This window comes from Mercenaria mercenaria, chromosome 7 (genome assembly GCF_021730395.1).
Source record: "Mercenaria mercenaria strain notata chromosome 7, MADL_Memer_1, whole genome shotgun sequence".
NCBI classification, from domain to species: domain Eukaryota; kingdom Metazoa; phylum Mollusca; class Bivalvia; order Venerida; family Veneridae; genus Mercenaria; species Mercenaria mercenaria.
This window is the reverse complement of record NC_069367.1, coordinates 43,636,988-43,704,882: the sequence shown is the minus strand read 5'-3', so window position 1 is coordinate 43,704,882 and position 67,895 is coordinate 43,636,988. Positions and strand designations below refer to the sequence as shown.

At 34.1% G+C, this 67,895-nt stretch overlaps 1 protein-coding gene and 1 non-coding gene across 4 annotated transcripts; both read left to right on the top strand.

The window, feature by feature from the left end:
• The first annotated feature begins 17,193 nt into the window (after positions 1-17,193).
• Trnaa-ugc (transfer RNA alanine (anticodon UGC)) lies at positions 17,194-17,266 on the top strand. Its single transcript has one exon. It is a non-coding gene; the product is annotated as a tRNA-Ala (tRNA).
• Positions 17,267-17,673: 407 nt separating this feature from the next.
• LOC123554303 (uncharacterized) lies at positions 17,674-45,745 on the top strand. 3 transcript variants are annotated; one of them, XR_008371728.1, is made up of 9 exons: positions 17,676-17,936; positions 24,476-25,131; positions 29,832-30,014; positions 33,023-33,110; positions 33,716-34,733; positions 38,026-38,140; positions 40,755-40,822; positions 42,904-42,981; positions 43,385-43,427. XR_008371728.1 is itself a non-coding variant. In XM_045344363.2 (8 exons), exons 2-8 carry the CDS (start codon positions 24,711-24,713, stop codon positions 43,627-43,629), a joined length of 2,136 nt encoding a protein of 711 aa, XP_045200298.2. In that variant the 5' UTR covers positions 17,674-17,936; positions 24,476-24,710; the 3' UTR covers positions 43,630-45,745. The 3 variants fall into 3 exon arrangements, 2 of the variants coding, with proteins under 2 accessions (XP_045200298.2, XP_045200297.2); XM_045344363.2 differs by lacking the exon at positions 40,755-40,822 and having other exon boundaries at positions 17,674-17,936; positions 29,832-30,002; positions 43,385-45,745; XM_045344362.2 differs by lacking the exon at positions 40,755-40,822 and having other exon boundaries at positions 17,675-17,936; positions 43,385-45,745.
• Positions 45,746-67,895: the final 22,150 nt, after the last annotated feature.

Genomic DNA, 67,895 nt, shown 5'->3' with positions numbered 1-67,895 from the left:
AATTATACATATATTGCAAGAGGGTTGGGGGTAGTTTGAATACCTTATTTATTCTCGAGATAATCACAAAAGTTAGAAGAAATACTGTGATTTTAAAGCACAAATTACTGAAATGGGTATTTTCCATTCTTTATAATTAGACAAAATTTAATAAGACTTTTTTTTCTAGAGATGTTGTTAACTAGATACAATACTGATTGGGGTGCGAATGGTGGATCTTCATCTACCATTACATGCTGGGAAAGTAGCCATTTAACTTGAAGTTAGTGTGAATTAACGATAGAATGAGTTGATATCAAAGCATGTATCTTAATATAACAAATCTCTTTGTTTCTTTAAAGAGTTTAAAGATGATATTTGAGGCATCTAAATGTCCAAATAAAATGTCGTAGGAAAATATTTCGCCGAAATGGTATTGGTTAGTTACAATAGTACTTTTGTCATTTAAATATTGACATTGTAAACAAAGAAAAACACCGCTGTCTGACAGAAAATGCATTTTATGTGAATATCGCATTCACTTAATATGACCTGTTACATATTCTGATAATGAATTCATTGTTGCTTAAGATGTTCTATCTACATTAAATATCTTGAAGACAAGACATATGTAACAAATCTCTTTGTTTCTTTAAAGAGTTTAAAGATGATATTTGAGGCATCTAAATGTCCAAATAAAATGTCGTAGGAAAATATTTCGCCGAAATGGTATTGGTTAGTTACAATAGTACTTTTGTCATTTAAATATTGACATTGTAAACAAAGAAAAACACCGCTGTCTGACAGAAAATGCATTTTATGTGAATATCGCATTCACTTAATATGACCTGTTACATATTCTGATAATGAATTCATTGTTGCTTAAGATGTTCTATCTACATTAAGTATCTTGTTATGAATGCAGACAATAGATTGTTCAGTACCCATGTTTGTTTAAATACTTTTCATCATGTGACTAAAAAGTATCATATTGTTGATCACTGAACATACTAGTTCCTTCTGGCTGTATGTAATAATAATGCATTACTATACATGTCTGGTAATGGTGGAGAGGAACTTAATTAAGTAATAGAAAGAGCATTGAAACTCTCGGGTAAACGATTTGTACGAGGGGGCGTAAATCGTTTACCCGAGAGTTTTAATGTTCTTTCTGTTTTGTATCATAGCCATCCATATATGGTAGTTGTAGGCGTTCCACATTGCCATATACAGCAGTTCAATGGGTACTTAAAATCCTTGCTTTACAAATGTGTAAAGCCCAGGTAAAATAAACCAATGCTAGAGCAGAAAATCAATAAAATACACTTCACTGTCTACTGTTCCAGACACGCTGGCATACTGTCCTATCCAACAGTGCGGTAACTAGCGTGCGGGTATTAAATACCTGCACACTTTTAGTTACCGCACCCTGTACTCAGAGTATACGATTTACCTGCACCAAATTTGTTAAGAAAAAACACCGACCTATGATACAATACCCGCACGCTAGTTACCGCACTGTTGGATAGGAAAGTATGCCAACGTGTATGGGCGTGTCTCTAACAGCTGACAGCGACGTGCAGTTTATTGATTTTCTGCGCTCGCATTGGTTCATTTTACCTGAGCTTTACACATTTGTAAAGCAAGGATTTGAAGTACTCACTAAGCTGCTGTATATGGCAATGTGGAACGCCTACTGAACTACCATATATGGATGGCTATGATACAAAACAGAAAGAACATTAAAACTCTCGGGTATACTCGGGAGCTACGCCCCCCGAGTACAAATCGTTTACCCTCGAGTTTCATTGCTCTTTCTATTACATAAAGTTCTGTTATGTCATTATTTCTTACAAGTCGTGTCGTTAAGGTTCATTCTATCGGAAAAATAGTGGGTCTAAATAATTTAGATTGGCGGGTTAGTTACTGAATAAAAGTTATAAAAAGTATACACGTATACACCAATAGATTCGTCTTGGAACGAAGTATTCGACCAGATAATCAAACGACGACTACGACTCTTTCATAAGTCGTACGATGACGAATTTGATAAGAATTGGTCATGTTTTTTTTTTCAAAATCAAGGGCCGCTTCAAAATACAAGCGGAGTCCATTTAAAATGTATTAAAAGACAGATAAGACATATAATTTTTATCTAGTTCCTGCCACGCTTTAAATTACCCAAACTTTTTTTTAAAGGCTGACGATTTACGATTGAAAATATACTTTAGAATGCTTTAAACGATTGTTTTCATTGTCCTTTGTTGACATGACGGACCACTTTTTAGTTACTATAAATATTAATATTGCACGGGGAAGTCGTGTCCGATTCCCGCCAAATATAATAAAGGATAGTTCTTCACGCCGTTTACCTGAAGGGAGAGTTCTTTATCCCGATTATCATTCTCGGCAGATTTTATAGATCCAATAACACAATTTTAATAGTACAGTCAATAGTTATTTTAAGAGTAATCAAGTTTTTTATTTCAAAATATTCTACAACCTGAAATGAAATCTAAATTATCTGCTTCGTTGAACTATCTTACTTTTTTCAATATGATAAAAGCGTTATCGTTCCAAACTTTGTAAAAAAAAATCTTACTTCCATTACGTCTTTTGAATATTGTAATCTGGAGCGGATACAGGATTTGGTGTAAGAGGGGGTGTAAAATATTTGAAGTGTACAGCAAATAGGGGGGCAGGGGGCATGATCCCCCGGAAAACTATTAGAACAATGGATCCATCTGGTGCATTCCGGGCGTTCCGGGGTACTTTATTTGTTATTGACAAAGGACAGGTTTTGTGACAAAATCAACACAAATAACATGCAAATTATGCTCACGTCATATGAATTGTCAGACTTATTCTTGCGCGAGTATCTCGGAATTTCTGAGCCCGTTTCCTGGGGATTTTATGGGGAGAGTTTACCTAGGACTAACATAAAAATTTTAAAGAGCTTTATAGGAGCTCATGCAAACTTTGTCAGATTTTAAATGTGCGAGCATAGCGAGCGAGAAAAAATGCATACTTTTTCATAAAAAAGAAACAACAAAAAACAAAAAACGAAACAAAAGAAAAACAAAAACAAAAAACAAGTTACCTGTGTGATAGAGATAAAACGTTTTACGTTTTCGAGCGTTGTGAGCGAGAAAAAAAACAAACATATTATTGAGCCAGAACAAAAACAGAACCCCCGCTATGAAACCGCTAGTGGTAATCCTTCAGTCTGTACGCAGAAATGATTACCGTACAAAATTCATATCGCGGCCATTTGAACTATTCGAACCTGATGGAGCTCTATTGTATGAAATAAATGTTTATATGCCAAAAATGACCGTCGTTTTGGAGTTTAAGTATGCCTGCATCTTAAGCCTGACAACAGAACAACTTCATTATCTCTGCATGACCTCAGCCGACGTCGTTGATAAGCTTAAATGTTGTAAAACTTTGCTAGATCCCTCGTCCAACATCGACCTTAAGGGCAGGTTCGGATCTAGCCTGGGAATCCAGTCTGACAATTTCTTACCTTTTTTTTCTATCTGCAAATTGACAATATCAGAAACTCGATGAATGCCAGTTATCACTAATTAGCGCAAATTAAGTGGGATCTTTAATGTAAGCAGGATTTCTTCTGACAAAGCACACTAATTATGAACGGCTTCCCAGGCTAGTCCGGATCCAGAAATACCTTTATTTGATGGAGCGAAGCAATAGTTTAGGAAGAAGGTGTCACCAGAGAGACGCAAAGCTCCCAGCGTGAGTAGGAGTAAGGGTGTTTTCCCCCTGTTAAAGTTTGAAATGTCGATATGTAATGCTGGCATCTGTGAATTTTTTTGGTCTGAATTTTGAGAAAATATTGCCAGATTAGTTGGGTGCAATATTGATGAGTATAGGACAATCGACGGCTAAAACATATGCATTACGTTGGACGCCTTCGGGTTTATCTCAGAATGTTTTGAAAAACATATCAGGACACGTCTGTGGAACCAATATCATTTATTGTTTAGTTCTTCAACTACATATTATACATATTCATCGAGTGCTTTAATAAACAAGTACTGTCAAGAATTCATGAAGGATTTCTGTTTACACAAATTCCAAGAATAACTTTTTATATTAAACAAAGTAGAACATATTCACAACAAAATGTGTTAATATACAGCATCTTCTGTGAATGACTTTGCTATTAACGATAAAAAGGATGAAAGGGACAACAAGTAAAGTATTTAATAATAACTGTTTTATTTTGCAGTATAACTAATTCATGCATGTTCACACAAATAAAAGTATTATATATATGATTAATACACAATTATGTATAGAAAGTTGTGCTACAAAAGTAAGCAAACTCTTCCCCTTATCGGTATAGTTTGACTACATTCCTTCACGGAGGTTGCAAACCGAACTAGAATGGTGTCGAAAAAAGAAGTTTCATTCAATAATTTAGTATAACGACGGCGCAATAATGTTATTAAGAAAAAAATGTATAACTTAAACAACTGAACACAAAAAAATGCGCATGTCTACATAATGTTTATGATGCTTAACAAGTTCTATTTGAAATGAAGAACAAGAGCTGTCCGTAAGACAGCCAAGCTCGACTATTCGAAATATTGTCCCAGAAGCAGGAAAATAATACCCAAAATGGTTAAATATCAAAAGAGTTTTAAGTTCAAAAGGGGACATAATTTGACCAAAATGTATATCAGAGTTATGGGACTTGCTGCTATCAACTAGTTTTATATCCCTGAAGGCATATGTGAAGTTTCAATTCAATATCTGCATTAATTTTGGAGATAGTAACTTGCATGTAAAACTTTAACCAGAATTTTCTAAGTCCAAAAGGGGGCATAAATTACCTAAAATACATGTCAGAGTTATGGGACTTGACCCAGTGAGGTTAGTAATTGATCTAGAAAAAGAAAAAAATAAGTTTCAAATCTATATGCCTTTTAGTATTAGCTGTATGTACTTGCACGCAAAACTTTAACCAGAATTTTCTAAGTCCAAAAGGGGGTATAATTTGGCCAAACTGAAGGTCAGAGTTATGGGACTTGGTGCTATCAACTAGTTTTATAACCCCGAAGACACATGTGAAGTTTCAATCAATATCTGCACTAGTTTTGGAGATAGTAACTTGCATGTAAAACTTTAACCAGAATTTTCTAAGTCCAAAAGGGGGCATAATTTGCTCAAAATACATGTCAGAGTTATGGGACTTGACCTAGTGAGGTTGGTAATTGACCTAGAAGAAGAAAAAAATAAGTTTCAAAGCTATACGCCTTTAAATGATAGCTGTATGTACTTGCATGCAAAAACTTAACCAAGGTGTGACGCCGACGCCAGGGTGTGTAGAATAGCTAGACTATTCTTCGAATAGTCGAGCTAAAAATGTAGGAAACTACAATGTAGTTGTCATTCGTCGTTAAAGAAGGGCCATGACTCCAGACAAAATAATCGATCATAAACGTCAGGGCAAAGTGTACATATTCACTTCATGCTGTTGATGACACCAAGTTTCAATTCAGTTTGATGGATTTGTAGGACATAAGTTCATATTTTTATTATATATACTGTATGCCAATACAGCATCTTGGCACGAACAAAATATAAGAAGAGAACAAAATATAACAAGAGTGCCAGGATGTTGGATATATGCCCGTCATGTAGATGTTACAATAAAACATTTTCTGTACAAAACTATAAGTTTGGTAGATAGACAGTAAGCCAAAACAATGACATATCCAATTCTAATAACCAGGATAAAAAGTTTCAAGAATAATCGTTTTATTGTAGCAACAACTTTAGGGAAGTAAGTTTTGCTTTTTTAAGTCCACAAAAAACTCCTTACCAGGAACAGGTACCTTAATATACATCTAACATTTGAGAGTAGCACAGAAAAATGATCTTGATTTTTTTTTTTACGATAAATTATAAAAAGTTACCTTATATATATTATTTGTAGTGACAGCAAAGAGAAGTAATCTAAAAAAATCTAAGTCCACACAAAACTCCTTATCAGGTAGCCATGCTTGTTGTACTACAGAAAAGTGGTCTCAATTTTCCGCTATGGTTAATAATAAAGTAGTTACAATAATAGCTATTTATAGTAACAGCGAAGGAAGGTAATTCTAAATTAGGGGCCTGGTTCTTGCGCATGACACTCCATCTCATGATGATGAACATTTTTGCTATTTAACATCAAAATCCCTCCATGCATGAAGAAGAAATGCTCCGGACAAAGACATTTTTGTATCTGACTTTTGGCCTCTAAGTGTGACCTTGACCTTAGAGCTAGGGGTCTTGGTCTTGCGCATGACACGTCGATTCAATACGGTGAACATTTATGCCAAGTTATCTAAAAATCCCTTCGTGGATCGGAAAGTTATTGACTAGAAACAAAAAAGACTGGACATTGACCTTAAAGCAAGTGGTCTGGGTCTTGCGCATGACACGTTGTCTCTTTATGGTGAACATTCATGCCAACTTATTTCAAAATCCCCCTATGGATGGCAGAGTTATGGACCAGACACGAAACAGAACCTTTTAACCTTTGACATCCAAGTGTAACCTTGACTTTGGAGCTAGGGGTCTGGGTCTAGCAAATTTACATTGAAACATCATGAAACGGTTTCTATAAAACAAGTATGAAAGACTTACACTTTTTCTACAAGACTATACTATAAAGTTACAATTTTTATGTAGAACTATGCTCAGACAATTGGAAAAAAAATATTGTGCCAGTAGATGGTTAAACAAAATGCAGCTTCTAAACATTCATATTCATAATGGCATTAACAGTTTTGAGACTTCAGAGTATTTTGTAAATTAATAAAAAGCAAGTTCTTCATGCATGACAAATATTTCTTTTTCCCTAATTTTTGATATTTCTTCTCTGATTCCCCTAACTTGTGTCTGGAAATAAGATTACACATTTTATATTGTGTAGCCATGTTACAATTTTATGTAGAATTATGCTCACAAAATTGAAAAAAAATTGTTGCACTGGACACATATTTTCCAAGAGAGTACACCTTTCTTAACTTCCATATGCATTATGCAATTAGCAATTGTGAGATTTCAATGTATTTTGCAAATTAATCTAAGGCAGTTCTTCATACATGATTCATACTTTTCTTTCTCCCTAATACTTGATATTTCTATTTCTCTGATTCTGGAAATATGATAGTACATTCTGTACATGTATGATCCATCAAATAGTTCAGGTTTTGTTGACCAATGCTTCAAACACTTGTGGCCCTTACGATGATCATCTGAAAGGAGAAAATTATGTCATTTTTACACCAGTTTAAATCTTACATGTTTTATATGTTCATATGATAAAAACACAAAATTTTAGAATGTAAAATCTTACAATTATAACATTATCAGTCTGACAGACATTATCAAGAAAATGTCATTAAGAAGTGGAAAAACAGTACCCTACACAAGTAATAAAGACTAAGGCCTAGCTATGAATTCTAACAGATGATATATATTTGTCTATATGTCTTTATGCATCTTCATTTTCAACTAACACTATGCACATGATCACTTTATGTCCAATAGGTATACTAAATTTCTTTTGAATTCTTTGAAACTGTGAGTAGGACTACACAATGTACAAGACTTAGTGTAATTGTGATATTTTAAAGTAAAGGACATAACTCAAGAAAAAGTAACAGGAAATGGAAGTCTTGCAATATGTGCACGCCTACTTCATGTTTATGATTTCATATCAATTTACTCTTCCATTGTGACACAGTATGAAAACTGTAGGAGGAAAAGAAATATAATTCTTATAGAAAAAGGGACATAACATAATTTAGATTTTAGGCTAAAACAGATAAAGGCTTTTACATTTAAGGTAAAAGTGTATTACAAGTTTCAAGGGTATTGGATAGAAAGTGGGGGAGGAGCTTAGTATATGAAGGACAAAAGAAACTGTAATATTTAATTCAAAATTCTAAAAGGGCCATAACTTAAGAAAAAAGGTCATCAGATGTAAAATTCACTATAATATGTGTATTTCTGCTGCTTGGCTATGAAATATACCATGATCCATTTGAATATGATGGAATCTGCAGAAAGAGGTTTAATGCACAAGGTATGAAGGAAGCTATGATATGATAATTTGAAGTATAACATAATAACTGAAGAAACAAATATTCAAATTTGATAGTCCTGACAATATGTGCATGTCCATTTCATGCTGATTTTGTGTACCAAGTTTCATTTGAACTGATAATTAGTAATTACATGAAAGAATTAAATAAATACAGCTCTAAACTATCCTGTACCTTTTTGATGTCTACTGTTCATGGTCTAGCCAAAGCTCCATAAGGCTGCATTGAGGGCTTTTTGTTCACCATATCATACTGTAACTGAAATAAAAGACCAACATACACATTTATATATACATAAATTTTTCTTTCACAATAAACTGTGATTTCTCTATAAATTTCAATTGCTGACACTTCATATTAAAAACAATTTAGAAGTACCTAATTTTAAAATCAATTATTATAGTTTGTAAAATAAGTGCTGAATGCATATATTTTCCAAACAATTTTTAAACACCTACCTGTATAAAATGGTGTGTAAATATGGCAGTCTTCTTCTTGGCATTTATTCATTGTCCCATTCTGTCTTTGAATCAATTTATATATTCATCTGAAATAAGTATAGTATAAAAAACTATGAGGAAACATATTGGTGGTTTTCAAAATAATGAAGCAAACGTGTGGCATAGGGGTTGAAAATTCAAACCTATTTCTTTTAGTGGTCACTTATTTTTTATGATAGCAAATAATTCAAATTTCAAGGAAATAACTTTGGGAAAGTGTTGAGAGATACCAATCAGATAATAGTTCAGCCTTTATTTCAAAAGTTCAGAGAATTTCCAGTAAGATGGGTGATAAGTGTTGCAGTGTTTTATGACAAGGAAATATGTATTACAGTATTTTTTCATCATATATGAATAGGTGTTTGTGTTTAACTTATTTAATAAATGTTTGTGTACATTGGTTTTTAAAATCACCCTTTCTGCACAAATCTGACATGAAAATAAAATTTTACCTAGAAAGTTTTTGCTGAATGAAAAATAATAACATATGATTATACATTGGTTTTTAAAATCACCCTTTCTGCACAAATCTGACATGAAAATAACATTTTACCTAGAGAAGTTGTTGCTGAATGAAAAATAATAACATATTATTAGAAAACTTATTTTTTCTCACATTTAGCAGGTTTATAAACCACATGCCAAATTTCAAGAATGTCCAGTGATTTTAATTTCTAAAATTGTCAACTCAAAATTGAGACGCACCAGGGGACACATACTGAAAATCAGTGTAATATTTATAAATTATTAGTTTTCTGTTCATAAAAAGACTAATTGTGATCATCTTAAGACGAGGTCTATCAAACAACTAGTTTATTATACAAAATAACTACAAAACTGAAAATTTTCACAACAAAAAACATGAAAATTCAAAAGCATGTAATTGCTTTAAATAAAAAATAAGTGACTTTAAACATAACTAACACATTGAAATCATTTAGTTTACACACACTGCTTATTCAGAGTAGAAAAATGACAAAATGCCATGTATGGTAAAATGGAATAGTAACATTCATACATACTTTATAATGCTACTAAGAAGATGCACAGGGGACAAATTGCAGCAAAATAATTATATTCATAGAATATGTTCAAACAGTAAGTTAAGTTCTTTCAGCTACACAATATTCACTAGTGAACATTTACATATGTAGGTAAACTTAAGAGCTTAAAAAGCAATAGAATTGATGTTTCCACTTTTAAACCTGAAAACTGGCAACTTGGGAAAGAATGCAAAAAATGAAATTTAAATTGTCCTGGGTTTCTTATATAATGCTTAATTATCAAGTAATGCCTGCATTTAGCTTACACACTGCTAAAAATATAGAACTGCCACAACATATTACAGTAATGCTATGATAATTGATGAATCTCAAAAGAAGGTGCACAGGGGACATCACTTTTGGCTTAAAGTTTGTGGATGTTTAGCAGTCCTTAATATGTGAAGTTGAAAGCTGCTGTTGTATCCATTGTAACTCCCTTTCGAGGGAAATAAAGTAAAAATGCATTTTATTTAAAGAATAAAAGAAAGCTGACACTTATTAACTGAAAAGGTGCACAGGGGACATTTTAGGGTGTATAGACATAATCAAGTTTCTGAGAAAGTTGAATTATAAATCAAAAAGTCATAAGGTGTCTTCACAGCTGAAAGGATAAAGATCTTAGAAAACCACTAGGACTTAAGAAAAGTAATGGAGTTATGAAATTGTAGTGTTCAACATTTAAATTTAGTATTTTTTTCACTATTTTTTTTTTTGTGGAGGGAGTTCCATCACAAGATATGAACTATTGGTAAGAATAAGATATAGTTTATGAAAAAAAGTATTTTGCTTTAAATGTGCAGGGTTTATGTTACATAAAAAAGCCAAAACTGTGACAATAAAGCTTGGTTTGAAAAAGTAAAACACAGCTGAAAACTATCCTTCATGCAAAATGTCACACTTTTTTGGGTGCACAGGGGACAAAATTAGCTATATAATCTAATATAACTTTAAAAATGTGTGGGCCATTCAGCTGAAATTGCACACATTTATTGACTACATAATGATTTGGATATGATTTACCCAAAAACACATTCTAAAACTTAACTGAATTAAAGTAAGGTGAAAAAGAAGAAAAAGCTTCATTATTTTGAAAACCACCCATGTAAGGAAATTAGCATTATATAGAATCTTGACAAGTGTGGATTTATGTATTTTAAAACTGCTCATGTAGCTTCACTACTTTAAGCTTATTCTGTAGGTCTACAGCTCAGTTGATGTACAAATGTAGTTGAACAATTCATGCATGCCATGAAAAAAATTATTACTGTATACTATTTATTTAATAAATCTTGGTGTAATATAGGCCTACTGTATGTTATTTTATTCAACTTTTATAAATTTGTTGATATTTTAGTACATGATCATGCTTCATTCGGAACATTGACCTTGTAAGCTATGCAGAGGTGTCCTTTCTTTGGCTTACTTACAGACATTGTTCTTTTTTTTTACAAAATTATTGTAGATTATAGATTCTATATAGAATATTGACATTAACCTGTCTGTACTGTTGGTCGCCATCATGTAAATATTCCTGATGAATAAGAAATGTCAATGTGCACGTCCAGCACAGGTTTAAACAGTTTATAAATGACATTATTTCCATTGTGCAAACCTGTATTCATTCATCTGAAACAAACAAAAGACGAATACACACAGTAGGCCTAATTAATGTTAGGTTACTTTAGAAATCTTGATGGTTTTTGCCGGATAAGTCAGCACGCCGAATCAAACATGTTATATGGCATAATGCAGAGGATTTCTGGCCGTCTATGTTCAAATTATGTCAAATTGTTTTTTTTGTTGTTTTTTTTTGCTATGACAACAGAGGTCATGTTTTTTTCAAAATCGACAGCCGCTACACACAAGCATTATTCTGCCTAAAATTGTGACCAAAACGTAGCTAGATAATATATCTACTTCCTGCGAGCAATCGATTTTTAAATAAATTTGATGAAAGTGCCTGTTAGGGTCGATAATTGCAGATAATTTTTATTTTCTCTTTTTTTCATGCAGACATCATCATTTCACTACTAATTTGAGATAAACCTGTGTATTTATGACAAAAATTCCATATCATTACAAGGACAATACACACAAAAGTCACAAAGTAATTGACAGAATAAAATTTGTCATTATTTTACTGGTAGATGCAGAATTAACACATTAAAGTTTCATAGATAGTGAATCGATCAGAATAGATCATTGTCATAGCGTAGAGTCAGTAATGGATAATATTTTGACGACGTAATGGAGTAAATTTCCACTGCAGTAAATCGGCAAATCGGCAAACACTTGAAGAAATGGCGGAAAATATATTTAGCAATGTTTTATAAAGAAATTGTTGATTAACCATGTTATAAAATGGAATTGTACACAATTATTTGGTATCAGTGATAAAAACAGCGGCAAAAAGAACGACTTGAAAGTATTTTTTAACTACATTAAACTGACTTTCATTGATAAATTGATTGATCTGACAGTAGTGACAGCTCTTGATTTGATTCTTTTTTGTAGATCTATTTAAAATAGTATTTTATTTTTAGTTTACCCAGTTTACTGTCAGTTTTAGAAGTGGGAACTCAATGTTTTTATACCTCTTGCTGCTATTTTAGCGTCACATCTGGTCTCCTGTTATTTGATTTTTGTGACACCAGTGCTCTCTACAGTTGTATATAAGTTCTTATAGTATCAATTTATATCAAGTATGGGTTTCTTTTGGAACGGTCGGGACGAAGAGGCAGCTTCAAGGAACAATATAATAGCTCCATTCCTGAAATGTATTCTTCGATATGCTTTTTTATTTTCTTTTGTGTTATTGTATTTTTTTTTGTTTGTTTTTGTTCTTTTTATTTCTCAAGTAACTTGCTCACATTAAATCTGTTTAGTAGAATATAACATTCTTTCTATGGGAAGGACTGTATCCTGATGTTGAAATAACTCGTTGCCCGACCCTTTTGTTTTTTGTTATGTGTTAAAAATGTATGTACTATTGTGTGTATCTTTGAAACAGTAAGCAATAAAATATCATTAAACTAAAGATCTCATAACAATGCTGTGGGCATCCGCTACAGGAAGGCGACAAAGCGAAAAGGCGAGATTTTTCCTTTGGCGCGTTGTCGCCTTTTTTGCTTTGTCCCGGGCGAATAGGCGACAAAGCGAAATAGCGATATTTTTTACGCGCCGTTTGCGGCGCGTTAGAAAATCTCGGTATTTCGTTTCTATGCTATTCTCGCTATTTCGCCTTGTCGCGTTGTGGTTTTTCCGTTTGTCGAATTCTAAATCTCGCCTTTTCGCTCTGGCGCCCGCGACAAAGCGAAAAGACGACAACGTGCCTAAACCAGAAATCTCGCCTTTTCGCTTTGTCGCCTGCGAAGTTAGCAGAAATCAGCCACCATATTTTGTTCTAAAAAATGCACTGCGTTATAAATAATCTAGTTTTTTATCTTTAGTACATTATTATTACACACAATGCTACATTTCACACGTGATTGGTTAACCGTTTGAGACAATGAAACTAAGTACATTAACGTAGTTACTATTACATATTCACCAAATTGCCTTCATTTTATACTTGATAACAGCGGACAATATTATTGAATAAGCTAGGGATAAGTGCGAGATGAACTAATATATATGTACGTGTCAAAAATAGAATTGATATGTTATACAGTAGTTTACATGGGCGTAGGAGCAATTTGAGAAATAGTACCCCAACTTTTGACTGAAAAACTATTTTTTCTTACAAAAAAAAAACCACCAGTAGATAATGGAGAAAAATCCAACCTGAGAGACCATTTAGATTTACTGATATTGATTTATGATATATATTGATTGCTTCCTCCCCTCCCCCACCCTCCTATAGGTCCGCTGCCACGCCACTAGTTTAAAATGTATAACGAAGCAAATTTGGAAACCCAAAAAAGAAATGTATTTATAGTAGATGACAAATCAAATCTATGCACTAGTTAACGTTTAGCTAATTAGATAATGGGTAAATATCAATAATACCAACTAGTATTTATAGAGATATGTACCACGTTCCTTTTAATTGTTTACTGACTACTCCTTGTAGTTCAGTTTTGAGGTCAGCGATGTTTTTATACTTTTGATAATGGAACGGCTCTTTATTTTGACAGTTTATACAAATCAGCATGATTCGATACGATATATATATTTAATTTTAGCACCAGAAAAAATATACCGCGTTAATAGCCATGATAGTACAGGTAAGTATAGATATTACAGGTTGTTTGGGCTCGATATCCGTCAGAGTTCCAAATTTAGTATTCCATTCTATATGTTTTCATTATGTAAACCCAATGAATGTACAGTTATACGGAAATCTGTTGCGTTTTGTATTATCGTTCTCCAAATAAGTACAGAGTGAACAGTACAATTATTTCTAGCCAAGTATTTAATACAGTTATAACTTATTTTAATTGCAAATATATTCAATACATCGTTTGTGTATTCTGTAAAACAATTTGTAATTTTTTTGTAGAAAGATTTTAAAAACGTAACAGATTTCCGTATACATATGTATTTTTATTTTATGTATATCTAATTATCTTCTTCTCATGAACCGCTTGATGGAATATTCATCAAATTTGGTCTGAAGTTGATCATTTTAAGGTCCATCCTCAAATTTGTTATGAACGTCTGGATGGATCTTTGTTGAACTTGGTCTGTAACATCATTAACAATGATCCAAACAACTCATAAAACTTGGGTAAAGCCATACTGCTTAGTCAAAAAAAAAAAAAAAAAAAAAAAAAAAGATTGTTGCCAGACGGATGGTCTAGTTTTACTTATTTGACTACACGAAATATGACGGACATGTTTGACCTTTAAGCTAAATTTGTGATGTTGACTTTTGACCTACAGAGCTGGTTCTAGCGCTCTCCGCATCGTCACATCGCCATGTACCTTTGATGGTTATAAAGTTATTTATTGTGTACCTGTATTTCCATGTACATGTATGTGTACCCAGGCACAAAATAACTTCTAATACTGGAATCCATGCTTTCTTCCACTGTTTGCTTTTGTTTCCGCATGTAATACAGGAATGCGATACACAGCCTGTAAACACTGGATCCATCTCATAATGGATGCGAGTTGAAATAAGAGCCAGTGATACTTTTGAGGCGGCGTTAATGACCGTAACTATATACGAAAAATGTAAACAAAAACAGAGGTTGAGTTTTTTTTTGTTTTTTTCACTTTCTGAAGCAAATTTTAGTCCTGAGTTCAAAAACGGGGCAATGTTATTCCACTAAGAATTGGTTAAACTTATTATGTATGCAGGTCGATCTGCAAAGCGAAGGCATTTTGAAAGTTGTGAAATAGGACCGATTTAAACCGAAAGTGGACATATGTCTATATATTTTGCCCTAATTTACACAACTAAGAGATTACAAAGTCATCGAACGGATGTTGTTAAGAACTAATGTCTTATTACTGTATAATCTACGTGATTTGTTGGCGGGTTACATTTGTATATATGTATTTTTGACCAAGAGGAGGAGTCAGTGACACAGAGGAGGCGCTTAGAACCAGAGTGGGAGCCGCAAATGCACATTTAATTTCAGGGCGTACAGAGATATGTGCTCCTCTTGTCTCTATTGTAACATATGTAATGGCGCTCAAACTTAGCGTCATTAGTTGTACATATTTGGTATCTAAAAGTTTAACCGAAAGTGTTACCGATGGACTTGTTAAAAGCTTTGATTTAATAAGGAAATTTGAAATAACATTCCTGAATTTTACGGCTAAAAGTTATTATCCAACATATTCGAAAAGTAACAAACAAATTGAAAACGGCATGATATGGAGATATTTATTCCCCGATATAAACCGAAATGATACTGTTTCGTCATTGTCCGTGCCCGTTCGTCCGACATTCTGAAGCCATATCTGTGTATCCTGAAGTCATATTGAGTTGAACATTTTGTTATCGTTTGTATAATTTATACCGCTGCAGAATAACACATAAATGGACATGGACACTGTCGAAACTATATCCCTCAAATTGTAACGGGGAATAAATATCTCAAAACATGATAGTTATCTTTTAGAACATGTGTGATACTAATTTTAGCTGTAACTTTTAGTAACTTATTTTCATCTTTCTTTATTCAGACTGTACTAAACTATTATTATTATTATTATTATTATACCAGATTTATATATCGCCCTTTTCATGATAAAGACGTTCAAAGGCGCTTTACATATAGCAAACGCAGCCACACAGGGCGCGGAATTCATCATCTACTAGCACAGACACAGAGCGATCTGACTAGAGGGACAGAGTGAGATAAAGCCCCAAGAACAGATAGAGAGAAATCCTTTTTAGATACAGACTTGTCCGGCTAATTAAGCCAAGCTCTTTGTGAATAGACAGTCTGGTTCTTTAACGCGCCCGGTGTATAGCACCGATACACCGTCTTTCCTGGGAAGAACCAGTACAGGTCTCTAAGTAAAGTGGGAGACATTGAAGAAAATCTCAGAAATTTCTAGTGCCTGGACTGGGGTTCGAACCCCGGACCTCTGGATTGACAGTCAAGCGTGTTACCACTAGACCACCGAACCACTCCATTAGCTCCCACTCTGGTTCTTGGCGACCCCTCTGCAGTGCTGGCAGGACCTCTTGGTCATAAATATACACTGTGAAACCCGTCAAAAATCACGTAGATTATACAGTAATAAGACATTCTTTTCAACAAGATCCATACGATGTCTTTGAAATATCTGACTAGTGTAAATTAGGGCGAAATGTACAGACATATGTCCATTTTCCGTTTTGAACCGATCTTATTTCACAACTTTCAAAAGTTCTCACGTCAAGAAATGCCTTCACTCTACAGATCAACCTGCATACATATACACTATAATCATTTCTGAGTGGAATAAGATTGTCCCTTTTTGAATAAGATCTTAAATTTGTTACAGAAAGTAAAAAATAAACTACACTCTTTCTTTATATTTCTCGTATAGTTCCGGACATTAGCGCCGCCTCGGAAGTATCACTGGCTCTTTTTTCAACTCGTCTCCATAAAGAGAGGGGGCCAGTGTTTACAGGCCGCGCGATAACACGACAGCGATAACACGATGGTGATTACACGACAGTTCAATAGTACGGTGATAAGAAAGGGAACGCACGATGACGAAAACGCAAAGTGATATCGCGTCTTCGTCATCGTGTTGTCGTAGCATCAATCCATAACCATCGTATTGTGTTATCGTTGTGAAGCAGTGTATATATAATGTATATAATTAGTTTATGATATCGATTGTCCGATTAGCTCAGTTGGTAGAGCATCTGACTTGCAAGCAGAAGGTCGCAGGTTCTAGTCCTGTATCGGGCTGCACATTTTTCCGCTCCTATTACATTGGTGCCGTGAGTGTGGGGAGTAGCTTTAGAATCCTAGAGCTAAGGTGAAGTAATGGTCTTGAAGTCAAGAGAATCTGAGTTTGTCTTCGAGAAAAAAGGAGAGAGGAATGTAGCAGTGTATATATAACGTATATAATTAGTCTATGATATCGATTGTCCGATTAGCTCAGTTGGTAGAGCATCTGACTTGCAAGCAGAAGGTCGCAGGTTCGAATCCTGTATCGGGCTGTATATTTTTCCGGTCCTATTACAGTAGTATCGCGTCTTCGCCACGAAGGCGATAACAAGACAGCGATGACAGGATGGGAATGACACGACAGTACGATATCGATGGAGCAAAGGCACAACGACGAAGACTCGAAGCATCGCTCCATCACCATCGTATTGTGTCATCGTAGTATTGCGTCTTTGTCCTTTGTCATCGTACCTTTGTGTCTTCGTCATCGTGCCTCCGCTCCATCACCGTCATGTCATCGTATTGCTGTGACATCGTTCGTGTATGACAGCGAATAGCAAGATGGCCCGAATATATATATATATTCTGGTTGCATTACTCTATTTTGCAATGGATTTTTGAAATTAATGGTTTATAAATCATATTACGTAGCATACCTGATTTAAATGGGGACACAATATATAACGCAATTCAACGCTATATATACTCGTATTTATCTTAAGTGAACGTTTTAAATACCACACCTACATTTGATAACAAGTATTTAATATGATAGGTATTATTCTTCGTCAGTAGTTTCAAATTTAGTGTTTGAAAGCTTGGAGTTTTATGTGTATACCTTACAACTAAACATTTATTAACGCTGCTTAGAACAGATGATTTTTGACGATATGTGAGTCAACATACACCATTTCAGGACGAATTCTGTGTTACTTGCCGTCGGTAAGTAATGTCTGCTTAATATTTAACTCATTTTTGATGTATAATGTTTTTCTGCCACAAATAAGTGACAATCAGTTATCAGATTAGGTAAATAGCACAATAACCCTGTTCGGTTTTTTAGGCTGGCGATATTCGCCAGACTATTATAACCATATATCGAGTTTCCATAAAGTTCAACAGGTGCTGAGACTGACAACACAGAATATAATTCCATGCGCAATTCAAATAGTCCGCCACGTTTATCAGTTTTGCTATAGAGTTGTATAAAGATTGTTAAACTTACCTGTTTCAATAGATCTATTTGCACAACCATGTTATAATAATGTTTTATTTTTCTAACGGTAAATACTTGAAAGATAACATTAGAAAATATTACATAATGATGGTAAATTAATTCGCCTCCATGAATGAAATGTCCGTATGAATGGAACTTTTCGTAACTCAACGTTGACCGCTTCGTTATAGATTATGACCTCGGTCTATAAGTAGCTAAGTAAACAAACGCTGGTTCCGAGAAACATTCGTCGATATGAATTATACTGCGCATTATTCGACGACCTGACATAACGTGGAAAATAAGAAATATGAAATATCAATTAAAATGAACTTATAGTGATATGAGTTATGTCAGGTCTTATATTTAGGGCTTAAGTTTTAAGAATCTATTCTTTCAGATCATTTGCTATAGGTACTAAGGGACGTAATCGCTGCGTGATTGCCACAGTAACGTGAGAAGAAACAAATGACCACATTATACCTGGTTTTTTTAGGCTATTTTTATACTTAATTCGTTTTAAACATTCTGACGAATACTGAACGATATAATGTTAAAAGCGCTTTGTCACCAATTTGCTTTAAGGATGGGGATGTAGATGTAAGCGAGTTTTGTTTAAGCATATGTTTTCAACTTTTTTCAGGTTATATTAAGATAGTGGACCCGTATTGGTAATGTTTAACAATTGCACTAACTTGATACAGTCCTGAAGTTAACATATTTTTGCACTGTGATTCATCTTTATACTACTTTTACCGTGTCGCTGTTGTTTGTTTTGCCATTGCGCAAAACGATCACAGAGAATTCATTTTACCAAATATTTTTCTAAATGAAACCTCAAAATATTGCGTAACAATTATAAAACACAAAATAAAATTGTCGATAACAATTTTTCTGGGGAGCCTCGAGTAAAAGGATTTAATCGGAAAGAAATTAAGCTCCAACTCTTAAAAATTATGGCCTTGCTCTATGCATTCATAACGAACCATAGGGCAGAAGTAAAACCTACCTACCTACATTTATTCCAAACTTTGTAAACTAAAGAATAAATGCAAAATCAAGAACTTTTACAAATGTAACTAAGTATTTTCAAAGATGTCTAAACATTCACCCTTCAGGCCAAATTCATTTGAAACAGCAAGAAATGGCTAATCAACTAAAACATTTCCGCTTTGTACGACACATCAATGATAATAAGTCTTAAAAAACCCAGTTTATCTTACTCGAAAAAAGAAAAATAATGAACAAAGTTTGGTCCTAGTGGGGCTTAAACCTACGCCCTCCTGAAAAATTAGTTAAAGTAATCTCATGGTAGGAATTGAATACTCTTCAAAAAAGTACATTGTTACGGGTACGTCATTTTTCCTAACCATCGTATTAAGGAAGGAACATGACTAGACAATAATCATTAACAGTCCGGTTTATAGCGGGGTTCGAGCCCAAAATTTCCCTCATACCGACAAGAAAATTGCCCCATCTGACATAATGTGTGTGTTGGGTGGGGAGATTGCATATCGAAATATAGATGTTGTGCTTGTTATCTTTATATTTTATCTGATATTATGTCCCTCGATGTTTATTATCGCTTCTTAAGAAACATATATAAACGGTCATGGCACGCCAATTGTCCAATAATAACGTGAACCCAGGTTTAAGGTCAAAAAACTAGAATTAACAATTACAGATTAACAAGGGTTTTCGAACGTAAAGCCAGGTTTTTCTAATACTTACCCATATTTTGGAGCGAAAACACGCCCGTGAACCCAGGTTCATTTTTTCAATTGAACTTTGAATTTCGGCCGCTATTCTAAGTTCACGAGCGTGAACCTATGTTTACGGGAGTAAACCAGGGTTCACGAGTGTAAACCACAGCTTACGAACGTGAACATATGTTAACGATCGAGAACTTAGGTTTACGACCGTGAACATTGGTTTACGACCGTAAACATAGGTTAACGCTGGTGGACATAGGATAATGACCAAAAATCATAGTTTTGTTTGAGAAACCAAGTTCATGATCTTAAACATAGGTTCACGTCCGTAAACAATGGTTCTCGGCAATCAAATTGTCCAATAATTACATTCTTTGTCGAAAAACTAGGATTATCGAATACTAACATAAATTTTCGAGCAAACACACAGTATAACGGGCTTAAACTATACTTTACTCTCTTGGACCCATGTTTACGTCCGATAAACTAGGTTTCTCGATTGAACTTTAACTTGGATGCACAAGTTTATCAAGATGGTTCATCACAACAATACTCTATGCTCGCCTTAGTTTAATATGGAAAACCCATAATATCTAAGATTTTGCAAACATCTTTCCCGCACAGTTTTCATTCAGTGTTTTGTGGTAGCCAGCCTTTCTGTACTTTCAGTACTTTGATTTCTCATGGTTCATTGTTGGCATTTCTGTATTCAGTGTGACAGTGCGCCATTTCATCACGATAATGCTATTAATGGAAATCGTATTACGAAGCATACATGCTAATTTTACATTAATTGGAAAACCAAATTTTAAAAATAACTAATCCGGTATATTTTTGGAAGCATACGGTGGAGAAAACTACTGTGACTTTAACCACAGGAGTCTGAAATTCTATCAATAAGACCATAGAAGTCTATCTTTACAAAAAATACCCCCTATATATATAAAATAATAATATAGAGGGTATTTTTTTGTAAAGATAGACTTCTATGGTCTTACTGATAGAATTTCAGACTCCTGTGCTTTAACTTTTTTTAAAAACAAAAGCTTTGGTTTTAAAAAACTATACTGAACAGCAAAAGAAACTATCCAGATGTATAACTGGTATATTTTGAAATAAAAAATTAATTTTTCAAATTTGAATTGTTTCTTCTTACCAAAATTACACTTAAAGATCTTCACGTGATAATTTTTTAAAAATCAATCAACCATGAAGTCTGTTGTCCCACAATAGACGTTTGAAAGACTATATCTTCTGTGCGTCAGATGCATTGTAACATCCCAATTGCGGGCTCGCGCTAAATTTGATTCAGCCGTGCGGCAACCAACAATATTATTTAAACTTTATGCTGTTTTTCGAGTTAGCCAATTATCAATATTTCCAATGACAATAAAATTTCACAAAGAAAATTGTTAATTACAGGCGCACGTAAATTTCGTGCAAAACGGCTATTGTGGGACTACTGACTTCACGGTTGATTGATTATTTTAAAAATTTACACGTGAAGTTCTTCAAGTGTAATGTAATATGAAAAACACAAGTGATTTATAAATTAAAGTTTTTAAATAAAAAATATCCCAGTTATTAAACTGGGTAGTTTCTTTTGCTGTTCAGTATATTTTGATATTGGTAAAGTATTCCTTTAATCACTGGCAGATAATATATAATTTTACTTATGGACATGGACCAACTTCGTTGTGTACAAGGAAATCAGCAAATTTTGGATCACCTTTAACCATTCCCTAAACCTTGGGAACATCTCAAAACATAAAATCTATTTGGTTTAGTGATCACATTCATAGAATCTATCCAAAAAAAAGTGCAAATCAAATAGTTTATAATTTAAAGTTATTTTGATATACTAAATGAATATAGATGATTATGTCACAATACAGTATGTTCCTGTTACAAACAAATAAATGACTGTTAAAGGTGGTCAATCACATTTAAACATCATTTTATGACATTTTTCCGTTTTCGTGTATTCGGTTAGAGCTTTATTTAAGGAACAAAAAGACCCATTACATAGAGTTACATCCCTTCTGGAAATAGTATATTTCGTACTTTTCAAAAAAGTTTGTAATGACCTCCCTTTAATATAAAAGAATGTAAAAAGTAGACTGTTTCTTTAGATTTCGATATAATTTCTAGTTTTACATCTGCATTGCAATATTCCAACAACCTGAAACAAAAGCCATGTTTTAAAACAGCGTATAGCTTCGGAATTCATCTACTTTCAACCTGTCGTGGTTGCGCAACCGAGATAGACAAAGGGAGGTAATAATAATTGTATAAACTTACATTTCTAATTAATTTTGGCAAAATATGTACTTGTCAATGCAAATCATATTCATATCTTCCATAAGGCAAAATATGTTTATTTAAGGACGTATGCTAGAATTTCCCCCAAAAATGACGTTTTCAAGGGCAGATAACTCTTTTTCGAATCCGGTGACCTATGATTTTTATTGCATTTTTTTGTTTCTTAGGTGATTGCCCTTCAATATCCAAAGTTTAAAGAAATTCTGTTATTGAGAAAATTTTCGCCCATCTCATATACAGGGAATTCTAGCGTACGCCTTTAATTAATACATATAATAGCCGCCGGTTTCTTTTTGCCACGCCGGTATTTGGCAAATTCAGCCTATATTTATACGCGCTTTATAAAAATAAAAAATGTTTTAAATTGTTACATTAATTTACCTATTTTAAAGTTAGTTATTTTGGTTAAATGTCATTAATAGCTTTTTTGTAGATAAGTACGAGAAAATTGCATTTGTCATGGCAAAATCATTGCCATGCCAAGAAAATTGATCAATTTGCCATGACATTTTTTTTTTCATTTTTCTTAAAAACTGATTTTAACTATTTCCAAACGAGTATATAGGTAGAAATATGATGTTTCATATCAGTAACTCAGTTGTTTTTTTTCTATTTTGCCGTGGCAAGGTACTGCTATGGCAAATCCATGACAAAATAATTCCATGGCAAGTCCATGGCAAAATAATGCCGTGGCATTTTTTTTTCTAAATATTTTAAAAGAAGGTTATAAATTTTATTATGCTAAAATAACGCTAAATCAGGATAGGAAAACCAAATTTTATGAATACTTCTAGCGAAAATCTAACATTTATTATGAACTCAATTAACACAAAAATAGTTTAAATGATATTAGAATTCAAATATATGTTTCTGTTAAAAGACGCTTATGTTAAAATGACGTCACGTTAACGGGCTATTACGTCAATATTTTTGTTGCGACCAAGAATATATTTTATAAACTGTTTTATGATGAGAGCATATTAGAAAACAAAATCGTGTTTTTCTTAAATTAATACATCCAAATCGGTTATACGTCCCCAGCATAATTCACTCGGGCTATGTGCCAAATGGTAAGTCGTCACGCTCCTTTCTTTATACACGCCAGGACCAGAAATGGTAAAACGTCTTGCGGAAGAGTTCAATTTGGACGAAAATGATGACGAAGTATTCCGCAAAGCGAATCACAAGCTTAGCATGTGTGTAAATTAATCAAGACAGGTGTGCAATGTGTCATTTCTTTTAAAATAAAACTATTAACTAAAAAATCGGATCAAAATTGAAAGCGCTTTTTTCTAGATGCATATATGGCGCTAAACATCACGTCGACGTGACGTCAGCAAAATAACGTTGTGGCGATTTATGCAGTCTTGCATAAAACTGCTGTTATTGCCGCTATTCAGGTGTGTTTTAACTAGAGAGAAAACGTGCGTTAACAGAGAGATTCTCGTGCTCGCGTGCTGTTATAACACCTTTTATATATGCGCGTTCCGTGGCAAAGCGTAAACGTATTACGGCCCAAAAACGGATAATTCGAAAGGAAATGACGTCAATGTGTAAAATCAACGTAAACTTTACCGCGAATTTCATGGAAATTTAATGACGTTGAGGGACAATATATTCATTTACTTGGTTTCTTCGCGTTTTATGCTAGAATAGCGTTAGCGCGTGTTCTTTTCGTGTAAAACCATCTTCAGATTCCCTCCGGTATCATTGATACCCTCGTCCTACCGGGCTCGGGTACTAACCAATCCCTCCAGCTTACACCCCGATTCTCATGATTTAATGACGTATAACCAACTAGCCATTAAATCACTAGAATCGGGGTGAAAGATGGGAGTTATACAGCACAGGCGAAATCAACAGAAATCCCAGTCTGGCACGCAAGAATTCTGTTCGTGGTAACAAGTAAATCTGTATCTAGACTCATCAGTGCGAGTGGAACGAGAAGATTTTTTTACATGTTTTTCGGTGACTGAAATAAATCAAGGACCAATGAAACGCTATTCTCATATAAAATTATTCACTTACCTGTTAACCTCCTCCTTGTTAAACTTCTTTAGCTCTTTTGAGTTTTTAGGCTTAGATAGACGAGTGACTGCGTATCATAAACTTGATTTTCAAAGAGTGAAGGTTTTCTGCCGGTCATAGAACGTACATTGAACTTATAAACTGCTTTCGAAATAAAACTATTAACACTTTATTCTCATATAATCTCTTTTTTTAAATTTCAGAATAGTTCCGTAAAAACACAACGACATAAAATAGACGAGCTGTAATAACTGAAAATAACATTTTCTGATATATTATATATAGGTAAACAAACAACGGAATTATTTCAGTTTGGGCATAGTGAGACATAGTCAACCGTTCAATCTAGCTGAAATTTCATTTTTAAAAAAAGGCCGACCCTGTGCTGAGAGGCCAAACAGGCCTTTTCACACAAAATACTGAATCTGCCTCTTTGAAATGTTGACAAAATGGGCTTTACTTTTTTTGACATACAAAATATGCGTTGACTATTTACAAGGAATAACAATTCCTTGTGATCAAAAATATCAAGCGGAAAATGGCAATTTATGTTATCCCTGTGGCGAGGGGTATTACAGGGTATCAGACTGTGTCGTAAATGGGGAACAAGCTAGATGCAGGCCATGTAGAAATGGAGAATATCAGCCGTTTTGCGACAATTCCACAAAGTGTGATCATTGCAAACTCTTTTGCAAAGATCATACTAGACAAGTCAAAGTAAAAAACTGTACTGTCACTAGTGATATAGAGTGTCAATGCAAAGCTGGATTCTACTGGAAACCGCATACAGAGATACCTGATGAAGGCCATTGTGCCCAACATAGCAAGTGTAGAGCTGGAGAAGGGCTGATTGAAAATGGTAGGTAACAAATGATATTGTAACATTTTATAAATAGCTTAAGTAGAGAGGTTGATAATTAAAGGTTATTATTATACAAGAATGGTGTGCCTTAAAGCGATATTGGCATACGAGGAGAGGTATTGGCAAGAGGGCAAATATAGGACTAGGATGCAAAATCGCCTTAAGGAACACCAGCTCTGTTACATAACCGTTTTATGACATATGTTCCATTCTATTGTTAAAGTGAAAACAAGACTGAAATAATTTAATATTTGTATATATCACCCAAGTATGCCAATATCACCTTAAGGCACACCAGCCCGGTATAATAGCCTTTATTATATACGTTACTATAAATAGTAACAGAAACGGTCATTACGGCCTCTGTTGACGAATCCATAATGGCGCAGTGCGCCTCACGCGCCATAATCATAATGGCCTTGGGTAACCAGAACGTCACCACCTTCTGATATTGACGTCATGTAGCAACGTTATTATGGCGGTTGAAAGGGGGCTGAATCATTTTCAGATCGATTGTTAAATATTGATGGCATTGTTGATAAAAAGCAATACAAATAATCATCCCAAGCTTTTGTTATAGGCTATATACCAATAAAAGAATTTGTTCTTTTTTTCATATAAAAATCAGCTACTTCAGAACAATTCTTTTTACAGTTTGTAGATTTTCACTCCGTCATAGACCTATTTTCCACAAGATATCCATACATTTGCTTCAAGAAAACGAAAAGAAAAAGGGGTGTTGAATAATATGCAGTGAAATGCAAGTCAACTGAAGTCAGGTACCCTCATATTGCCGCATTTCAGAAAGCGGTCCGCAGAATAAACACCCTACTTTCGTTCCCAAGTAAACAACTTGAAAAAATGCGAGTATTAGCATGAAACGTGTCCTATTGTATGTAAAATTCATTCCACAAGTGAAATAATGCCCCTTTGGCCCCCGATTTACCCGCAAATGCGCGAAAAATGGGAAACTTAGGATCTATTTATTAGGGACTTATTTCGAATTACTGCATTATAACCTATAATTATATTTGACTGGCATATCCTAGTAGGTTGTCCCCCTTGAAAATTATCCGATAATCAATATCGGTTTACCTAGTGATGTCACTTTGAGCAAAAGATTATAATTATAGGAAATTTATTTTCAATGATTAATTTCAAAAATATATTTAAGTTTGTGAATATTTTAACGCATCTGACTACACCAATTTCTCTTCTTCAGTTTTATGTGAAAATATTTATTCTAACTGAACATCTTCTTGCTTCCAATTTTGTTTTAAAAGTATCACCATCGCATATATTGAACATATAGTGAAAATCACTAAACTTTTCAATTTCTTTTACTTTAGAGGCAAATCAACTATATTTTCATACACATATGTAGGTGTTCTTGACTTTATAAACAATACAATGGTATATTTATAATTGTAATAGGGTAAAAGCTTCTTTCTTCCATTCAACGTCAAAGTGTATCAAGAAATAAAAAACTTGCGGATTTCTTAAGTTCTGATGTAACTTAAACCGTGTTAATCTATAGAACTGCATATACAAACAACTGACGTACGATTAAATATAGTCTTTTGAAGTAATAACGTTCATAATTTTCTTATTAGTCAAAAAATAGAAAGAAATAACAGAACAGAATAGAACAGAGCTTTGATTTTTCACCAAACTGTTTATGAGAACAATGCGAATCAACATAAATTACATTATTTTCGACTGAAAGCTAAATATCTATGGAAACATTCAACGACAGGAGAAAAACTGTGTCAAAGAATAATTCAAAGAATAATTTTCTTATGAAATAGTGTAATTTGCAAGTTAGGCGCTCATTGAGAAGGGGTTGGGGGGGGGGGGGGGGGGGGGTGAGGGGAGGTGGAGAATATGTACATTTATTTAAACAAAAGACACAGCATGGTTTCCAAATTGTGCAAAAAAGGGTGACATTAACAGACGCGCAATATCATGTCTATTTTAGAAATGAAATCCAAGCTTGAAAAAAAAAAAAAAAAAACAAAAAAAAAACTAAAGACTTTAATTAGTTTACACGATTTCATGATTGGATTGTATAGTATATACAAACACATATCTGAATACATATTTGATTTATGTATATCATTGATTATACAAGTAACTTAGACACTATAAATAAGTGGACAGGGTGAATCAGAGCTATTTTTAAAAAGAACGAGTTTGGATCTCAATGATACACATACACCAATATGCTGACAAGAAAAAACAAAAACTTGATTCATAATTAAATAGATTTTTTCTTTCCTTGATTTCTATGGAAAACCTAGGATGAATGCCAGTAAATACAACATGTATGTGCGTGTTTTAGTAACATGTATGTTTGTTAAGTTGCTCGTGGATTATTATTTTTTTGGCCATTGCCGGTCAAATACAGTATTGCTTAGTTTATTACGTTATTTTATCATGTTTTAAAGAGTAAACTTCTAGGCAACAGAAGTCCCGTTATATGAACAACAACAATGGAACAAAATGGGAATACGTGTATCTTCACACATACATGTTTTTGTGGGAAAGCTTGTTTATGAAATAATTCTCGGATTTCAATGTTTAGCGGGATTCAAAAGAAAAGAAAAGAAAATTTAAATGTTTTCATTTTCTGTTACATCACAATACGAATTTCGCAATATCATAAGCTCACATAATGTTTTTTTTTTACAGAAATGTTTTATATATTTACAAGAATAATATTTCTATATGAGTATATAAAACAACATGATTTATATCAAAAACTGGCTACATGTTTTGTTGCTTTCTACGGAGTAACATGCGAGCTTAATTTCCGGTTATTACTTAAAGCAAAATTTTAGATCAATGCAAAATCCATGACAAAGAATTATTGACTTGGGTCATGAATGAAACGACTTTAGCTAATGTAAGGGAGACAATCCAATTTGAAGGGAATTGCTTTAACACAGTCAATAATTAAGAGAGAAAAATCTTTCAAATTCTCGTTAAAAGCTGACCATGGCTTTTTGGAAAATGTGTGAAATGAAAATACCTAGATAAATATGAAGCGAAGGTATATAATGAAAAGGTCAATAAACAGCTGGTTGTGCCTTCTAGCCATAATGGCACACCTAGTTTCATAATGGCTCTCGGGCAATTATGACACTAGGTGTGTCATAATGACAAGAAGGCAGAACCCAGTCGTATATTAACCTCTTACTAATTATCAACTCGTTGTCTGTCGTCAAACGTCATCAATTTTACACACACTTTTGGAGGTGAAAACTTGCCCCATATCTGAGTGAAACTTGATCGTAATGTTTGTCTCAATAGAATACCGAACATGGTTAAAATAGGCTCATCTTGGACACTAGATAAAAAGATAGATATAAAAACTTAATGAATATTTCACTGCCACATTTTCATTAAAATTAAATGAAATATTGATAGAAAATTTATAAAGCCTAGGGTAACTGAAACTGGGTCATTGAGAGTTAACATAGGTATTTTTTTAAACCCTTGTTAACAGACTAGAAGGCACATTTTCAGTCAATGAATCATGATCAGAATGGTTATATTTATAAAATTGAGGTTAATCCTGGTTGTTTGCAGTTACAAAAAGCACAGAAAACCTTGTAGACATAGTTCTAGAGATCAATCAGTGACACAAATAACAAATATTCCCTGTATTAACCTTTACACCAGTAGGACACCACTTAATAGGAAGAGTGAAGTAACTGTATGGTTAAAAACTGAGTGATATTAATATGATGATCAACACTTGAGCATACCGTTGATGCTATTGTCATATAAACCGTTATAATCCGCTAAATCCATTGTGTACAATGAAACCATTACTTGAGCTGTCCTTCCGAAAGTTAAGATTGAGTGGGATTTATGAATTTGACTATCGAACTCCACTCACTATCCCACAAGGTCTACCCGAGGTTCACTTGAGTGATACTTACTACCCAAGTTTGAGTCAAATGTGAGTTTGAGCGACGACTATAAATATGGCCCTATATGCAAGAGGGGATACGCGGAAATTAAATAAAACGTTTAAGAAAAACAACACGCTTAAAAAGATCAAAGCAAGACTTATGTATTATATTCCGTCTTAAATGTTATATTTAAACAACCAAAGTTAATTTTAGTTGCTTTTCATAATTCAAAATTTTAGGTACTATCTCTAAACTTCATAAGACACATTATTTGCTGATATGCATAAAACAAGGTCAAACTGTTTTCTTATTATAAAGACTCTATTTCAAACTGGGTCATCTGGGATAAAAAAAAAATAGTTCATTAGATAAAACCATAGAAATTGTTTATTATTATCACTCTACATGTCACTGATTTTCATGAAATCTGGTCACTGAAAATGTTCATCTTTACGAATTCAGTGCCAGTTGTGAACCTGAATCAACTAGACACTAAATATAGGTGAAGGCCACTTGTTGAAATCATAGGAAAAGCATTGTTATACTAGAATTTACACTATACTACTAGATCTTTATGAAACTTTATTGTCCATATGGTTTCATATTTCAACAAAATTGTAAGCTGTCATGACTTAATTAGTCAATTAGTGAATTAAATAGTCAAAGTCAGGTGTGCAACTTAAAGATATCATTGCCCTATTGTTTTGTATCTACGTGTACATTGTTTCTATTTTAAGTTAACATTTATTAATGCTGAGCCATTTGGTTTTGTTTCAGGTACACCATATGAAAACACGAAATGTAAACCATGTGAGGAAGACGTTACCTATTCCAGCAATGCTTCATTTGACACCTGTGTACCCTGTTCTGTGTGCAACTCAACGGTAGCTTTTAAATGCACAACTACGAGCGATGTAGATTGTGGCACTCTGCCGTCACCAACTGAGAGTTCGTCTAAATGTTAAAACATTAATTCTTCTTTTGTATTAAATCGAAATAATTAATAACAATTCTAAGCATGATACTGCATGTGTTTGAGTTTAGATTTCGCATGTGTTTGAGTTATCATGTATACCTTTATGTATTAAACAGCTATATCTTATATTTAGATTTATTTAGCTCTCATGAGCACGTGTTCATGGTGAATCTTTATAATTAGGATCGTTGGATGTCCGTCATCGTCGTCCACATTTCTAATATCAACCAAACTCTTGTGCATAATTCTTGTTACCATGGCAACCGAAAAGAAAACCTTAAACAATGTTCTGATCAAAAACTACTGGCCCAATTTGAAAATAATTTCAAAGCTCTGTTCCTTGGATGGCAATCTACCAGATACTTTTAAGTTATTATATCCTACCAAACAAGGTATTTGGAGCATATATGAATCACATGTCCCGTCTCTCGCATTGTTTTCCTTAAATATTATTCTGTCGTTTCCAAAACAGTGAACTACATAGAGTGCATCAACTTTTTTGGAGGGGGAAGCATAGAGTTGCCCTTGTCCGTCCGCTGTCCTCAAACCTCACAGGATTTATATTAAGCAAGGGAAGTTGTGCACCAGCTATAGGGGTTTTAATTTGGATCTCACACAACGGACCAGAGTTAATCAAAACTATGCATAAAAAGGTCCTACGTTTGTGTCGCATGTATCTCAAAAAGTATTTGACCTAGTGTTATGAAACGTTACAGGTATATTATTCAGCATATGAAGATGTGCATCTGGGGTTTTGTTAGAGATATCACTCAGCCAGACCAGAGTTATGGTCCTTGACTTAGTCAAAAGTATGCATAAAAAGTATAAAAGGTCTGTTGCACATACATGTGTATTTCAAAAACTATTTGACACAGTGTCATGAACCATCATAGGAATATTATTCAGTATGTGAAATTGGGCAACTTGGATTTTGCTCCGGATTTGTGTCCATCAGACCAGAGTTATGGCCTTTGATTGTCAAAAATTTGCATAAAGGGCATACAAGCTTGTGCTTAAAATTTGTGTTGAATATATCTTGAAAATAATTTACCTAGAGTCATGAAACCATTTAGATTTATTATCCAGCATGTGAATTTGTGCACCTGAGTTATTTTATTTCATTTTGCGAGACCAGAGTTATGGCTCTTGACTTAGTCAAAAAATAAAAGTTTGTACTCAATGTATCTCATGACTTAGAGTCATAAAACATTAGAGGATTGTTTTATAGCATGTGTGCACCTGGTGTTCTCTTTAGGATTTCATTCAGCTAGGCCAGAGTTATTTCCTTCGCTTAGTGAAAAATACACATAGAGTTCTTGAAAGTTTGTGTTGCAAACATCTTAAAAATATTTCGCCTAGAGTCATGAAGTCATGTACAGTGACAGTGACAGGATTGGGGTGGGGTTTGGGGTGGTGGGGGCACCTGTGACTTTAGTTCATGTGTATGTTTCTATAAGTATATAAATAAAACTGAATCAAAATCTTCATGTCAGAAATCGTCTTGCAAGAAGCCACTGGCTCAATTTCAGAATAATTTGGCAGGCATTTTCCCAACTATAAAACTCAGATGAGCGATATATGGCCATCATAGCCCTCTTGTCTGCATTTTTCTGCTTTAACATAACATTGTTTAAATTTTGGTTTTCAAGTTTTTTTCTTTTTTCTTTCTTTGTACACTGTTAGAACTGAAGGAAGATGGTATTTTTATAAATAATTGTTAAATATTTTGATTCTGGGAGGATGAACTCCAAATGTATTTAAAGACAATAGAAAAAGTTCTTAGTACGCTGCTGTTTGCTTAACCTTTAACCTGCTGTTGGCAAATGATTCTGCCTCTGCAACCAGTGTAGACCAAGATGAGCCTGCACATCCATCCAAATCTTCAGTGAACATCCCTTCGAATAATAAATGGTATTGCCAAAATTGAACGATAAACCAGTCCATTTTAGAAATTTAGCATTGTAAAGATAAATTACACATGCGTGCATGTTTCATCCACATCTTGGATAAAGGGATCAACCGCAGATCCCCAAAATGGGACAGAAAGGAGTCGCGAATTACCATAGAACGTTTATAAATACATATTCAGGTTGTCACCAATGCCATTTATGATAAAATGGTGGTGCATGATTCGAAACAATTTCTTGATTTGGATATTTCAGTTTTCAATACAATTTTCCAAATATAAATTTTTGTTGATTATCTAAGTAAATGGGGCTGATTGTGGTCAAATGAAACTAGTGACTTTTAGAGCCATGTGGTCTGTTCGTTGACGGTCTGTAGCAAAGACTTGAATGTAAAGACCATGATAAGAAAGTAAAACAGTGGCCGATGGTCTATATTCACAGTTTAGCATGAACTGAAAATGTTTAATTTCGAAATGAAACTAGTGGTCTGTAAAATCAGGTGAAATATGTTCACATTTGTTTCTAGCAAAACTCATGCATAGGAATGACAAAATTGGTCTTTATGTGAGCTAATCGTTATTCACAGGTTTAGATAAACCATATACAAAACTTGTTGGGTCTTGGCCTAAACCTCTGTGTCCTTGAAATATACACAGTCTTGCTGTAAGTCAAATAAATTTTATACTTTGTAACATTTTTCTGGGGTTCAGATGGGGGAAGAAATTAAGTATTTTTATTTAAAATTCTTTCCTGATACACCATGGACTAGGTATAAATCTCAGGTTTCCACAGGAGATATTAGTCTCGGTCAAAGACCTCAATTAATTTGCATTGCGAAGCCCCTAAATTTATACCTCGAGCATGTGTATATTATGATAATGTACTCTTTTATGTCAGATAGTTACTACTTAAAAGGAATATGAAATATCTATCTTCTTCCTTGGCAAACAAAACTAAAATTCAGTGCATGATATATACATGCTTTTGGTTTTGTTTATATGTGTTATCTTTTACATATACTGGTTTATATTTCTGCAATCTTTTTTATACACTATCCTTCTGTTATATTTCATGAATATCTGTAGATGGTGGTAAAGGCATGATGTTAGTGATAGTATTTTCAGTACTTGTAGCACTTGCTGTAGTCGTCGGCGCGTTACTGTTCTTGTACAGGTAACAATATATAAATAACTTTCATACAGTATAAATACATAATTCAATGTGATCTTTTCCATGTTAGTTATTTCAGACAAAATGAAAACGGATTTTTTAAGATTCATTGGTCATATAAAAAAATGCGTTCTAAATAAGCTATAGGTTTTATATTCGTCCCTAAGAAATGGCATTGAAAACAAAGCAAGGTCTTTAAACAATTTTATAAAAAAAGATATACCAATCTTTGAAGCGCAGCAATCTCAGTAGAAAATCTTACATATCCTACTGAAAAAAAACTGTACAGAATAATTAATTACAATGAAGTCTATGAAGTATGAAATCGCAAAATGAAAATTCAATTAGTTAAGTAGCCTTAATCAATTAGAAGTATCATTTGCTTAATTCCTACACGCTTATTAACTTCTATTTAGTCTCTGGTACACGTTCTATGTTGGTAACCTACTGTAAAATTGTTGCGCATGGTTTCAAATTTCAGTAACTGTTTATATATGTTTTGCTGCAGACTTTTTTTAAATTGTATTAAGTGATGATTTACGGGATTCCTTATCGTTTAGATTATAGTAACGTATACATAATGATTAAAATTTCTCAATTATAATTAGGCGACGACGAAATACTGAAACGAATAGCCCTAACGGATGTAGTGAAGTAAACAGAGTTGATATTCCCAACGGGAGCACACATGGATCATTACAGGGCCAAAATAAAGAAGTTAATTCTAGCCAAACAGGTAATGGAGTTCATTATTATCCTAATCGACTGGCACGTGCTCTCGGAAATACTGCAACTAGTTCACGGAAAGACCATGCCAGTGACACAAGAAATCTTTCACAGCAAAGAAATGGACTGTTTCATGGCAGTATTGCGGAAAAAACTAAAGGTGATTTCAGACTTAGTTTGTCAAATTTACAGCAGTCCTTGTGGCATAATCATGAAAACAGCGAATATGACGCACAGCAAATCAGACAGACCGAAACTTCAACCGCTCTTGATCACCAACATGCAACTATTAATATGCAATTTAATTCCCCAGATTCCGAAGATAACAGTTACTGTTCAGTGATCGATACCGGTAGAGCTTATACCGTTTCTTCACAAAATAGATGTACCTCAAGTGAAACATCTGAGAACGGTCTGCGAAGTGACTGTTCGAACAAACGTACAGGGTTGTTCCAAAAAATACATAATACTAAAAACGGAGGCACTGCTAAAGACCAGAACACAATCTATGACATTAATCGGAGATCGAAAGATTGTACCTTCAGTGCAACGCCTGAAAACGCTATTCGAAATTATCATCCGGACAATCGCGCAGAGATGCTTCAAGAGAGACATGATACACGAGAAACAAGCACGGACACGAAAAAGGGAACTCAAGATATAGAAAAACATAGGTCGAAGCTAAGCAACGGATCTGCTATGCCTGCTACCTCAGAAAGCATTGCCAATGGCATCTTTAATAGGCAGTTCGCTCCTGTAACTGAAGTAAATAATTCAAAGTTGAATGGCGCTGTACAAGGTGAAAATATTGGTGATATGAGTATGGATGCCTTCGGAGTTTCGGCAAGGCACGGAGTACAACAGGTGTCCTTATCGGAATGCACTTCTGGAGAGGAGAGGGTAACTTGTTTCTTTATGTATATTATTATACAGCTTATATATCAACATATGCTACATAGTAAGCTTATCTCCAACTTAGTATTTATTGATTTTAGAGCATAATTCTCCTAAGATTTTGACGGCACCTGTGTGTCATCCCCAACATGAAATATTTTTTCTCCTAGTGCCGAACAATCCTAAAAGGTACGGGGCAAGCGATCCGAGGTCAAAGACATTTACCACAAGATCACAGAGGTCCGCGCAAGAAGTACAAATTATAAATAAAAAGAAGTTTTTTTCCTACATGAATTACGTCTCCCCTTACCGCTTCCTTTATAAGGAAGGGTAAAGACTACTGCTTTGTTTAACAGGACTGGCAAAAGAATTATTAGCATTTAGAGAGGGGTAGGAAGAAGAAAGTTTTAAGATTCATGTGAAGTGTTCGGAGACCAACCCTTAGTTGGACAGTCATACCTCATGGACCATTACTATTCATAATATTTACTGAATTGTTTAGAAGGAGTAGGACGTAATTTCTACAAAGGTCATCCTGTTTTATATCTCATGTATATCGACTTTACACGTTCTATTTTGTTGAAAATACCAAACTTCTTTTTCAAAAATAAAATAGATATGGGGAGACGTAAATCATGTAGGAATAGGAAAATACTAAAATGTAAAAGAATGATGTAAATTCATGGAATCAAGTAAATAACCTATAGGTCATTGAAAAGCAAAGATCCCACTGGGGGATACTATTGATTTAGTGCTGTCCGTCTATCTTTAAGTCTGTCTGATCATTACCAAAATTAGTTGTTTTTTCGGTTTGATGATTTTCAGCGGAGTTACGGCCCTTGATTCATCAAATTTTATGTTTTGGCCACTTCTCTTATATTATTGGGCAGAATTTCACCAAACCTTACGTGAGTAATTACTGCTAAGCTAATTATACATATTATCGGCATTTTCCGGTTCGATGATTTTCAGCAGAGTTATGGCCCTTCTTTTATCAAACTTTATGATGTTTTTGGACACTTCTTTTATATTATGGGGCGGATTTCTACCAAACTTTACAAGAATGATCAATTCCAAGCCTTATTGTAGGCATGTTCTGATTCAGTAATTTTCAGTGGAGTTATGCCTTTTACCTTGTCCGGGCAAATGTTCCGATACCCCGAGGAGGAATTGTACCAAACTTCACAAAAAGTGATCGCTGCCAAGCCTAATTGTGCACATTCCGATTCGGTGTTTTTAGCAGGGTAATGGTCCTGGAGTCGTCAAATTTTATGATGTTTTAGCCTCTTATCTTATATAATAGGTGGGCTTTCCATAAAACCTTACATAAGTGATCATTATTTAAACCTTATTATGATTGTTATCGGCCTGTTCCGGTTTTGTGATTTTCGGATAGTTATGGCCCTTAATTTTTAATAGACAATGTAATTATTTTGGCGACTCTTCTAACACCCTTGGCAGATTCCCACCAGCCTTTACAGGAGTTATCAGTGCCAAGCCTAGATATATGTATCATCGGCATGTTCTGGTTCAGTGATTTTTAGCAGAGTTATGGCCCTTGATTTGTCATATTTTCAGTGTTTACGTTAATTGCTGTATACAAATAGGCTGAATTTCACCAAACCTCATGAGTGATTAGTTGAAGCATAGTTGTGCATATTATCGTTATGTTCTGATTAAATGATTTTCAGCTTATGAGCCTTGATTCGCCAAATTCTTTGATATGTGCTTCTTCTCCTATACTACTGTTTGGAATTCCACCATAATGTACTTCCCATGAGTTACCGCTGCCAAGCCTAGTAGTTTATATCGTTGGAAGCCTAGTAGTATATATCGTTGGAACTTTATGGTTCAGTGAATTTTCCTGGAGTAATGGCTCAAATATGTGACATTTTACAATTCATGCATATTAAATAATGGGAAACATACATTTGTCCTGAAAAAGAACCGCAGAAGCGGAGGGGTATAGTTTTGGTGTTGTCCGTCAGTCTATCTGTCCGCACATAAAGTAGGATAGCTATGTGGCTAGGAAAACAATAGAGAATAGTAATTCTATTGATTCCGTTTCTTTTATGTGGCTAAAATTCTTTTACGTGACAAAAAGGAACACTGGAGAGAACAAAAGTGTAGCCACATAATTACTTTACTGTAAGAACGCCCGTCTGTCCGCCCGTAGAGTATTTAAATAAAACATAGTAGAGATGTAAATTGCTGTCGGGAACAGCAACCCTGCAAGTGACGATCAAATTGCCTGAGTAAGACGAGATTTTTTTGCCATTTGAACATGTATGTATGATACATAAATAGTGTTTTATTCCATTTTTTGTGAATCGGGAGTCATGGCTCAGACATGGTTGGAAGAATTTTAATAAAACATGTTTAAATATTAACTTATAGGCAATACGGTTCTGCAAGTTTTGTTCAGATTGGTTGAGGAAGACAAGATTCATGGCCATTTGCAATTAGATATTATCAGTCACAGTTTAAGGGATTTCAATAACACGTGGTGGAAATCACTGTGGTAGGAAATTGCGGCTCTGCAGGTTTCATACAGATTGCTTGAAGAAAACAAGATTTATGGATCTTTGTACTTACATATACATTGAATAAATAGTTTTTATTCCATTTTCTGTCCGTCTGGTGCAACATCTCAGACATAGTTTGAAGGATTTAAAAGAAAAACACGGTAATAATTTTAACTGTTATTGGGTAATGCAGCCCTGCAAGATTCAGTGAAATTGCTTCAGGAACACTTGAGATATGGCCCCTAGGCTATATAATGTTTACTGTATAGCGTATACTTTTTGCCAATTTAATGGCATGTTATGGTGCATTTTCGTTATGGGATATTGTGACCAAGCGTAGTACATATACAGCTTTCTTTAGAACTGATAAAGGCTTTTGTGATAAAACTTAAAATTGAGGAAGTTTGCATGGAGGCCATAGTTTAAAATGTTTTTTGATGGTTTGCGTCAAGCTCAAATCACTTTTACTAAAACTAGAACTTAAGTTAGGAATGAGGTAAGCAGACAAAACCTTGTAAGTAGGTAATTTTCATAGAGACCAATGTTTTTGTTGCTTTTTTGTAGCTTGGGTTTATGGTCATTGTTACTAAATGTAGACACATGATTTTCGATCAATAATTTAGTAAGGAATGAGTAGCTTTCAAAGATGCATTTAAGTGCTTTTTGTAGGCAGAGAATGGTTTTAAAGGTTGAAACTTTTCATCCGTTTGGCAGGGGAAACCAATTCACTAAAGTTGCTTGTTCATTTATGTTTTTACCTTTTCCCGTGACAGAGTGAAACAAATAAAGCAGATTTTACCACTGGGACACATGACTATTCTGAGGTGGTTGAAGCAGAGGTAGGAACCAAACCAGATGGAAGTTGTGGACCAGCAGTAACAGAAACAGGTGCATTAAAGCCTACTAATAGTAGTTCAATTGAAAAAAAGTTATTTCTTTCTGTTATATTTGTTCATAGAATTTATTATGATACATTTGACTTTTAATCATAATCCAATATCTTTACTTCGTTTCAAAGAAGACAAAGGGCTATCAGAGGAAAACAACTCTCGACTACTCAACAGCCTTAACACTAATACATGTGTAGTTAAATGACTAATACAAAAGTCGAAAAGGTCGCAAAACTTCGAAAAATTGCAAATTACAGTTATGTACGTTGTACAATTCATGCGGATCATCACAGTAAATAGGTGTTTAAAGTTTCAATTCATTCCCATTATTTGGTACTGAGATACTAGCTTAAATATACAACTCTACCAACAATTCCTGAATCGAGAAAGAAGCATAATTTTGTAAACTATGGAGCATGTGTACTGCATATCAGTTCACCACAGTGAGTAAGTCTGTGAAGTTTTAATCCGTTCCTGCAAGTGGTTATTGAGATACCAGCTTACATTCATAACCAAATCAGGAAGCCGACGCCTAGTGAAATAGCTCTACCTATTCTACGAAAGGTCGAGCTAAAAATCGTTTGAAATACGAGTTTCTTACTGAAATAATTAAACATAATGAAAATACTTAATATGTAGAATGATCATCCGAAAAAAGTTTAAAGCAAGGCAAATTCTCCTTGGTAACTATATCAGGAAGAGTGAAAATGATTCGTCTGTATATGATAAAGATTATATGCTTTGAAGTTAGCTGGAATATTTTCATACAGAGAACATGATATGCGTGCAAATGAAATTTATATTACATTGTACATTGTTTTCTACATAATAATTAACTTTAGGAGAGGCATGTATAGTTTTCATGAAGCGAGCGGGACATTTTACTATTTGCAAAACAGGTCTACGAAAGTTGTATATTTATAGTCCGTACAAGTCTTTTTCAATAATTCAATAAATGAATTTACAGATCGAGTGGAGTGTATGTAATCTGCCACTCAAAATCGCAGATTGCCATAGATGCATAAATTGTCTGGCTAATGTTATGCATATAAAGGTTATTTGACTGTCAGTCATGCATATAAAGGTCAATCTGACTAAAGTACATATCCTATTACGCTACGCATAGGATCTGAGAACGACCTATTCATAGCCTCGTTCTGATGACCCTTTCACTAGCCAATCAGAGCTTAACTTACAACATTTTGCAAATCTACCTGTAGCTTTGACTTTTGATATTTACAATTCTTATGTCATAATGTTTAGAAGATCAAGTACTTAAGTCAGATTGTATAAAGGTTATTTGACAGTCAGTCATTTTATTGACTTTGATTGTTTGCATTTCCGGGTAAAGTCAACAAAAATGAAAGAGACTCATCAATAGTAAGTCTTACAAACTCCGCGGAGTAAAATTTCTGTTACTGTTATGTTATGGCGACTATTCTGTTACAAAAAAATATGCTTGGAATGTCATCTTTATAATGTACACTGGTTTAGATACACACAACACGTGTGTACCAACAGCACTTTTCACCTAGGTCAAGGCTTGTAATTTCGCTCCTTCAGATGGAATCTTAGGTTGAATATTCACGAGCACTTATTCTTCCCTAAAGTATGTTCAGGGTTTCAGAAATCTGCAAATTTACTGGTAGCCCTGAGGGCTACCAATATTTTTGTCTGGTAGCCCGAACATTTTAGTTTATTCGGCAATGACCGTTTGGGATTATTTGCTAAGTGTTTGTATTCTACAGTGTTCAGTTGGGATGGAATGCTTAAATTATTATAGGTTTATATGGATTCTGTTCTCTAAAGAACTCAATTTTGGGGCGGAGTATCCGCCTCAATGTTAAAAACAATGCGTTTAATATCGTCAATATTTATTAAAAAGCGCAGTAATACAGCCTTGTGTGCTAAAATAAACTTGTGGACTAATATAACCATTACGGAGATTTGACACGAATCGTGTGCTTCTGCTTTTCTATGTGACCGAATTACAATGCTATTATCCCTTGAAACTATATGTACCATTACCGTGCATGTGTAATGCAAATTATATATATGCGTTTACCCGAGACGAATTCCCCAATGCATGGTTGGAAAAAAACCGACTGGAAGCGGATAATGGCGCGCTTTTGTTCTCATTTGTTTTCATTTTAGAAGATAAAACTATTTAAACTGGGAACTCTTTTCCCTTAAATTATTGCAACATTACAATCTTAAAAAGAAAGTCAATCAATTTTTATAATCTTGCAAACATTCTTATTAATTGTTATTTATCTTATTTTAGCCGCTCATTGCGTTTTATGTTACTAGTACTTAATAATACATCATTTCCAGAAACATCTAAACAAAGTTTCGACAGAGTGACAAATTTTGAACCAGTAGGCGATGAGCAAGTGATTCAAATTCAATGAAGTCATTTCTTTAGACATATATGCAGTAACAAGTTTGTCTATATTAAGTGATCATTACTGTAAAATTATGATAACATTTATCTACTGGTTCCACTGTTTCTACTGAACATTATTTTTGAAAGAATGTATATAGATTAGGATATCCCGAGTTTTCAAGTCTAAATGAATTGGTTCAAAGTATGGTGCTGTTAACTTTTGCAGGAATAGAAATAGCCCCAACCCTAGTATAGGGCCATACTGTAAACATGTTGGATCGTTTTAAGTTAAAGGTATGTTTAAAATCCCCTTACTGATCATCTTGAACTTATTGGAAAAAACTGTACATAGTTTTCTGTCCATGCAAACGGATATTTTTTTCTCGAAGATGATCCTTCCGAAGAACTACAAATCAGTTTGTCCATACGCTGCAAACTCTTAGTCAAAATTAAATTATTTTGGATTTATATAAAATTTACTTAGTGTTTAATAAGTAGTTTATGAAGTTGCATCTACGTTTTCGCTGTTCGTTTTCACTAAATTAAGTATTGACACTAGAACACAAAGTAGGTAAACTATCGACATCCAAAAATAGCTCATTCATTTATCCACACATTTTAGAGGTTAGTTAGAAATAATATCGTGTTAACATTTCAAGATGTTGAAGTTATGTAACCTCTGTCATATGGCATACTGTATCTTCATAGCATAAAGAGCCAAGTAAACAAATAAGCCAGACAAAAATACCACATGCCCTGTATGAGAATGCAACAAATTGCATTCTTTACTGTGCTTTTGGTGAGATATAGGGAAATATAGACCCTTAAACAATTGATATTATATTTCAGATCCATAGTATTTTAAGAGAAAATACAGCTATGAGTAATGAAACTAGCAGTACTGATGCATATCCACAAATGATAAGAAATGGAAATACAGAGGATGTTTGTTTGTTTCAGTGTAAAATCTAAGTATATTTCACAGAGTGAACACCATATGTATTATTTTCACGAGTGAAATATATATCCATATTACGCTGAAATAAATCAATTTTCTTTTTTATCTTTGTACCCGCGCAACGTCATGTGCACTGACGTCACGATATCTTTCTTGAAAAATTGCCAAATAGTTCTGTGAACTTTCCAGATTTCGTTTACATTTCATTACGACGGAGCGTATATTTTTATATTGAAATTCGTGTTGGTATTTATATACAATTATATCTTTAATGAAGTATGCTTTCGAAGAACTTTTGATTGTTTGTAATCAATATTCGTCCTCTTGTAGAAATCTAGCCTACCAGTGAAAGATAAAAATGATATTTTCACTGCTTTGAAACTGAAAACTTTAATTATTTTACACCGATATTTTCCATTTTTTCACCGAAAAGCATAAACTAAAATGGTATTCACTTTCAATTTCCATGGTTTGTGCTATATGGCTAGTCTATATTCAACCCCGTGTTTACCGAGGTAGGCTAATAAGTATATAAAACTGTGAATTTCATGTAATAAGGTATAGGTCCAGGTTTCAGAGAAAAAAGTTCGAACGTCATCAAATCATAGAAAGAAAGCATTGTTTTACTTGAAAATTTAACAGCATATAAAACATTTATATTATTCTACAAAACCATTGTCAATTTACTGATATATGTATTGAATTCCGGAAAGGGACTGCATGAAGGGGCCACACTTCTGGACAGTTCAGCACCTTTAAAAACTCACCATTTTTAAAAGCTGTTTCATGTCTTCGTTTTGATGCATTTGCAACATCGTGCGAGTGTTTAAACTTAATATAAATTGGTAAAACATCGTTTTTGACAATTGTTTACATTTTTTCTTTACAAATGGCATTCTTATTTAAAGGGGGACAACTCATTAAGAATATTTTAAGTATCCAACTCTGTGGGACAGAACAGTAAAACATGTATTGGACAGATAAGCTGTGTGTCAAGATGCTGTTCATTCGTTAAAAAAATCTGTTGTTTTGTGATAAACTGCTAAACCTTAAGACTTCTTTTCGGACAATAATTTTGACTGTTGACTGGCAAGCCATTCAGTAATTGTATATTATTGCACACTTTTTTATCTGCCTCGAATATAATCGATTTGTTCGATGTGGATTTAAAGCCATTTTCATCAATATGTAATAACCGCGGTAAGTTAGCCTAGCCAGTCATCCTGTTCCCAATTCCGTGTCCGTTCTTATTTTTTCAGCACACTGAAACTTCCGCACATGAATCACGGGAGGAGAATGACTGACATAAAGTAGCCTATATGTGCAAACCTGGATAGCATTAAATGCATCTACTAATATCAATGTTGACATGACATGTAATTATCTTCGCGTTTTCTTTTTTTGTTTTTGTTTCCAGTTTGGTTTGAAAGTATGGATTTTCTTGCACATCAAATGAGTTTTAAAGATTTTAGAAAGTTCATCAGAAGACTTACGGGTATGAATTTATCATATTGAATGTATTCTTTCTATTTAAAAGTATACTTATTTAGTTCTGTGGCAAAATACTTTTATAATAGTAATGAATTCTCAATCAGTTTCAAATATGAGTTGAACTTTTTGAGTCCAGCAAAGGTTTCTGGAAATGATTACAATGGCTTTAGATGCCATGAAGCACAAGCAGCACATATATTAAAAGATGTAGCAGCTTAGTTTTAATAGATGACACTATATATTTAAATTTTTCTACGACAAAATGTGTCACTTAGAAAAGAATAAAGTCGTTTTTGACCTTTTAAGTGCGTGTTCTGTACCATTTAAGTGAATTTTATAGCTCTCATTCATTGGACCGGTTTATGCATACTACTCTTAGGATATGAGGTGTAAATTTTTTATTTCAGCAAATACATATCCCAAGTTTCACGAAACGATTGATGTGAAAATAGAAAACTCCGTAGAAAGTAATGCGTCTTGTTCCGAGAAAATGTACCAATTAATGAGAACCTGGAGACAGGCAACACCAGAAGCATCACTAATGGATGTCTTTGCCGCTTTAAGACAATCGGAGTTGAACGTGGTATGTAATCGTCTAATAGGATCATTAAGAAGTAAAAACCTGTTAGACAGTGGATTAGAGGAACAATGAATAGATGAGAGCCGAAATGAAATTAAAACAAAAGCATTACCTCGTAGCGAACTTCCAGTGCCGAATACGATACTAAGAATAGAAAATGATGTAATGGAAGAAGAATGTGATACCAATTCCAGAAATGTTAATCATGAGATGATGGAATTGAAACCACTTTAAACCACTTTAAGAAAACATTTAGTGTTCAGATAATTTACGTTTATTATAGGTTTCGGGTACGAAATACATAGCCATGTGTAGTGTGCATAAATGTCTCCACACGTACTCTAAGTACGAACATTTATTTCGTACCAATTGGACTTCTCTCAAACTACGAGTCATAACTTGTAAGCGTATGATAATATCGCTAGGGCTAAGTAAGAAACCAAGCTAAAAGAAACTGGTCTAGATAGCAAAATTCTTAATTCTGTCATTTCATTGTATAAAGATGTTCAATGCTGTATAAAGTTAAATTATTTTGATTTAACTTTGGTTGGGAGTAAATTGAGGATTGAAGCAAGGCTGCCCATTGTCACCAATACTTTTTAATTTGTATATCAATGACTCAGTCACTGCTATTAAAGAAACAAATAATGGTAACACAATAAGTTACGAATTGATAATTGCAGATGACGTTGTAATTCTGGCTGAAACTCAGGAACAAAAACAACTAGATATTTTAAATATTTGGTGTATTGTTAATAGTATGACTGTCAATTATGATTCATTTTAGAACACCTAGTTGCATACAAACGAGTATTGTCTCTATGTTGGGACACCTCCATTACATATAATACATAGTAACTGTGGTTTCAACTTTTCAACATTTTCAAAACTATATAAGATATAATGGTTTTACCTGTTATATGGCATTCAGCTCCCATCTGGGGTGATAACTCTTACTCATGTATAAATTCTGTTCAAAGCAGGGCCATGAGTTATTTTCTGGGAATGGGGAAATACAGACCAAATGCAGCTGTATTTGGGGATACGGGCTGAAAGCCGATATTTGTTTAACAATAGGATTGCAGTTACAAGACAGTTTTGCAGATTTTCGATGATGCAGTATTTGAGATTAAATAAAAAAAGTTTTAAACTTTCATCCAATGTTAGATGTAAAAACAGTATTATTCGCATTTATAAAATGTTTAGTAATATTGGCATTGTTGGTATAGATAATATACATTTACAACGTTGTTCTCAGATTTCTATCGATGGGTTAGTGAATATTAGAGATTGAAATTGATAATTACAAACAATCAGTAACACGAGATGAATCAGTAAGAGGAAAATGTTGCAATAAATTAAGAACTTACTGACCTATAGACACTTATTTTGAAACTGAATTTTATGTTCAAATGTCACAAGCATTTCACGTCCGTAGTTGTATGGCAAAGTTTAGATGTAGCACCCATCAGAATAGGAACAGTGAGATATGAAAATTAAGGTGTAATGCACGAACTTGTTTGAATTGTTTGATCTGTATTAAAGATGAAAAACATGTTTTACTAAATTGTTCATTATATTCATCTGTAAGGGAATTCCAATGCTTTTGATAAATTATATGATGTCAAAGAGAAATTTTGTGTATTATTCTCTGACACAAATATATAAAAGTACACAGCAAAAGCCTGTTTTGATATTTCAAAACATAGATTTTTTATTGTATTGTAGATAATGTCAGTAATATTTTAACATTGCCATTTGTAGTTGTAAAAAATGTATAAAGGAACAGTGAATCAATCTGCAAATGTATATCAATTCTGATTTGACACAATCTACATATTATAAAAGATTTATTAACAATACTTTAAACAAGTATTCTCTGTTTCATGTCTTAAAAGCCGTTTTAACTTTATTTGGTCATAGATGGATTCAAAATTTCCTTACAGCATCTGTCTGCAGCTAGTCACAGATGGATTCACAGTTTCTCATTCTTTTACGTAAGGAAATCTTATTATTGAAGATTAAATAGTTTTATTTCAATGACTTAGTGATCTTATTAAATATTAGGTCTTAGAATATGTAAATGTATGAAACTATTGTATAGATCAAAATGTCTCATATTTCTGTACAGAAAGGCATACGTATTATAATATCTTAATAATAAACTGTTTAAAGATACATAAAAGAACTACTTGACTTGACTTGACTTGACTTGACTAGGTTGTATCCAGTTTTGTACTTGCATTTTCATTATATTAACTGATTCATTATGAAATACTTTTGAAGCAGTTATCTCTGAAACAAAAAAATTGTGAAATGACTTTTTTTTTTAATATCAAACGTTTTATTGGGAGATTCGAGGCCAACTAATTGTCAAACAGCTACATCTGACTTAAAGCAAGCCTATACAGGTATATTCGTTTCAATTGAGTAATCAAATTAAAACCGACATATGAATAAAGATTGAGATTCGTATTCATTTTATACAGTATGTTTTCACACGGGATAAATCGTTGTTTCACATCCAGCCGACCTATAATAAAAGCAAGTCTGTTGTAAGTTTTATTACATTTTATTCATGTAAGTTTAAAAATGAATGTCCAGAGTGTATTTGCCTATTTCTATGGTTTGGATATGCTATCTTGGACATGGTTCCCGCTCTCGTCATGTTGACCCCATTAGGTCAACCAGTCACCGAACAAATTGTCGTTTAGGGCGACCTTACACCAATTCGTTTATGCCCCAAAAGGCAAAATTCGAAATTGCCCCAAAAGGCTAATTTCAATAAATGCCCCAAAAGGCTAAATTCAAAAGCTGCCCCAGAAGGCTAACTTTTGTCCCAAAAGGCTGAATTCAAAATGTTTGCCCCAAAAAGCTAAATACAATAAATTGCCCCAAAACAGATTAACTGTTTAATAAATCCGCCGGACTTCCCATTTCCCCATAAACACTGATGATTAATCATGGAGATCAGTAACCAAGCCATACAAATGTCCTTGACCAAAATTTGCCCCAAAAAGCTAAATTCAGTAAATGCCCCAAAAGGCTAAGTTCAATAAATTGCCCCAAAACAGTTAAACGTTTAAATAAATCTGCTGAACTTCCCATTCCGCCATAAACAATGTCAAGTAGTTTGAAATAATATTTTTGAAAACAAATCTTGATAGTTCTTGAAACCGATCTTTTCAAAGGAAGTAGCAAGAGTATACCACCTCTGAAAATCCAAAATAATAGCTATTCATTGTCAGATGTTGATAAAGCAAATACTCTTAACGATTATTTCGTGTCTATTTCAAATGTTGATGATTCAAATACTGAACTTCCTATCTTCTCACTAAGCACACCAACAAGTCTTGAAAATTTTATAATACAGGAACAATAAATTACAAGCATTTTAATAAATTTAGTTGTAAACAAAGCTTCCGGTCCTGACGAAATTAGTCATAAAATGCTAAAAGAAACTTCTAAAACATTATGCAAACCTCTTTGTCTACTTTATAATCGTTCAATGTCCGAAAAAAATATATCCGTCTAGTTTGAAATTAGCGCACGTTATGCCTCTTTTTAAAAAGGGCAACAAAGATGAACCGTCGAATTACAGACCAATTTTTCTTATTAGTTGTGTTGGAAAAGTTATGGAACGTATTATATTTAAACATATGTTTAACTATCTACATGACAATTCACTAATATTCCAAAATCAATCAGGCTTCTTACCAGGGCATTCTACAATTTATCAACTGATTGACATCTATAATCAAATATGCAAAGCTTTAGACAATAAAGAATCCATGTGTATTGTTTTTTGTGATATATCCAAAGCGTTTGATAGAGTTTGGCATAAAGGACTAATGTTCAAAATACGACAATATGGAATCACTGGAAATTTGTTAGACTGGTTAGAAAATTATATGATGAATAAAACTCAAAAAGTTTTCGTCGGAACTTCTTTTTCAGAGTCATAATGTCTACATGGTGGGGTTCCTCAAGGCTCAGTCCTTGGACCTCTTTTATTTCTTATCTATGTAAATGATATAGCTGATTCACTTTTAAGTATTACTAGACTTTTTGCAGATGATAGCCGTATCAACAAGTTACATAGATACGATGGAAGAAACTCTTAATCATGACCTCCACAAAATTAAGTTATGGTCCAATCAATGGTTAGTGAATTTTTACCCTTCTAAAACAGAAGTTATGTTTTTTCCTATTGTAATAGAAACCACCCAAACTTATATTTTGATAATGTACATCTAACATTTGTTGAACATCATAAACATCTCGGTGTTACATTTAGTCAGGACGGGTCATGGCATGAACATACCGCCACTATAGTCTCATCTGCCTTGAAAATTTTAGGGTCAATGAAAATGTTGAAATTTCAAATTCAACGAAAAACCCTCAATCAAATATATAAAATTTATATCTTATTTACGTCCACGTCTGGAATATACCTCCTTGTTATGGGATAATTGTGCTAATTATGAGAAAGAAATATTAGAAAAAATACAATACGAAGCTGCAAGAGTTGTAACGGGTTTAACAAGATCAGTATCTATTCAAAAACTATTAAAAGAAATCGGATGGGCATTTCTTGCGGACAGAAGAAAGATTCAGAAATTAATATTACTATACAAAGAAAAACATCATTTATTGCCACCTTACTTATCACAGTTATTCCCCACTTTAGTCGAAAATGCATATGAAAATCAATACTGTTTGAGAAATAATGTTAATTATGTATCAATGGCGAGGAGAATAGAAATTTATTCTAAGTCCGTCATCCCTTCAGCAATACAACTTTGGAATGAATTACCTTTAGATATTAGAGAATCAGACTCATTAGCAAGTTTCAAAAGAAAACTCAAGGATTTATACAAACCATCAATTGTTCCATGATATTTTACAAGTGGCGATCGCTCACCATCCGTTCATCAAGCACGCATTAGAAACAATTGTAGCAACCTTAATTCAACTAAAGTTTTGTCGTTACTTTATTCAGGAATGCTTAGATTTGGATATATCCCTAGCAACATCAAAAAGGGGGTGATAGTAACGGTACACAAGGGCGGAAGCAAACGTAAAGACGATCCCAACAACTATAGAGCAATAACACTAACACCTGTAATCTTGAAAATATACGAACTTATTCTGTTGGACAGGTGTAAAGACAAAATAGTATCAAAACTAAATGTACAGCAAGGTGGATTTCAGGAATGGCTATGTTGTCTAATGACTTCATTTTTTCTGAAAGAAAGCATACTCTACAGTAAGGAACATGGTAGTAAAGTGTATATTTGTTTTCTTCACGCAAAACAGGCGTTTGACAGAGTTTGGCATCAAGGTCTGCTTTGGAAACTGTACAATTGTTCAATTGATGACAATATATTTCTCTCCTTTGTCAGCATGTACGATAAAATGAAAAGTTGTGTTCGCATAAATGGTTCGGTTTCTCAGTTTTTTGACGTACTTCAGGGAACCAGACAAGGGGGATAACTTCTCCGACACTTTATCAACTTTACATAAATGACCTTATCAATGAATTGGAATCTAGTGGACTTGGTATTTGTTTATATAATATTCATGTGAGCTCTCCAACAGTGGCAGATGACATGGTTTTGATTCGTATTCTAAATCTGGTCTCCAGGGCATGATGCATATATGTTACAATTATTCTTTGAAATGGCGTTATCTATATAATACTTCCAAATGCTGCGTAGTAACATATAATGACTCTGTGATAAACGAAATAAGCGGTCTATCCTTGAGAACTGAGGCCATTCCAGCTGGATCTCATTATAAACATTAAGGAATCATTTGTGATAAACAATTAAACATGAATTTGGCAATTCGCGATGCAGATGTAAAACTACGCCAAACGTTTTTTAGCCTTTTAAACTGTGGACTTCGTCCAGGGGGGCTTAACCCTTTAACCATGTTGACAATATATAACTCGGTAGTAATTCCAAAGGCTCTCTACGGGTGTGAAATGTGGAATTCCCTATACCAGACATATATACTCAGACTGGAGAGAAGCCATCGAGTTTGTTTGAAACGATTGCAGGAACTGCCGATATATTCTTCAAACGATATTGCCCTTGGAACACTCGGTGTATATTCCATTGAATCAATTGTTGATATAAAAAAGTTACAGTTTTTTGGTCAAATTTGCCGACTGCCTGAAAAATATATTGCCAAGCGGCTTCTCATTCACAGACTGACCAGATATTTGAACACGGGTCGTCAAACCCAAGGCTTTGTTCCAGACTTGTACAAACTTTTGAATAAATATAGCCTGATGGATTGTCTTACCACTTTTCTGGCATCTGGTCGTTTCCCGTCGAAACATGTTTGGTGCACCAAAATTAAGACAAGTGTCAATAATCTCCATTATAACAACCGAAAAGTTAGGATTGAGCGAGTTGTGGAGAGAGCTATTTTTGAATATATATTCAAGACTGAGAAACCTTGTATAATATGGAGGCTATGCCTTGACCAGCCATCCCTAAAGCCTGTCTGCATAACAGCTATTAATTGTTTAGGTCGTTTGTGCTCAAATGGGAGAACAGAAATATGTAACAAGTGTAACTGCTGTACCGATAACATTGTACTTCATAAAATACACCACTGCTTTAAAAATAGAGAACTCAGAAAATCACTGTTCCGAAGTATTATTCAGTTCTTTGGCTATGAAGTGTTTTTTCAATATATGAGATTAAGTGAGACCCAACAAGTCTGTGAACTTGTCTCTGGTTTGTTCTGTTTATCAGGAAATGCGCATGATGAATTTCATAAGATAGCTCTCAAGATTTTGCATTATCTATTCATATAATATTATTATTAATGAAAATGTCCAGCTGGAAATTTATCATAACTTGCTCTTGCTTTTCGTTTCGGTAAGATCTTGTTCTCATGAGGATATTTCAATACTGGTAATTCGAGGTTGGCGGTATGCTCATTGCTACATTACATATTTGCATAGCATAATTATAATACTTGTATTATTCATCTGTTTATATAAAAGTATTTGGAGTGAATATACCGCTTGACATTAAATATAACTTGCTCTTGCTTTTCGTTACTGTAAGATCATGTTCGTATTATCTCAATAGCGGTTATTGAAACACTTGATATTTAAGATATCTGCACACGTTTGGATAGTTATTGTAAACATCTTAAATAACTTGAAATAGTTACATGAGTGTTGATTTTATCTGTATATTTTGTACATGTTTGTAAAATTGTATTGAATTTGTTCATTGTACATGCATATCTTTATCATATATGTTGTAAATATGTTCTGCTCTCCCTCGAGGAGGAAATAAAAGTATCCGAGTTCCATCCTCTTAGCGCGAATAAATTACTATTTGATATTGATATCCTGAACGATGCTCAAAATAGGCTCTTATTTCATCAACTACATCATTTCGTAAAGGAAACTAAGAGATTTTGATAACTATTGTACTATTTTACTGTTTAGTTTTCTGTATTTTTATGATGTACATCAAGAAAGAATGGACCACTGCTAAAATATTACATACATGAAATGCACTAGACTGGGAAGGTGGCATCTATATTGGATCTGCGGCAATTGTATCTTTTTTCTTTTTTTCGCTTTTCTGTAATATATAAATGTGTTGTTTTTTTGTTCTTATTATTTTTTTCACTATATTTTCTTTTTTTCTTTTTCAATTCCTGATTTGATTGTTCACATATATCACAAAACGAAAGTATTTCTAAATAACATATAGTCTGCTTTGTCAGGGGAGGGCCCCCGATAATGTTGTTATAACTTCTGGCCCAACCCTTTTGTATATTTACATTGATGTATTTATGTATGCTTGTTGTATGTGTGTGTATTTAATATGTATATATATACAATAAAATATGATTAAACCTAAACTCACGACCCCTCGATCCGTAGATCTGCGCTCTCCCTACTGAGTTAAGCGGGCGGGTGGGGGTAAATACAAGAATGGAGTAGCTGTCTATAGTTTCATCAAAAGAAACATATTTCGGCTAAATAATTTTGAAGAAAAGTTTACGATTATATGTAACTAGATATGTTGAGATTTCTATATGCACAGTATTACGTGGTGTTAACTTGAAACTATATGTACGTATACATGTTAAGGTCTCGGAACATTTATATGCGTGTTCTGACACCTCAATAAAATGAAATCCTACAAGTAACAGTACACTTAAATGTTTTTCGTTTTGTGTTTTACAATCTTTTATCTAAAACTTAGGTAAAAATATTATTTATTTACATTTCTAAACAAACCATTTTCGAATGACTTAAATTGAAAAACTAAAACCCCGCCAAAAATGTAAATTCAGTACTAATTGTAATATTTTTTTTCGAAAACAGCGTAAAAAATAGTTCTATATATTGTGTCTATATTTGTCCGGTGCGCAATAGATAGTATTTTTTGTGAAATTCATATTTAGAAAGAAATTAGCAAAAATTCCTACAAATGTGTAATAAATCTCCAAATTATAGGATATACAAAGAAATTGACACCATATCTATGGTAATACATTTGCTACGTTGAAATACGAGTATGTTGTAAGAAATAAATTTTACTCTGGTATGTGACATTAGATATCAGATTAACAAAATTATGCCTGAAATTGTTCTGATGTAATATAACGAATGTTACACTAAACATTAAAGGCTCAAAATGCTTTTGTAAGAATTCTTTGTTTTGCACATAAAATAGATTATGTTCTTGGTAAATCCTATTTTCAATAAATGTTTTCTCATATATCTGTGAGCATATTTTATCAACATTGCAGAAATTATTACTGAATCTATTATTGTACCCCCGACAACAAAGTTGTAAGGGGGGGCGGGGGGGTATACTGGTTTCAGGTTGTCTGTCTGTCCGTCCGTCCGTCAGTCCGTCTGTCTGTCTGTCTGTCCGTAGACACAATCTTGTGCGCACCATCTCTCCTCTTCCCTTGACACAATTTAATGAAACTTCAAACAAGTGATCAGTAACAACAGTAGTTGTGCATGGGGCATGTTAGGTTCTTTCAGAAAAAAAACTTGCAGAGTTATGGGACTTTTTTTGTTACTATACTATATACATAGACACAATCTTGTGCGCACCATCTCTCCTCATCCACTTGACACAGTTTAATGAAACTTCACACAAGTGATCAGTACCAACAGTAGTTGTGCAAGGGGCATGTTAGGTTCTTTCAGAAAAAAAACTTGCAGAGTTATGGGACTTTGTTTCTTGTTACTATACTATATACATAGACACAATCTTGTGCGCACCATCTCTCCTCATCCACTTGACACTATTTAATGAAACTTTCACACAAGTGATCAGTAACAACAGTAGTTGTGCATGGGGCATGTAAGGTTCTTTCAGAAAAAAAAAACTTGCAGAGTTATGGGACTTTGTTTTTTGTTACTATACTATATACATAGACACAATCTTGTGCACACCATCTCTCCTCATCCACTTGACACAATTTAATGAAACTTCACACAAGTGATAAGTAACAACAGTAGTTGTGCATGGGGCATGTTAGGTTCTTTCAGAATTTTTTTCCAGAGTTACGGGACTTTGTTTTTTGTTACTAAACTATATACATAGACACAATCTTGTGCGCACATCTCATCATCCCCTTGACACAATTTAATGAAACTTCACACAAGTGATCAGTAACAACAGCAGTTGTGCATCGGGCATGTCAGGTTCTTTCAACGACAAAAATTGCAGAGTTATGGGACTTTGTTTCTTGTTAACATACTATGTACATACAGTCTGCATATGCAGTCTTGTGCGCGCCTAATCTTCCGAACCCTTGCACACAATTTAATGAAACTTCACACAAGTGATCACACTAGTTGTGCATGGTGCATGTTACGTTCTTTTAGATAAATATTCTGCATAGTTATGGGACTTTGTTTTTTGTTACTATACAGTATATATACAGTCTATATACATACAGTCCACATAATTACGCAATCTTGTGTGCATCAATTTGAAATGTACTGTGTCAGTGCATGCGGGGGATACATTCATCACCTTTAGTGATAGCTCTAGTTTTGATTACTTCCCTTGTAATTTTAGAAGACTTACTTCAATTTTGAAAACTTCTAAAACATACTTTGATAAATGGAAGCTTACAGTTAATACACAAGAAACGAAGGCAACGATATTCAAAAGGATGGATCTCACAAAAGTATAATCTTTTAGAGTGAGGCGATTTTTGAAGATGATGACTAGTGATTTATTTTAATATGATGGGGAATGTATTGAAATTGTAAATACATTTATAAATCTTTGGATGGTTTTATCATTGTGGATTTTACAAAGTAATGTTTTACATCTAATGTATCTGATACCTGTGAAGCATCTACTTTTACCAATTTGTGTACAGTGCCAAAGTCTACAAAATTAGATACAAATGGTTCACAGACAATTCTTAAAAAGTTCATTTGTTGTAAAAATATCAACATGCGTTGCTAATGGGTAGATGTCCATTGTTTGTAATTAGTTTGTTTGTTTTGGATTTAACATCGTTTTTCAACAGTTTTTCAGTTATGTAACTGCGGGCAGTTAACCTAACCAGTATTCCTGGATTTTGTACCAGTACAAACCTACATGTTCTCCGCAAGCAGCTGCCAACTTCTCCATATGAATCAGAGGTGGAGGACGAATGATTTCAGACACAAAGACACAAGTCTTTTATCAAATCGTCCCTCGCCCAGGGCTCAGAACTCACGACCCCGAGATCCGTAGATCTGCGCTCTACCTATTGAGCAATGCGGGCGGGCATTGTTTGTAATAAGACAAATAAGATTTTTTAATTACATTTAGAGAAAAGTAATTGGTGTTTGTTATCAAATGTACTTAGGATACGAACTAGTTGGTCAACAAAAGCCGGAAAGGTCGCCATGTGAAATACATTATTCCGGTATGACTCTGACCTGAACCCATCCAAAGGAGGTTTCCGGTTTTAATAAATGTATGGTTATTTTCGGAATCAGTTCATATCAAAATATGTTTTTGAATATAAACAATTGTAGACAAGCCATATGTAACAAATCTCTTTGTTTAAACAATGCGTTAATCTAAAACAGTATTGGTAAGCTACATTTGCGTCTAATCATTTAAATATGGACATAGATATAACATAGATTGTAAACACAGAAAATGTACTTTATGTGAACATAACGATACTCTTTGTAATATCATTAAATATATGCCCTGTTTATTCTGGTTTGAAGAACTGACTATCTACATTAATTATTCTGTTTGTCTAGTATGAATGCAGACAATAATGTATGTTTTTAAATAGAATCTACTTTTCAACTTGTTACTACAAAGTTTTATTGTGTTGATCATCGAACATATGCCCCTCTGGCTGTATGTTATTATAATGCATTACTAGGTGCTGTATATATGTATAGACCCTTTATGGTGTACTCATTAGTAAAGTTCTATTATGTCATTAATTCGAATTAGTCATGTCGTTAAATAATAACACTTCTTCTATAATGAGATATCTACATGCAGTCAGTGACAGTTTCCGAACGATTAAGCTACTGTGCGTTTTTTTTTTTTTGGGGGGGGGGGGGGGGCTTCTTTGTTTCCTGTAGCAAAATAATTACTATTACATTACCTAAGCCTACAAATGATATAACTAAACAGGATCTTTATTGTTGCAATCGAACCGGGTATTCCATGACAGATTATTATTATTTTTCATGCTTCACTGTCGTATATTGACGTCATAGACATATTATGATGTCAAATTGTTTGTAAATGTTGCAAATAATATCAACGATAGAGTTTTGAAAACATTGTTAATAGGGATGAGTTGTCATGTTTAAAGTCTTCTACATATATTGATAACAGAATGGAAAATATGTTTGCATGCTACTTGATATTTAACGAAGTGCTAGCTTTTTGACACGATTGTACTTGCATATCTAAAATATAAAGACTAGAATTTTGTCCATAGGCCACGAATGCCCCCACATTCTGCGCAGTTTCATATCAAGGGTCTTCACCTATGCAACCCGTCCTTCAAAGAGTATTAGGAGTTGTACACACAGAACTTCTTCACTATACCCTAATTAACAAAGGAACATAACACTGGTCAAATTGGTCACAGTCCATGATCATATGAGCAACTTTGGTTGAGGTGTTGGACACACAATTTTTTTCTCTATATTCTGTAATAGCAAAACTATCAAAGGGCCATAACTTCAGGAAAAAATAGTCACAGCAAACGTTCCCTCCTTTATGGCCATCTGCACATCAAGCTTGTTCATCTCTGAAAGTTTAAAGCAAATCAAGCTAATAGTGTGTGAAGAGTTAAACACACAAAATTTCGGGACGGACGCACGGACAGCAGTAAAGCTACTGCCGATTTCAGAAAAGTTCACCGGATGGGCGTTTACATCAAACGCAAGTAGTAAATGACGTAGGTGTCACACTAGTTATCGGTGAGAAGTTAATTTGATCACGATTGTAGTTTGCTTCGCCCAGAAGTATATTTCTTTCAGTCGTTAGTAACTTACGGGTTAGTTACAAAATCAAAATAGTACAGGCATTTATTTCAAGATAATCCTGCATAATAAATACATTCATGTGCAGCATTGAATTGATGTACATGTATCCAGTCTTCGTAAAATGTCCGGGATGTCGGTCATGGAAAATATCACATACGCGATGTTGTCTTTACACATTGAACTATAAGGTTTGCTTTTAAATTTTGCTTTCAATCGTGAGAAAACAAACTCGGTAATATTCATTTATTTATTTATTTATTTAAAATAAAACTACATGCAATATTTTTTTTCAAATTCATCTGGGAGTTTTGTCCCTAGAACGTCGTGAACGTCTGGTAATACATAGTATGTATACTGCCTTTCTGTTTTAAAAAGGCATATAAAGGGTGTGTAGTAAATTCGTTCCTATTCCTTTTTGTTACCCTAATAAACTGAATAGTGTCGAATGCATTTTGTTGCACGTTTTGCATTGTTACTGTAAAACCTGTTTAGTATACAAGAATGTCATCAAGTGCCTTTTGGCATGTAGACTGTTAGCCAGATTTCACGTTTAAAAAGTGTGCCAAGTTTGGATAATGCCATTTCGGATAAAATCAAGCTGTTGAATATTTTAAAGGCTAGCTTTTCAAATTCGTAAATAATATTGATTGAACGTTTTCATTTTCTGATGAACATACCTATAAGCTTCTTTAGCAAGAACCAAGAATTTATTTAAGTGGCCAGTACATGTATTTATAATTAAGAGGATTGGGGCAGTGAAAATATTTACCTTTTCGAAATTGAGTGATTTCAAAATATATAAGTTTTATAGCCAACGAATCCAGTTTGTCCGGAAATTATAATATTTTTATTCAATTTTCTAAAACTGATATGCGTTCTTGTTTGAATGTTTAAATTAAAGCGGCACTTGAAAACTCATTTGAAAATGAAGCCTATGGTGAAAATAGGATCGAACTTTTTACACACCCTTTAGTTCTGTCGCAGCTTGTTGCGAATAATAGAACATTTGGTTCTTGTTACATAGAGAATGAAAAATCTATGACCATGCACTAGATTTTATAATAAAGTGTTAATTGCGCAGTCGCTACTCGATGCTTCATGTCATGTTGATTGCTATTTTAACTGATATTACTTTACTGAATATGCTTTCAGGTTACTGTTATATAATAGCACTAAGTCTTGTTCAGTAAGTCATTTCTTCTGCATTTGTGTATCGGACCACAATGCACGCTGAGTGCGGTCGGGTAAATCGCGTGCAGTCTTGGCACTTTTTATTTTTATTTTTGCTTCAAAATTACTAAATGGTGCAGATAAACACGCAGCAAATTTCATTAAACATAATATTATACGCATTTCTTTTCCTACATGGTACTGAGTTACGTATCAATGGTCGGTAAAAAACAGTGATGCGGTCATTATAATTATACGTCCGTCTGAGTATAATAACTACTTCCAGTCTTCCAGTTTTACCAAAGGATCGACATCGATTAGAAAAGATTCCATATTTCAAATATACATTATTTCATAGAAATCCGTCAAATTATTACCGCATACTGAAGACATGTGGTATGCAATGTTATGAATACTTAGTCAAACAAAAAAAGGAGAGATAAAAATAAGCTGTTTGTCGAACCCGTCAGTTTGGAAGTTCTATGTCGACTTCTGGCTTTATTGCAACTACTTACCCGTGTGATTTCTAGATTCCGAATTGTAGTATCCACCCATCGTGTGACCGCCCCTGTAGTCGAGTGGTTAGTCACTGTAACCTGTGTGTGTGGGAGGGGGATTGGTTCTAACCTTGCTACCGACCATATCTCTTTATGTTAGAAAGTTGGCAGATTCGTACGGAGGACGGGAGTCTTGTACTGGTTCTCCCCAGGAGCGATGGTTAGGTAAACTGTCCAGCCGACATACAGGAAGAACAGTTGAAAATGGGCGTTAACCCGTAGAAAAAAATGAATTTTTCGTAGTGAGCAAGTTGCTTGGCAAGGAAACTTACTTAGTCATGAATCCCGAATCAAGTTTTAATTCGCTATTCCATAAAGTGATATGAAGGAGTCCAGCACTTATTTTTATTTGGGTTTAACGTTGCACAGACACAATTAAAGGTCATATGGCGACTTACCAGCTTTGATGGTAGAAGAAGACCCAGTGTGCCCCGCCATGCATTATTTCATCACGAGCGGACACTGGGTAGAACCACCGACCTTCCGTACGTAAGCTAGCTGGATGGCTTCCTCACATGTAGAATTCAACGCCCCGAGTGAGACTCGAGCCCACATCGATAAGGGGGATGTGATTTGAAGTTATAGACCTTAACCACTCGGCGAGTCCAGCACTTGAGTTTGACTTCATGTACAACGACTACAGGACCGGAAGTTGAATCGTAAATACATGTTCAATGTACGGAAAAAAAATGATTCCAGTTGATTCAAGCCTGTCTTTAGAATCGCAAATGCGAACTGTTTATTACCTTTATAACTAGTGTAACGTATATAAACAGGACATTTATGTTTAAATTAAATATTGTATTTTTAACATGAAAAGTCACTGACCAAGCGATAAAAATACACATGTTGTTTACATGTGTAATTTTACATTTTTAAACACATCTTTTGATCTTTACGTTCCCGCTGACTTAATTTGCAGTTTGTAGTGGGTGATTTTTATCAATTTGTCACAAGGAAATCAATGACAGAAAAAATAATTTTATGCGTGTAATAAATTGAGATAATGCGACGTTAATCAACAGCTATCGAATAGGACAGTTTTACAGACATAAAGTAATCAGGCCGAGTGGTGGATGTCTATTCTGCACGTTTTGGATAGAGATGTAAAAAAAAATGTTTGACTTGAAACTGATTCCGAGATACGGCTAAAAACTGCAATATCACCGTAAATGACTGACTTTTCAGTTTATGTGTTGTTTAGACAATTAACGGGAAAACCAAACAGAATATGAAATGTACATAACTTGACCCGCACCTTGGCGGAGTTTATGTAAATGACTGTTAAAATTAGCCACTCACGAAGAGAAAATCGATATAAGTCAGTCACTACATGTGTATAGTGCAAATACTGTATCGGCGCGGTTTTCTGAAATTAGCAGTATGTGCCACCACTCCATAAATAAGGGGGCATAAAGATGCGTTTCCTTGTCAGAAAACCATCCGACTTAGCACCATATGCCACTTTAAGTCCATTTACGTGTGCGAAGAAATTGCAATTTTGCACACATGTGCTCTGAGCATATAGCCGCCGTGTTGATTACCCGCCGTGATCTGACTGATATTTATCCCATATATAACCTACATCTTCCGATTTAAATGCTTGTTTTAAATATTCAGAATTTGCCTATGATATCAACAAAAAGATTTTTTTTCGGCGTAGCTTTCTAAGCCAACTTTTGACCTAAACGAAGAATATTTATCAATATTATCACTGTGACGTCATAATTTTGCGTATGACGTTGCTAAAACTAAAACGCCTGCTATAACGCGTGTAAATTAATATCAAATACATATAAACTAAACCTAAGGCCCAAGTCACGTAAATGTTATATATGAGTTCAAACAGATGTACTGTCATTATCTAATGTAGATAATCATGATATGATTTGATTATGTAGTTTTCAATTAATAAACATACTGATACAAAGCTCAATTTAATTATGTGTTCACATCCAATGACATTTCTGAGTATATTCCATGCGCTGAAGATTTACATGATGTAATACATTAGACTACCGCCTAGGATCCAACTCGTGCTAAATTTAAGGGAAATTCTTTATTGGCGTCTTTTAAGAAATTTAAATGCGTTTGCCAAATGTTGTACTACAAAAAATAGGTATATATAGACAATAAGTCTGTAAACTGTTTATTCCACTGACGTAATATGTTCGATAAAAATAACACAAAGCCAAAACCTTTACAAAATTATAGCTGTTTTACAATACATTAAAATTACCAAAGCTAAAGTTGTCTTCGATTTTGTACTTGCTTTAAGTATACAAAAGATAAAATGTCTTGACGCTTTTTATTATTCACTATCTTTCTGTAACAAATCTATCATTATAGTTAAACGATTATGTGATTTCAATTTGAATGATAAAATCTAATCTGACGAGTTGGGAACATACTTAGCAAACATTGACAAACTCGGTTTGAGTGATTATGTCTGTGTGTGCGTAAATACGACAACCACTAAAACATACTTAAGAAGTTGAATGTGCTCCATGATCCATATTAGGCCTAAAAATATCTGTTTCCTGTTTCCGGTAACATGCTAAAAAAAATGGGTAGATAGGTCGGATTTTTTTTTCTTTTTTTTTCTTTTCTTTTTTTATAAAGGTAGACTTTTCGGAAATTATTTGTGTGTCAAAAAATGAATACAAATAAGAGGGTAATGCCTTTCGAGCATCAGTAAGTTGATTTCTAACATCACTGGCCATATTTAAAGCATAAAAAGTGCAGTTTTGCAACTTTTTGTTAAAAAGTTGAAAAAATTATCCTCCAAGGCCATACACACATTTAGGGTCGGGCCAAAAAATTAGAGTAGGTCGGGATACCGGAAACAAACAATTTTTTACGCCTAATATACCAAAGTTACCTCTTTGTTGTATGTACTGTAGATTTGGTATTTTTCATGACACTTTTATTTCACGATTTGATAGACAACATACTTATTTCAGGAGAAAGAATTTGGGCTTTGTTGTTAATTCTATAAACGGAGTTAGTGCTTTTTAGTATTCACGAGAGTTAAAAAACCACGTGTCCTATTTGTTGCGAAATAAGGTCCTTGAGTAAGTGCAACTATATCTTTATGCATGGCGTTGTCGATGTATTGACCTCTGTTAAGGAGTAAATGTCCTCCATGATCCCAGAGTTTATAATGTGAATATCACCGTGAAACAACTAAACCCAAAATGATCTGTCAAACTAGCCCTATGTTCTGTGTACAGTAGAGAAGTAGATATGGTAATTTTCGTGGCACTTCTTTAATTCGCACGTCGTTCTGTTCGCGAAAATAAGCAAAACATATAAACACATACATAATATAAACTGTATCAGTTTAATTAAGGCAACGTTTGTGTGTGTAGTTGGATGGGATCTTAGGCAAGTGGCACGTTCGGTAAAGACTCCATTATCCTGGTTCTAGATGTTGTCCATATATTGACCTCGGTTGGAATAAGTCGTAAAGGCACTGGTTGAGTTTCCCACCTTGAGTATACTTACAAGGTATATCCCTGGTCTCCAAAATGAATAAAAAAAACATACAATATAACATATAAGGTCAAGCAGTTTGACACATATTTGAGCCGCACCATGAGAAAACCAACATAGTGCATTTGCGACCAGCATGGATCCAGACCAGCCTGCGCATCCGCGCAGTCTGGTCAGGATCCATGCTGTTCGCTTTCAAAGCCTTTTACAATTAGAGAAACCGTTAGCGAACAGCATGGATCCTGACCAGACTGTGCGTATGCTGGTTTTCTCATGGTGCGGCTCATTTGTAATAGGAAATTTTTTGGCCTTGGAAAAATCTGTTCAATTGCTTTTAAGCATATTCATAGACATTCAATCCTAATGTTGAACATGAAGTTAAAACCGTCGCCAAATCTAAGTGCGTATATTTATGCAAATCATTCTGATTATGGTTTATAAAATATAATATTGATATAGACATTGCGTTTATCACTGTGAGAGAAAATATCAGTTTACAATAGGATTTTACAATCATTCTTCAGTACTTATTAAACCTTTTGTACAAAGACCAAAGCTATGATTTAAAGTCTAACGGTAAATTAAACATTTCTGAAAGGCGGTTAATCAGATTTTGTCAACACAGTCGAGTAATGAATTTCTTCGAAACTTTTATAACTGATGATTTTCAGTAACATATGTACACGTAATGTAAACATATGTTACATTGTCACTGGATCTGTTTAATTGCCCAATCAGTTAGAGTTATCGAGTATAAGTATAAATTTAATAAACTTTGCCTATGAAGGGGAATGATTAGAAGAACTCTTGTATTATACTTGTCAAATATTTGAAATTACAATTATATATTCAGACGAATTCCTCAAAAATGCAAGTTTGTAGAAAAATTATTATCCCCCTTTAGCTAGATAGATTGGAAATAAATGAATCTAGAATTTGAGCTTTTAATTTGTTGAAATTTCCCATTATCTGTAAAAACCAATGTAAAATTAAATTATATTTAAATCAAAAGAAATATTACGCTTTTTAAATACCTTTATATAAAATGAGATTAATCACAAAATATAAAAAAGTACTATAAGGGATCTAACTCTCGGTAATGAGTCTTTAGATAAAGCCCTAACAGAATATTCGAAACTGAAAAATGTCATAAAATGTTACTTAAATATGATTGACAACCTTTAAACGTTTTATTAACACCCGCCATTATTGGTGGGGGTAATAGAAATGGTCTCCGTAGGTCCGTCCGTCTTTCCTTCCTTCCGTCTACCGTTCGTCCGTGACATTCCGTGTCCGCACTGTACCTCCTAAATCCCTTTAAGTATAATCATGAAACTTGGGTCAAGGTCAAATGATCACCTCATCAAGACGATGAGCAGAACATATGAGTCAGCCATGTCGGCTCATGGTCAAGGCCACAACTCGAGGTCAAACGTTCGAGTGTTCCATTTTGTGTCCACTCTGTATCTCCTAAACACCTTGAAGGATAATCATGAAACTTGGGTCAAATGATCATCTCATCAAGACGATGTGCAGAAACCATAAGTCAGCCATGTCGGCTTAAGGTCAATGTCACAACTCCAGGTCAATATTTTCAGCCCTCCATTTTGTGTCCGCTCTGTATCTCCTAAACCCTTTGACAGATAATCATGAAACTTGGGTCAAATGCTCACCTCATCAAGACGATATGCAAAACTTATGAGTAAGCCATGTCGGCTAAAGGTTAAGGTCAAAACTCGAGGTCAATTGCTTGAGCCTTTAATTTTGTGTCCACTCTATATCTCCTAATCCCCTTGAAGGATTTTTATGAAGCTTGTGTCAAATGATTACCTCATCAAGACAATGTGCAGAACTCATAAGTCAGCCATGTTTGCTCAAGGTCAAGTTCACAACTCAGGGTCAAATGTTTGAGCCTTCCATTTTGTGTCCGCTCTGTATCTCATAAACCCCTTGAAGTATTTTCATGAAACGTGGGTCAAAATTAATGATCACCTCATAAAGACGATGTGCAAAACTTATGAGTCGGCCATGTCAGCTTAAAATCAAGGCCACAACTCAGGGTCAAATGTTTAAGCCTTCCATTTTGTGTCCGTTCTGTATCTCTTTAACCACTTAAAGGATTTCTATGAAAATTAGGTCAATTGATCACCCCATCAACACGATGTGCAAAACTCATGAGTCAGCCATGTTGGCTCAAAGTCAAAGGTTTGAGCCTTCCATTTTATGTCTGCTCTGCATCTCCTAAACCCTTTGAAGGATTTTGATATGACTAAGCTGTAATAGTTCCCTTATCAAGACAATGTGCAGAATTCAAAATTCACCCCTGCCAGCTTAAGGCCAAGGTCACAACTCGAATGATTAATGGTTCCACCCAATACCATCAACCCTTTCACTATCCATAACATGTACAAGACATGAAATAAAAGAAATTGTGTTTGCTTCATCCCGCCTATGATCAAAACATCTTTCGATCGTGAACACCAGATTTTAAATTTTTACTCGGGTGAAAATATAATATCTGATGGTCATTCCATCAAATATTTTGATAACTCTCTGAGTTTTGCTGCTAACTGGATTTGTGTGTCCAGTTTTAAACATGAATTATACATAATTGGGCAATTCCATGAGAAAACTTGTATTAGTGAAACGATATAATTTTTGCATAATAAATAGTTTAAAATACTGGAAAAACATTGATTCCTACACTAAAATCTACTATACTGTATTCTTCAACGTCCTCGGGGAAGAATGGAGGACTTCTCGTGCTCACCTGCTGTTTTAGTGTACGGTTTCAGTTATGCAGCCAGGGTCCCACGATAAACAAAACAGTGGATGTTCAGAGGTCAGCGTTCTGGCCAAAAATTGAAGAAAAATGCCAATATACGCCAGAAGTACAGTGGATACATATTATGTAGTTATCGACATTCCTTGTGTACGATACCTAATACGGTCAAATCTCAGATTATAGAATAAGTCATCACGATAAACCGAATGAGTAAGGTAATGTCAATAGTGATATATCGACAATGTTACATATCGCCAATATAATTTACTGTAAAGATAAAATAAAATTCTCAATTTTAGCCGCACCATGAGAAAAAGCATGAATCCAGACCAGCCTGCGCATCCGTGCAGTCTGGCCAGGATCCAATTTGTTCGCTAGCAGTTTCTTTAATTCTAATAGGCTTTGAAAGCGAACAGCATGGATCCTGACCAGACTGCGCGGGTGCGCAGGCTGGTCTGGATCCACGCTGGTCGTAAACACACTATGTTGGTTTTCTCACGGCGCAGCTCATTTCTGTAATCTAAGGAGCTCCTACCTTTCAATGCTTTCTTTGGAGTCAAGTGAGGCTTTAACACTGGCTTAATTCTCTTCCTGATCCTGCTAAAATAACGTTTCTGTTCTTGGTACCTCACAGTGAAATGAAAATGTTTCTAAAATGCTACTGTTATGCATAATTTGAACCTTTGATGACAGCCGGGTGAACTTTTACGACTTTTTGAATCAACCGGAGAGGGTATTTAATAATAGGCTTTTTATTTAGCTCCTCTTCATGTTGCACATAAATAAATAAAATGTCACTCGCTAAATTCTAGGTTTAACTGATCAAACACAGCTTAAATCGTGCACAGTTAATTTCATTATCCAAATAAATACCCAATTCTAGTATTGATCAGAAAAGGCAAATAATTATATTCCCAAACTTTACGAAAACACTCTAAACATGGCTACTAATGTCTAAAAATAGTCGTTGCCCTGGTAAAGGTCATGCATGTCAAAAACTTAACAAACTTCTAATGACGTCACTGGGGCATAAAATAAAAGACTTCCAAGTGGAAAGATGGAAATGGCAGTATAATTCGTTACTTTTTTTTTGCAAGAATAGCGATTAATACACGATTTTGTTCGTGCAACAACATTTGCGGACGCCCTAGGACTCTGCTGAATTCCTCGCTCTGCGGTCTCGTGCTTCTACACAGTCCTTGTGCTTCTGGCTCGTGCTTCTACACAGTCCTTGTGCTTCTACAAACGTGAATGCACGAAAATATGTGTAATAACCCTATATTGGGCGCGATTTCAATATTTCTGAACAAAGAAACGCATAGTACGTGCTTTTATTAATGGATATGTTTAATGGATTCAAAATATAAATACATATCTTAAAATAAGTATTAGTCACATTATTTACATCAAGACCGTCTGGTCCAAAATCAGGGATTCAGTAATCAAGTGACGAAAACAAAGAGTATGATCAGGTATGTTGTTTGGGTTAATTAAAAAGATCCTACTTTCCTTTAGCTCTTGTTGTTATGGTATTTTTTTAAGTCGTCTGCAATGGCAAGTAGTGTCCCTTTAAAATCTTCAAATAATTTATTAGGTAATATATATAGGCATATGTCAGTTATTCTTATAATTTGTAGATGGTGTAAATTTTGTAAGTTATGCTTAAATTAATATGAGTTACCCAATCTGCAGAATTGGCCCTGAGGTCAAGCAGGTCCGATTTATTCCTCAAACGTATAATTTGTAATGGTTGACAACCGTTTCGACATTTACTTAAAATGTATAATATTTTATATGAGATCTTGTTTCATCTTAAGTCATTCAAAGTTTAAGGGGTTATTAACAAATACCGATATAAATATCCTGTATTTACATTACCTTTACAAGGAAGACGATTACCTTGCGACCATCCTTAGGCGTAAGAAAGAAAATTGTTCGTTTCCGGTATCCCGACCTACCCTACATTTTTGGCCCGACCCTAAATGTTTTTATGGCCTTGGACAATATTTTTTCAACTTTTTGACAAAAAGTTGCAAAATTGCACTTTTTTGCTTTAAACATGCTCAGTGATGTTAGAAATCAACTTACTGATGCTCTAAAGGCATAACCCCCTTGTTTGTATTCATTTTTAGACACAAAAATAATTTCTGAAAAGCCTCCCTTAATAAAATAAATAAATAAATAAATAAATAAAAGATAAAAATTCCGACCTACGTACCCTAATTTTTTTAGCATGTTACTGGAAACAAAGATTTTTAGGCCTTTTACTGAACCCTTTTAAAAAAAAAATCAAAATGATATATAGCTGTTTTCGCATAACCTTATATTCTTTTTTCATTTTCAATTGGAAAAGAAGAGAGTGATTTAAATGATAGACACGCAAATATAATATCGGAAAATTGGAAATTGATTTGTATTGAAAGTATTGGAGCGGGTAATTCATTGGCCATGCGGAGTGTGTGTGTGTATATATACAAGATATTGTGCGAAAGCGGCGTAAATCTATTGTAAACGTTAAACAACTTGAGTCGTTCGCATACCATAGTAGATAAATGTAGGCGGATTGTATATATATACTATGTTTTTACTACGAACGTGAATAAGATAACGAGAGGAGAGAGGGAAAACAAACATTTTCCTACAGTATACTTTCAGTTACGATCTTGAACTTTTTTCCTGCACGTGAGAACTGCATCATTTATAAATTTTAGTTTGCAGGATTAAAATTAACGCGTTTTATCTGGATTTTAAGGTCGTGAACTCAATATTGTATTGGCTAAGGACAACTGGCCCTTTATTTTTATGACTCATCTGTTTTTATTTTGACGTGAATTGCTACACTAAATACGCCGAGAGATATATGCATAAGACTTTTAAGTCTACTTATTTTTAGCCTTTCCTATATTCAAAATGATGAATAGAATTTGTTAACGGATTAACATATCGATAAAAGTTCACAGTGCTAAAAATAAACAATCTGGTAAGCAAAACAGAAAAGTGTATGGTTAACTGGACAGCTGGAATTAAGGTTGCGTAGGTTTTCCATCCCGTACCTATGTTGAAGTTCGATATTTCATCCTTTTAGGTTTGTTACTATTCGGTTGTGTGGAAGTAGAGGCGGGACGCAAGGTAGGGCTTAAACATTCATTTTATGCATTGTTTATCATTTTATTTGAGACCCAATTTGATTTCCTATTAAGGTAGTTAGTTCTGCACGTTCGGACCGATTTTTTTTCTTCAATGTAGATGGACTGATTTGAAAAATGTGAACATTACGCAATTCTTCATAATGGGAGCCTATGGGAAAATCACAAATTTCATAATTTTTTTTGCGAATAGAATTTTTTCTACAATGTAGATTTTAATGAAACGTCTCACAGTCGTAAATAAACAAAGGGGAGCGGTGGTCTAGTGGTTAATGTGTCGACCGCTCAATCCAGGGGTCGTGGGTTCAGGCCCCACTGGGGTCGCGACCATGATTTCTCATATGACACCAGTACTGGTTTTTCCAGGAGGCGGACTCGAGAATGGTTCCAAAAAGCTTGAAGCTTTCATCACAATCCAGCTAAAACAAATAATTATAAACTAAATAAACCAATGATGGTCTAAAATGTGATGAAATAAAATGAATAGGTCCGTGTGCTTATTTTTGAGATATCTGACCATGATTAAAGTGAACCGCATATTTTAAGATAATTTTAAGACATTATTTTGAATTATTTAACATGCCAGATGTTTTCCTATCACATTTTAATTTTAGAAAGGTAGTAACAGTGTCATTGTAATAAAT

Coding starts and splice junctions, on each gene's coding strand:
- LOC123554303 (XM_045344362.2), top strand. CDS start 24,711: ATGTTGACAAAATGGGCTTTACTTTTTTTGACATACAAAATATGCGTT. Junction 33,111..33,715: donor GCGTTACTGTTCTTGTACAG/GTAACAATATAT, acceptor AATTATAATTAG/GCGACGACGAAATACTGAAA. Junction 34,734..38,025: donor GCACTTCTGGAGAGGAGAGG/GTAACTTGTTTC, acceptor TTCCCGTGACAG/AGTGAAACAAATAAAGCAGA.